The sequence below is a fragment of the Ambystoma mexicanum genome, chromosome 2p (assembly GCF_040938575.1).
Source record: "Ambystoma mexicanum isolate Mex_15411 chromosome 2p, UKY_AmexF1_1, whole genome shotgun sequence".
NCBI lineage: Eukaryota > Metazoa > Chordata > Amphibia > Caudata > Ambystomatidae > Ambystoma > Ambystoma mexicanum.
In genome coordinates this window covers 45,211,206-45,283,294 of record NC_090923.1, presented here as the reverse complement: position 1 = coordinate 45,283,294, position 72,089 = coordinate 45,211,206, and positions in this window count along the sequence as shown.

The following is a 72,089-nucleotide window of genomic DNA, read 5'->3' as shown; positions in this document are numbered from 1 at the left end:
TAGAAGTGTTCCCATTACCATTTAGTAGTGTTCGCAACTGCATTTAATAGTGCTCCCAATTGCATTTAGGTGTTGCGCCCAATAGCCTCTCTGAGGAAAGTTGCATTCTAGAAGTGTTCCCAATACCATTTAGTAGTGTTCGCAACTGCATTTAATAGTGCTCCCAATTGCATTTAGGTGTTGCGCCCAATAGCCTCTCTGTGGAAAGTTGCATTTTAGAAGTATTCCTAATACCAGCTAATAGTATTCGCAACTGCATTGAAGAGTGCTCCCAATTGCATTTAGGTGTTGCACCCAATAGCCTCTCTGAAGAAAGCTGCATTTAGAAGTGTTCCCAATTGTATTTCTGAAGCTGCCACCAATAGCCTCTCTAAGAAACTGGCATTTAGAATTGTTCCCCAAAATTACAATTAGAAGCTGCACCCAATAACCTCTCTGAAAAATCTCATGCTGTTGGAGGGGTCTCCGGTCTGGAATGGGAGGGGGTTGGATTTCACATCTCGTGTTGTGGGAACGATCTCAGGTTTGAGCAGTTGAACCCTAAAGTGTGCCTAAAAGCGTGTCATCACCGACCTTAGAACTACAATCAGAAAACCCTCCTAAACCAATCTTAAAACTCGCACCAATCATGAGTGCACCCACTCCACCAGAATCAGTCAGAAACACCATCTCCGATCTGTCCTCCGTCCCTTCCTGCCTCTCCCAAACCCCCCCACCCTCTCTCGCACCCCCTGCTTTTCCCCTCTCCAAACACCAAGCAAGGGGGGCACGATGGCGAGCCACCCACCCCAAGACCACTCACCCCCTGAACCCCACCCCCGACCCACCAGCATTACCCATACCCGCTCCCCTCTCTATCATACCTGACACACCCCACCCTGCAATCACCCAACTCCCGCCCTCCCCTTATACCCCTGCCACCATCCCCACTCGACCACACCCCTTCCCCTCCCTAAAAACTGCACGGCTAGCCCTAGCAAGAACCGAAGCTGCCTCCCAATCACCCTCTGACCCCCCCACTCTCTCCCACACACCCGTCGCAGCAAGGAAACTAAAGAGGAAACGTTCTTGGTCCCCCTCAATCTCACAGCACTCCTCGCCCCCCCTATCCCGACCAATCACATCTATCCTGCAATCCCCCCTCTCCCCCGCGGCGTCCCCCCGCCTGAAACCCCTCTCCCTCGATTTCTCATCAGCTGCAACTGAAACTCCTAACCGTCAACATCCCTCTTTCAAATCCCCCTTCCAAGACCCGACCATCCTATCACACGCAGCATCCCAACCCCTCCCGAAGCCTGCCAATCGCTCTGCTCGCCCACTATTCCCATCTATCATCACCCAACCTACCCCCCCAAACTCTCCACCACTGCACCCTCCCCCTCCACCACAAAGATCACCCCCGACTGCCGATGTGAACTGCATCCTATTTAACGCCCGATCAATAGCAAAAAACAGACATTCCATCTTTGACCTCCTCACCTCTGACAAACCAGACCTAGTTTTCATCACCGAAACCTGGTTCTCTGACAACTTCGGCCCAATCTCCAACGAAGCCTTTCCCCCCCCAACTACTCCCTCATCCCACTGAACCGTCCGTCCAGGGGAGGAGGGGTAGCACTCGTCTTCAAATCTCTCTTCCGCGCCTCAATCATCGATAACCAACCCTCCATTCCATCCTGCGAATCTCTCCTTGTTAAACTATCCCTCTCACCATCGCTCTCACATAGCTTCCTATTAATCTACAGGCCCCCAGGCTACGATAGACACTTCGCAAATAACCTTTGCGACTCTATTGCCACCCTCCAACTAAACCATCCCAACCTCACCCTTCTTGGAGACTTCAACATATGGCTCGACATCCCCACCAACCCTATGACATACTCCCTGGTTGACGGATTAGATGCAATTAACCTCCAACCCCACATAAACGGACCGACCCACTATAAAGGACACACTCTCGATGCCGTCTTTAGCTCCAACAACCTGATTCAGCTAATGCCGCCCACCCCTATCATCTGGTCTGATCACTTCATTCTCTCTTTCACCATCCACTCACCCGAACCCCTCCTCTTACTCATATCCGAACCTCTGAATATAGGCAAATGCTGGAAGAAACTAATAATCACCCCAGACTTAGCCGAGGTTCTCCTCCAGTCTCCACCACCATCCTGCCCTCTCAACAACCATCTCACCCCTGAGGCCCTTGATTCATGGCTTAGCGCACCTCTGATGCGCCTCACCCCCTCCTGCAAACCATCAACCCGCCGTGGCCCTTTCCCCAGATGGTTCACTCCTGAGCTGAAGACCACTAAACGACTATACAAACACCTAGAACGCAAATGGCATAAAGAGAAAACCCATGAGAGCAGGACCACCCTGGCCCGACACCTGTATCGCTACAAAGCCGAAATCCGGAAAACAAAAAAGGCCCACTACAACTCCCGAATCCTAAACTGCAAAAACCCAAGTAAAGAACTCCACAAAATTATCTCCGAATTCACCAATCCAGCTTGTAACAAAACCATCCCGACCGCATCGCAATCACTCTGTGACTCACTCTCCCTCCACTTCTACTCCACAGCTATAGAAAGGACAAATACTCTAACCTCCAAACTAGCACTCTTACAGCCACTAGAGAATCCTCAGCCCGTACCACCCAACCCATCAGCTGCAACCTCCACGCAACCAACGTTCGACTCCTTCAGTCCATTAACAACAGAACAGTTTCTCAAACTCCTATCTGCCCGCAAACCATCCGGATCACCATTGGATCCATGCCCAGCCACTACCCTTAAAGAAATCTTTGCCTCCACCTGCGCAGGAGAACACGCAAGATCTATCATAAATGCTTCCCTCTCTTCCGGTACCTTTCCAGACGCATTCAAATTGGCGCACGTCAAACCCCTGATTAAAAAACCCTCGCTCGATCCGCTTGACCCCAAAAACTACCGCCCCATATCAAACACCAGATTCCTCGCCAAACTCATTGATCGAACCGCCTACTCTCAACTTAACACCTTTGTTGAAGCCAACAAACTCCTAGACCCTGCCCAATCAGGCTTCAGAACTTGTCACGGAACTGAAACCACCCTAACCTCTATCTGGGACGACCTTAAAATGACTGCTGACTCCGCGGGATGCGGCGCACTAATCCTTCTCGACCTATCAGCCGCCTTTGACACGATCAATCACTCAATACTCCTTGATCGCCTCCACTCCCTAGGAATACATGGAACCGCCCTCAAATGGATAGCCTCATTCCTCAAAGGCAGGCACCAAATAACGACACTCTCCAACTTTACCTCCCAAGCCCGACCAGTCGACACAGGAGTCCCACAAGGAGCGTGTCTATCTGCCCTCCTCTTCAATCTCTACCTGACCACCCTCCCACCGATAATTCGCGCACACAACATCCTATGTTACAATTACGCCGATGACACACAACTAATTCTAAAATTCCTGAACACGAATCCTAACTCACGACCAGACTCCTTAACATTGAACGCTGGATGACCCAAAATCACCTCCTGTTAAACCCCTCCAAAACAGAAATCATGGTGTGCGGCAACCCAGATCTTCTCCCGCACCCTCTACCCTGGCCAACCACCATGGGCAACTCACCGATACCCTCCAACACAGTGAAAAATCTTGGATGCACCCTAGACTCTGACCTAACACTCTCGCGCCAAGTCAACAATGTCTCAAAGTCCTGCCACTACCACCTCAAAAACCTTAGGCGCGTCTTTCCATATCTATCATTTCCTAACAGAGTCTCTGCGGTACAATCAATCGTCATCTCACGGCTGGACTACGGCAACCCCCTATACCTCGGAATCCATGCCTACCAAATGAACAAACTTCAAAGAGCACAAAACGCAGCGGCTAAAGTGTTACTAGCGCTTGTTCCAAGAGACCACGTATCCCCAGCCCTCAAGACACTGCACTGACTTCCAATAGCCCATAGGGTAACTTTCAAAACCTTATGCCTCACCCATCGAGCAGTACATAAAACTGGACCGCAATATCTTAAAGAAAAACTAATAGCTTATCACCCCACTCGCACCCTCAGATCAAGCACAGCCGGCCTCCTAGTAATTCCTAAGACTAACTCAGTCAGGTTAGGCGGAGCATCATTCTCAGCCCTAGCCCCAACCCTGTGGAACTCTCTCCCACCCCACATCAGGCTAACCGAGGAGCTAACAGCTTTCCGCAAACTACTGAAAACCTGGCTCTTTCCCTAAACCAACCGGTTCCGTGCTAGCATCATCAAAATCACACCGACCCAGCGAAGCACCTAAAGCAATACCAAAAGCAAAAAAAAAAAAACGGATTGTATCAAATGTTCACAAAAGAAATTAAAACGAGTAATGTAGATCTAAACAGTGAAGTCAATAACACGAATTGATCACTGGACAAAAGAAAAATGGAGCGTGGACGAGCTTGGAAAGCCGATGAGTGTGGTGAACGGATGAGTGAGAAGGGCGAATGAATAAAGATGATTCTAGACAAGTATAAATGAATGTGGAGGATGAAAGCGGTTGACAAGTGCGTCTGGAAGACGGTTGGGTCTGGAGACACGATGAATAATACGAGCAAAATCAATGGGGGTGACGGATGAGTGTGTAAACCAATTGACTGTAGAAAGCAGTGCGAGTATGGAGAGCGGCTATGTGTAGAAACTGGAGGAAGATGGAGAATGGAAGAGCATGCAGAGCGAAGGAGCTTGTTGAGCGAAGAGAGCATACAGAGCAGAAGAACGTGGAGAGCAGATGCGCGTAATGAGTAGAGAAAAGTATCAGTGACTGAATGGGGGAGCGACTGGGTGTGGAGAGCGGAAGAATGTGGAAAACGGAGGAATGTGGAGGGTGAGAGGCCGGAAGTGGGAGACCGACTGAGTACCGACGAGTGGAATACGCGTGGAAGATGAACGCTGCTGACAGATGATTGTGGAGAGCCGATGACTGTGGAAGTCGGATGACTGTGGAGGGCGGATGACTGTGGAGAGCGAATGACTGCGAATGACTGCGGAGGGCGGATGATGGCGGAGGGCGGATTTACTGCTGAGGGCGGATTTACTGCTGAGGGCGGATTTACTGCTGAGGGCGGATTACTGTGGAAGGCGGATTACTGTGGAAGGCGGATGACCGTGGAGGGCGGATGACCGTGGAGGGCGGATGACCGTGGAGGGCGGATGACTGTGGAGGGCGGATGACTGTGGAGGGCGGATGACTGGGCAGGGCGGATGACTGGGCAGGGCAGATGACTGGGCAGGGCGGATGACTGGGCAGGGCGGATGACTGGGCAGGGCGGTTGACTGTGGAGCGCGGATGAATGTGGAAGGTGGATGCCTGTGGTAGATGACGGCGGAGGGCGGATGACGGCGGAGGGCGGATGACGGCGGAGGGCGGATGACGGCGGAGGGCGGATGACGGCGGAGGGCGGAGGACTGCGGAGGGCGGTGAGCGTACAGAGCGAACGAATATGAAGAGCCAATAAATGTGGTGGACAGATGAATGTGGAGAACACACGAGTGTAGAATGCGGCTGAATGAATATGGAGAGCACATGAATGTAGAAAACGGTTGAGTGTAATGAGGGGAAGAACATGGACCGCGGAGGAGCTTAGGGAACGGCTGAATACAGCTATCGGCTGAATCTGACGAGCGACGGAATGTAGCGAGCGGCTGAGTATCGCAAGCAGCTGAGTATGTCGAGCGACCGAGTGTAGTAAACGGCTGAGTATGGCGAGAGAACGGGTATGCGTCGAACGAACGAGAAATAAGAGCGAGAAAACGAGTGTACACAAAACAGTTAAGTACATTGTACGGAAGAGTGAACGGAGCTGATGAATGCAGAACTGACAAGTGGCGGATGAGCATCTGATGCGAATGAGTGCGTAACAGATGAGCCTGGGGAGCGGGTGAACGCACGAAACAAATGAATGAATGGACCAGAGCGCATGATTATGCTAGATAGAGGAGTACGCTATACGGAAGAATTCGCTGACCCGATGAATAGTGCATAAGAGCAGATGAGAAACAAAACACATCGCACGGACCGGACCGGACCCCCCTGAATTGCGTAATGTGCAGACTCTGATGTGGAACGCAAGGAACCGTTGTAAGAGCATACTTCATTTCACACCCCACGCTTACTCTCTCCTTACACCACCACTCAAGTAGAACACAGAGATACTATGACACCATTCGGTATATCTGTTCTCATATCAACATCTGCCGCTCACTCCCCATCACTCTAAGTAAACATTGCTGGTTTCTCACCCCCAGCCAAGCGTTCTCGTCAGGCCTAACGCTGCCTTACTCGGACTGGATAACTCCTGCCAGACCGAACACATACTCCTGATTCCTCAACCACCACACCTATCGCTAGGAAGCAGCTACCACAGAAATTCTGCACCAGCTGCACACATACCTGGTGCGCACACGCACCTTTGACCCTCTCTAATCTCTCCACTGACCCGAACCTCGGTTCCCAAGGGCGTTCAACCTACCAGCGCCTTCAGACCATACCAATGGTATATAAGGCGCTATATAAATGCAAAATAACAATAACAATAACAAAGTAGTTTTCTTCATAAGCATTACATACTGGATAAGGATAGAAAAAAGGAAAGTCCCACAAAGAATGGCGATAATGCAACAACCAGCATTTTTTCAGGAAGATCTTGAAAAAGTGCTGAGTGTTCTTTGGACCACAGGCCCTACTGCATAGGTTTATTGAAGGGGATAGGGGGAGGTAAAATAAAGCTTAAGCCAGGAGCAATATTACCCTGAGAAAAACAGTACCCCATGTATCGAGAAGCTCATGAAGGTATATTTAAGACTATTTCAGCACTGATGAATCAGGGGATTCTGGTGCCATTGGAATCAACATGCTATACCGCAGTGTATCCAATAAAAAAATCTAAAGGTGGTTTGTGGAGATTTATCTGGGATTTGAGTCCTCTTACCCAGATTGTAGATGCTGAGTTTCCTTTAGTTCCTAATCCTGTGACAATATTATGTAGCTTCCCAGTTGAGGGTCAGTATTTTACGGTGATCGATTTGAAAAATCCCAAGACTTGACTTAATTTACGTTTCCCCAAAAAAGACTAAAACATACTCATTTGCCTCAAGGATAATGTGAGTCTCCATCAATCTTTAACAGGGTCCTACAAATGGTTCTACGAAATATTGATCTCAAATGTGCAGCGATACAGGACCTAGATGACCTAATGATTTGCAGTAAAACAGAGGTTGAGTGTAGTCAGGGCTCCATCCAACTAATGAGTATTTTAGCAGGCAAAGGATATAAGGTGGACAAGGAGAAATTACAGTATTGTCTGGAAGATGTTTTATACATAGGTCAGTTAATTTTGCATGAAGCAAAGAAAGTGACACCTGAGAGAGCTGAGGCAATCATGAAAATACCACAACCGAACAGAGTGAGACAGATGCAACAATTTCTGGGTTTGTGCAGTTATGTTAGAGCCTGGGTGTTTCATTATAGCAGTTAAACAAGGCCATTTCGTCAAGCATTAAAGAAAGCACAAGTTGGTAAAACAAAGTTACAATGGACCAAAGAAATGGAGGAAGGATGTGAGGAGTTTGTACAGCTGCAGTTTTAGGGATTCCCAATTATAGCAAGGAATTTTATTTGTTTTCACACATGAATGGGTCCGTAATGACAGCAGTGCTTACACAAATGACCTCCTTGGGGTATAAACCTTTGGCATATTACAGTGGGATTCTAGACCTAGTTATGAGAGGACACTTCCCTTGCGAACAATCTTTGGGAGCTGCTGTGTTTGCAATTGAGAAGTTCACAAGTATTATCACAGGCTGCTCTATGACGCTTTATGTGGAGCATGTTCTATATGCCATTCTAGAGAAACCGAAGGGCACATTGACATCCCAAAGACCCTCGACTTATGAGGTAAGGATTTCTAACCCTCCAATTAAAATTGTATGGTGTAAAATAGTGAACCCGGCCACATTCCTAGCTGAGCTAGTAGAAGAAGGGGATCATGTGCATGACTGTGCCAGTTATGTTGAATTTTATGATGATATACCCCGTGTGAAGGAAAATGCTTTGGTGGGAAGGGAAATCCTTTTTATTGATGGTTATTTGAAAATTGATCAGACTAGTGGGGAAAGTCATTCAGCGCTGCATTAGGAAGACACAGATTAAAAGGTGAATTTGAGGTTGCGGCATGTGCAAGACGTTGGGCCTCATTACGAGGTGGGCGGTAAGGGGTTAACAGCATCGGTAAGGATGCCATTTACCCCTTACCACCCTATTACGAGGTTCCCTCGCGGAACCCGGTCAAAACGTCTGGTCAGACCAGACGTCCATTGCGGGTCCCGCAAGGGGACCAGGGAGCTAATAGCGGGCCCGTTATTAGCTCCCTCCCCATTCCCATTGAGCGCTATGGGGGCTCGAATGGGGATGTGTTTTTTGAATGAGGACTTACCGGGTCCTCCAAGGTTAGAATGACCCGGAAAGTCCCCATTCAAGGAACCCGGACTAGGACACTGTTTTGGAGGCAGCCATGCCACTAATAGCACCATGGCTACCTCCAAACTCGTAATGACCCCCAATGTCTCATTTTTCAGTGCAAGCAGAAAAATGAAAAGCGCTTGTTGTCGCACTTGAGAAACAAGAAGGGCAGGAAGTGATGTGTATAGTGACTCCGCATATGTGAAGTCAACCGTACACGCAGGGTTGTCAAGTTGGAAAAGGAGGGTCTATCTCCGCACAGACCGCTCTCCAATGCAGCATTATTGGATAGGCTCATTAAAGCACTACAACTCCCAGTAGCCACAGCAGCCGTAAAATTTGCAGCGCATACTAAACAAACAGACTTTGGGCCTCATTATGACCCTGGCGGTAGGGGGTTAACGGCGCCGGTAGAGCTGCCGGTGCTGTTAACCCTCTACCACCTCATTACGAGGTCCGCTCGCGGGACCCACTAAGGACGTCCAGTCAGACTAGACGTCCTTAGCGGGTCCCACGAGCGGCCCAGCATGCTAACCACGGGCCCGTCATTAACGGACCGTTGTTAGCATGCTCCCCATTCCCATTGAGCCCTATGGGGGCTCAAATGGAAATGGGGATGGTCCGGGTTCCCTGAATGGGGAAATACCAGGCCCTCCTAGGTCGGAATGGCCCGGTATTTCCCCATTCCGGGAAGCCAGACCCAGACCCGAGTTTGGGGGTAGCCATGCCCTTATTAAGGCCATGGCTACCCCCAAACTCGTAATGAGGCCCTTTGTCTCTTGCGGGAATGAAGCCGTAGATGTAGAAGTATATCCTCCAGACGTTTTGAGTTTTGATACTGAGGATATTAAAGAAAAGTCAACAAAAACCATGTTAGTACAGGAGGATTTTAATATGCTGTTGATACCCCAATGAATAAAGATTCAGGGAAGTGCACCACAGGAAGAGCAAGAACTGTGGAAGCGAAGGCGATGTTCTTTATCCCCCATGGAAGCTTTATGGCGACAGGACAGCACTGGAAAGCCAGTAATGCCAATACCTCTTTGTTCTCATGGATTCCTCAGTTGTTGGCGAATCCACTCAAGGTTTTTAGAGTAATACTGGTGCTAGTAATGTTTGGATTCTGTATGGTGAGGATGATGATTGCTCAACTCAAGAAACAGCAAAGAAGGTAGTATGAATAAAAATTGAACCAAACACCAAAGAGCTGACTGATGACGTCATCAGAAAATACATAGAGGCTAGCATTATGGCACCGGAGGGAACAAAGTTTCTGTGTCCCAAGAATCATAAGAAGTACTTGGGATGATGGGTATGTTGTACTCTGAATGGACAGTCCAACTACATGACCTGGAGTGTAGATGAACATGTCAAATCAGCAGGCACCCTGAGGGGGGGTGATGAAGATATGGACACTGAAGAAACACTTCTTCAAGACAAAATACCGGAAGTAGAAACGATTGAGGAGGTGGTTGAGGACTCGACCAGAGGGGGCATTTAGAGGAGCAGCTGCATTCCTCTGCAGGAAACCCTGCCCCCTCCTTTCATATGTTGGAGACCTGAGACCGTGCTGTGTTTGACACCAGCAGCTGTGCCAATACTGCAGCATGTGTTCGAAAGAAGATACCTGAGACAACCCTGCCTATTGTATCCCAGAAGTGATGACAATCTAAGTGAGGAACTCCCTGAAGGAATATGAGAAAGAGTGAAGAAAATAAGCTAGTGACGTTACAAAAATTATGTATGATGTCCCGAGATGTTTGCTGAAGAGGATGTATAGATCCTAAAGAAACTAACGACAAAGTAAAGAATCAAGTGAACTTTTAAATACGAAAAAGAAGATTACACATGCACAAAGTGCTGCAGAAAATCAACCGTTCAATAAACGTACAGATGCTGAAACGCAAGGTAGACCAAGTCATCATAGAACCTGGCTATACATAGTGAATAGAACACAGGCGAAGCTGCCATTCTATAGAAGCTGGACATCGGTATCATGAATTTAGTAAGCCAGGACCCATAAAGCAGGAAGGGAAAACTGTGTCGCGGCAAGAATAAGCAGAATCGTGGGGATGTTACAAAGGATGGTGGTGGGGTTAGGCACTACTGGGAATTCTGCCTCTACAATGTTATTCAATGGGCAGAAGTCCTGAGGCTTCCTCCAAGATGACCCTTTTGCTTTTTCAACATGGTATATAGCCATGGTACATGGGTTTTCTGATGGCTGAATTATGCCCTGTTGCCCTAATGCTGCATTAGTGTCATAGATCCCCTCCTGTGCCTCTTTTGACGTGGGATACTTCTTTACTCATGGCAACACTTGAGTCTCTTTCAATTTGATGTAAACCGCCCTACGCCCTTTAGCAAACCTACATAATTGGGGCTAATGGTCCATAACTCACTGGGCACCTTCTCTAGATCTTTCTGCATGTGCAGTGGTCATTTCTTGGCAAGGAGCATGGTGTGGGATACTTCGCTATGCTCTACAATTACATGGCAAAGTATTGACATTTCTGATATCATTCCTCCCTAATCTTTGGTGTCTTCAAACAGTCATTCATCAGACACATCCCTCAATCGCTGTGTTTGGTCAATGCATAAAACCGTGCACCTGTCTGCATCCTTTTCGTTCAAACTGGACTGGATTACCATGTCTTTTTTGGTGATTACTGCTGAGCGTAGGGCCCTTTGAGTATTGTGCATGCAATGGATGGGATGCAGAATAACTCTGACACCAAATAATCAAACCAACTCAGGAAGATGGCAAAGGTGCTGGTCTATTTACAATGATCTAAAACAGGGAACTTACAATGGATATCAACGGATGTTCTCTCAAGTTCTCAATACATTTCTCCAAAAGTATCCTTTTATGCAGTAAATATGTCAGACGTGACGTCATACTTCGTGGCAAGTAAGAAAAACCTACAAGCAGTGCCGTCGCCAGGAATCAAATTTAGGAGGGACACAGAGGGGGCCAAAGACAAAAGTAGGGGGGGCACAGACAAAAGTACGGGGAGAACATGGTCATTGCTCGTCTTAGGTAGGGTAAAGTATCCTTGTCTCTGGGAATATATGTGAGTACAAGCTTTCACTATCGTTGTTCTAGAACTCCATGCTCAACTCTATTTCCATCCTTGGCTCACATGACAGGAGACCGTGATTTGGTCCATTTTGACAGCATTTAAATGTCTTGCTGCCCTGACGACGATACTAAGTCGCGAGATGATAGACCAGAATGACATATGAGCACTAATTTATATTCTGGAATAATTCACACTCCTACATCAACCAACCAGTGTGATATTAACAGAAAACTGCAAAATAAACAACCTTTTTGGAGAGATTATGATGAAGATCCATCACAACCTTTGACACCTCCAGAACCTCGCTCATAACCATCAATCGAAACAAAGAGCGACAGATGGAAACTATGCTCGTGGAATACGAGAGGATCTTCCCATCTCTTCGACTCTCCAGACTCACTACTAGAATCCTGCCAGATTATATGCCTTCACGAGACGTGGCTGACTAAAACCCCAGCTTGTGATGGATTTATTACTGCCCTCAACCCAGTGCTGAAAAGCTCTAGGGGCCGCGCGGCTGCAGACCTATTGACGCTGGTGAGGATATCACCACAATGGAACTTTGTCGAAACAGACAACATAAATCCATGGACACAATTGACCACCATCAAAATTATGAATGAGACGACCCCAGAATGCCTACCTGAATCACAATTGAAGTCAATCAGAATGATCGCAGTCATCAACGTGTATTGGAATCCAGTTGCAATTAATGACAATTGCTTCTTGGATGGCGTATTTATAACAATGGACAGAATCAGTGGCAAATTCCCAGATATAAACTTCATCATCTGTGGAGACCTAAATATTCATCTGTATGACACCAACAGACTCCTTAAGCAATCTGACGACCTTTCAACCAGAGCCCTACGCTGGAATAAAGAGATCTCGATGAGAAATCTACAGCTAATAAAGCAACCCCATGATGCCCAGAATCTGCTGATCCCAACCTGGATTGGTCGAAACGCTACCACCATTATCGACTACATATATTTATCGCCAGCCATAACCAACATATTATTGGAATTTCAAATAATATCTACTAATCAGAGTGATCACTCGATGCTCTCGATAGCAGTTACGGGAGTGGATGAGCCCGCCCCCTGTCCTCCTCCTCCTCGGATAGAAATTGTTGGAGGTAACACCAGATTAAGAATCAGCAAAGATCTGTTGGCCACCATCCCGCAAGTATTCCAACAAACACCTCTGCCAGATTACCGGAAAATAAATTATGACTGGGTCCTTCTCTTCCAAAAAAACAAGCCTGCTATAGAGAAACCGATCCACCAACATTACTACAACCAAGAAATAGTTAAAAAAAAGAAAATTGCTGCACCAAAACCTGCGTAAATGGAGAAAAGATCCAAACCCGGGAAACCTGGAAAACATCCGAAAGCAAAGCAAGCATACAGAAACTTGACCAAATCAAACGTGATGGTCCTGCAGCAAACGGATGCTGATGCTATGCTACAAACACTCAGAAATAAGAACTTGAGATCTCTATGGGATCTGCTAAATAATAATCACCAGCAACAACAAGCGATGGTATCTAATGTCACCCAAAAGAATTGGATTGCACATTTTCTAATCTCTACAAATCGCAGAATAGCGACGAAAATATGGAGATAGCGACAATCCCAAATCAATGGACCATCACCTGGGAGAAGCACATATTAGCAGAAATGATTGGCAAACTAAATTCCTCCAGAGCACCCGGACCGGATGGGTTATCTAATGCTTCCCTGAAGCGTGATCCAGAGACTTGGGCAAACCTAATGGATCTCATACTAACTTTCAAGTTATTACCATTTACTTGGACCAAAGCTGTACTGATTCCAATTTATAAACAGGGCAACAGAGATAACCCGGCCAACTTTAGACCAATTGCCCTGCTAGATCCTTTGGGAAAATTTATCGCCTCATATCTGCTATGAAACTTGACCACATGGGCGAAAGCTTCCAACCGGTTGGATAGTCGACAAACCGGCTTTACCGCGAACGTAGGAACTAATGTAAACCTTATAACTTTAAACCTGCTAAAACATGAAGCCATAAGCAACAACGCCCCCGTTTATGCAGCGTTCATAGACTTACACATGGCCTTCAATGCCATAAACAGGTCCATCCTGTGGAACAAACTTGCTAAATGGAATTGCCCACTTGAAATCAGCGAACCGATCAAACTATTATACACCAACACGACAGTTTTGATCAGGCTAACAAAAGAAGGTACAACGACGGAGGCGATAAGAACCTGGAATGGCCTAAGACAGGGATGCCCCTTAGCAGCAACCCTGTATAATCTGTATACTGCTGATTACTTCACAAGCATCGACACTGCAAATCTCAATCCACCAAAGATAAACTCAATTCCGATCCCGTATTTGATGTATGCTGACGACATTGTACTCCAAGACAAAACGCCATCTGGACTACAGGAGAATCTACGTATGACAGAATCATATATGACCAATAACGAACTCCAGATAAATATCAAAAAAACCAAAATCATGGCATTAACCAATTATCATAAGTCGTCCTCCCAAAGCAGACCAAACTTCACCATGGATAACAAAGTGCTGAATACGGTAACCTCGTTCAAATATCTTGGCGTGTTATTAAACCAACAAAAGGAAGAAACAGCCTGGGTGACCAGTCTCGAAAGAAAAATCCAACTGCTGGCACGTCAAGGCGTGATGCTGCATAGACGCTATGGGAAATTCTCTGCAAAACCGATCATAGTGTTCTACCGCCAAAAAGGTAATTTCCGATCATCACTTATGGTAGCGACGCCATGATCATTGCTACTAGAATAAACTGGGAAAAGTTAGAGGCATCATTCTGGCGTAAAATCTTACAGCTCCCAAGGAACTATCCTATGCCCAGAATAAGTTTTGAGGTAGCCCTACACTCACTTGCCACATTAGTACGCTGGAAGCAGTTTGATCTCCTTCGTAAAGTCATAAATGAAGATACAGTCCCAGCAATGCAAATCCTTAAAATAACGCCCCAAGCAATGCATAATACCAGCTTGAAAGCATGGAAGAATGAGCTGTTCAACCAAATGACAAAAGAAGAAATCACGACGGAAATGTTGATAAACCGGCCACAGCGTGCAAAGATGAAACTTCAGTGCAATGATTGGTCTAGAACAATAGCAGAAAAGACAGCATACTCTTGAACCTACAGTGCCCAATTAACATACGAGCTCTGAATGAACTTCCATATTATTTGGAACTTTTTCCGGACCCAGTCATTCGAACAATTTTCATGAAACTACGACAAAATATCCTTCCTACCAGACAAAGACTATCCAAAATTCGAAATATACCAAAGGAGGAAAAATGTTGCCGCTTTTGCAAGAATAAAGAAATAACAGAGTCTCTCATGCATCTAATCATGGTATGCCCGGCACTTGCGGACAAGAGGATCCTCTTTGGAGACCTATTCAAGATCTCAGACCAACAAGAACAAGGCGATTCAAGATGGCTAACACTCCTTCAAGGCAAAAATAATAAGCTGATATACAGAGTTGTGCAATTCCTTGACAATATCTTGGAGCTTACACAAGTTGCCTAAAGTAACTCTTTGTGTCTCTTGACCCTCGTTTCTCTTCTTAAGGATGCAGCATATTGTTCTAATTTGTAAATAATGTAAAATGTCTTATGCAATTTAAATTAAAAGTTTATATATAAACTATATTATTTTAATAAAAAAAACTTTTTTTAAAAAATGTCTTAAATGAATAAAACTTGCCATGCTTGGTGTTGTTTTCTTGCAGTTTTACAGGGAATGATTCAGCATCTCATGTTCACTGCCTTTAAGAACAGATAACCACCTTGGCCGCTTCAGCATTGACACCAGGCCAGACAGCCCTTTCCAGGCTCTTCCACGATCTTAACTAATTCTTGCTGCAACACAGTTCCCGTCTTTTCTCTCCATGGGTCCTTGCTCCATGGGTTCATGACATTGATGTCCAGTTTCTATACAATGGCGGCTTCGCCTGCAGTCTATTCACTACATATAGCCAGCTTCTAAGATTACTTAATCTACGTGCGTTAAAGCATCTGTACACTTATTGAGCGGCTTGCATTTTCTGCAGTGCTTACGCACACATGCAATCTTCTTTTCCCATATGAAAGTTTACTCGATTCTTACCTTCGACATCAGTTTCTGTAATGTCCATATATTCCATTCAGCCAGAATTCTCAGGGCTCACGCTCGTCTTTTCGTGATGTCACCACCTCCTCTTTTTGCTCCTTTTTTCATATTCCTTTGGGGAGTTCCTCCCTCAGATTGTCATCTCTTCGAGGATACATTTGATAGGGTTTTCTTAGTGGGTACCTTCTTTCGACCACTCGCTGCATAATTGGCAAAACCGCTGGGGCTGAATATGGCACGATCTCAGGTTTGAAGGATATAGGAAAGGAACCCCGGATTGCACTTATAGAGTTAATAACTAAGTGCTGTCTCTATCTATTTCCGGGTGGTGAGATCTGCATTGCACAATAAGAGAGACTGTACTGGCATTTGAAGGTACTGTAAAGGTTATGAAATCACCCCGCATTATACATAAAATAAATGTAATGGTACAAACAAAATATTGTTCACAAAATACGTTGGTTCATACAACTGTTAAAATTACAAGACACTTGGGATTAGTACAGTGTATTTATACCAGTCAGCGAAGGTGAAATAGGTACGGTGTTAACATAGATGTTATTAGTTGAAAACATGATATGCTTTCTGTTATGTAAACTCAGAACGCAAAGCTCTGATTGCAATTCTTAGCATTTCCAATCTTTTCTCTGTGTGTATAAAGTCACAGGTTATAGTCTCAACATGTTTCTGTTCTATTGGAACTACTTATAAACGCTCTTCCGGAGTTTTCCACCCAATGATTATAATATTGCTGTGGCAATGACAATAATTCAAATCTCATCTCAAATTTCTTGTAAGTTCTCTTGGCCTGCCAATAAAAACAAAGGGAATACTGTAAGCTATAATTGCTTGAATTCTATTTAGGTTCTAACATTGAACATAGAACAACAGTTGCCAGGCTATTTACCTGCACTGGTTCGGTGGGGGGTGCTCAAGACTGAACTTAGTTGTTGGAAGGACCAGGATTAGTGCTCAAGCGTGCCTGTGGGTGACAAAAGCATAACATTTACTTTTAATGTCGCCTTTGTCGTGCTACTAGGCTCCAACAATACACCATTAAAAACTGTCATGTGCAATGTGAGGGGTGGGCTCAATTGCATCCACCTGTTGGCTTAGTTTGTAGGTTGTTCCTCATGGGACAGGTCCCAGAGGTTGTCAAGGTAGAGTATTAAGATCTGAAAGACAGTAGCCTGGATAACCTCCTCTCTGCCTTCCTAATGGCGACTGGATCGGTGGAAAACTCTCCTGTTGGGAAATTGGGATAGAGAGGTAAGTACACCCTTGCAGGTTTACTATACATTTCTAAGAGCTTACAGGCATAAAATAAAGAGTGGGTAGTGGGCTCCTACCTTCTCTTCTTTCAGTATGCGCCAGTACGCGTGTTTGCAGTTTATGTCTAGACGCGGGACTGGATAAGCGTTATTATAGAAGTCCATCTGTGTCGGCTGTGGAAAAGAGACAGGGTGTCATAGTGGTGCCTTGATCCGAATAGTTAGAGTCAGCGTGAATTCAAGAGTCCCTTAGTGTATCCAGTATTTTACCTGAAATCTAACTCTGTTCAGCGTGTGGTCCTGTGCTGTATAATTCCTTTTTGCGGTCGACTGAGGCAGGTGCAGTTCACTCCGATCCTCAGCGCCTGCTGCGGATGCAGTTGTCCCGCGGCGTCGCTGCTGTGTCTGTGTTAGTTAGGAACGAGCATCGGTTGCTAAGAAACCCAATGCGTAGGTTAAGATACTTCTCTGTTCCGTTTTCTCTTTCAGCAGCTCATAGTCGTCCCGTCCCCATGTTGGAAAATCGGTTTTCCATTAGAATCGGCTGCGTATTGGGTGTTGAAGTATCCTCGGGATAGATATAGATCTCAAATTAGTGGGAAATAGACCTTATAGTGCGCCATCCTTCCTCGGATGGTACTCAGTGGACCAGACTGTTATAATTCTTAGTTCCACTCGGATCGACAGACCCCTGTCCTCCGGTGAGCACTGTACTCTCTATTAGTGATATCTTGAAAAACGTCCGTGTCTAGTAGTGGCGCTCTTATCCAAATTCATAGTAAATCCATAGGGATCTGGATGTACGCCCAGCCTTCAAATAAATGATCATCCTTGAGCCTTGTTCAGTCCACTGATGTCCTTCTATAGACTGTTTGGTACTTACAAGTCTGGACTCCAGGCACCTCTGGAAGTCCGGGACAGCTGATCTCTGTCTTTAGGCTGTGGTGCACATTTACATTATCTATGCTGGTACTCACAATGACCCTGTCGTGTGTTAACATGTGAATGCGGACTCAGTGTTTAATTTTGTGCCATTTCATGGCCTCATTCAGTCCCCTCACATCACTCTTCATAATGCAGATCATCTCATGTTCTTTCTTTAAAAGTCTGTTCTCCATTTGGGGTGAGTTGTCACCTTTTATGACTTGTAAAACCGTCCAAGTGAAGTCTAAGTGCCCATGGTTCTTCAGCATAAACTGTTTAACCATCAGAGCCTTTTCTGTCTTGCTGCGTAGACAGCTGCGGTGTTCCATTATCCTTGTTTTTATTTTCCTGTTTGTCATATGGGAGCCCACATGGGCATTTGATTAGGTAGATGACATGGTCTGTGTTGCAGTTCGAGAAGTTCCTCTGTTGCCAATTTCTGTTCCTTCCAATGTCAATTTCTTTACTTTTTTTCGTTAGTTTGCAGACTCCACAGTTGCCACACGGGTGGTTCCCTGTTAGTGGGTCCAACCCCCATAGTGAGGTGATAGTCTGTGCCTGGATGGGATTGGTTGTTAGCCTGCGCTGCTTACCCTATTTCTAATTGACGTAGCTAGTGTCTTCATTGAGGCTGGAAAGGCGCTTCTCTTCATTCATATCTGTTACTTGCAGGAAGTGCTGCTTAAGCACGCATTGAGAAAATCAACTGTATTGGCTCGTGTCCAGGCATTAGACAGTCATTTACCAGGCAGCCCTATCCTGTGCCCAAGTAATGGAAACATTGTCCAGCTGTTGCCATCATACGGCAAAGTAGAACCAATATGGCTTTGCCTGTCACGTGCCTGTCCCATGCCTACATAAAATCCTAAAATGTGCATTTTAAGTTGTGCAATGTGCAGCTAACGGTGCAGGGCTGCGGGGGTGCGCATCTGCTGCCTAGGCTGTCCAGGGGTGCCAGGGCGGGACCGGGATATTCAGCTACGCACCTTGACACACCTGTGACTAGGCGCCTTGAGGGTTTGGCGCGCCCAGAACTCATGTGTGAATGGACATTTGCAATGGATCCTTGACGGAATTTCAGTCCAACATGGGGGCTTCCCCAGAAGACGGGTCTGCGCGCATGAATAGACCAGGGAAACGCACAGCCATTAAAACGTTTGACTCTCTCTCCTCACTGCCATGGTGACCCCCAATGGAGGCGCTCGCGGCCCCCCGGCCTCGACCAATTCTTTCAATTACTTGGAAAGAGCAACTGGCCGTGTGCCTTATTGTGGCAACACTGGTGGGCGATTTAGCCTTTTAGCCCCGTTTATTTGGGCATAAATAACATTTAAGGTTTTTCTGTTTTGTATTTTTCAAACTCCCGCCAAGGCTTGGAAACCCCGGCCCTCTTTGTTGCAGCCCTGCGTTTTGGGCCGCCTTTGTTGCTGCACTGTGCACTGCACTTTGTCACTTAAGTGCCTTTGTGCAGAGGATGGAGGGGTGTATTGGCAGCGTGAGGGAGGTCAGCACTTGGGCCCACAGCTGGCCAAGTGTAATTAGTATCTAAGCGCCTTGAGGCCTTTGGGTGCAGAGCACTTTACAAATGTAAAAATGAATAAATAAGATTGGGTGGCAGGAGGACGATCGAGGCGAACTGCAACCATTACCATGTGTGTTTTGTGAAAACATTTATTTGTGGGCAGAGACATTCTGTGCGATGTCTTATATCCTAAGTAAAAGAGGGGAAAAAACGAGCATTTGTATTATTGAGACCTTCAGAAACTTCAAGTGTGTGTTAGAGACCAAACAGGGTGTGGGACAAGAAGTCTTGCTCTCCGAAGTTGAAGGATGGAGACGTGCAATGAGGTCTTGTCCTTTCATTTTAATGAAGAGAGCTGTGACATCACAGCGCGCAGGTGCGAATTCATCTCATGTGAGTAGAGAAATCTCAAACAATATGCCTCTTTGTCAGTCAGGTCACATGTTGTAAGGATACTATACATTAGTAGCTTCAAACACGCGCATAATAATATTGCAACTGCTAGTCTTGTTATTATCCAGTCATATTTATTACTATGTTCTGAACCTAGTGGGCACGTGTTTCGACCAATATGGTCTGTCTTCAAGGTTCCTTCCTGTACTGTGTCAGTAAGTATAAGTGCCAGTTGTTTTTCAACACAGTTTAGTTTGCCAAAATAATTAATCTTGTCCTAAGGGGACGATCACGACGGGAGAACACATCTACTCGCAGATGTAAAGATTCCATGGGACAAAGAGTTCAGCCCACCCTCGATGGAAGCAGTCTCCAATTTCGGATGGCTCTCTAAGGACAGGAAGAAGACTGTTTTCAATGTATAATATATAATAGACCCTAATTATAGCCCAGCCCCAATAAAATGCGTCCAAAAAGTTGGCAAAATGGCTCTATCTTTCCTTCACTCTCTCTCACCTTCGACATACTTCCTCTCTATTTTGTACAATATACCACACGAAACTGGTACCACTCTTTCTCACAAAAACCTCACCTATCCTAAGCGTTGCCACCAACTCTCCAGCACTCCACTCCTCCATCCGTCCTCCTCTGGTCTCTCTGTCCACCTTCACCTCTTCCTGTGACCTCCCTTGAATAACCCACATCCTACCTCTCCTTCTGTCTCTTTTTGTATTGTGGAGATAGTGGTTTTGTGCCTCTCGACTCCTCCCATTGGCTGCAGTGCTCACCTGTCTTCTGGCATCAATCAGTGCCTGTCTTTTCACCAGACCCCAGGTGAGAGGCTTTAAACCCCCCTCTAAGTGTCTCCACTTTTCCGGCATGGTTTTCTTCACAGTCTCTGGTGGTTTTCCTAATATTTCTGGGGTGTGTTGTGAGTCTGGAAGTTTGTTGTCCTTCCTTTTTGGTGAGTTTTGTGCTTCTCTGGGATGCTGGTCACTCACTATTGGGATGTGGTGAAGGTCCAATTGTGCTGAGTTTCAGCATTTATGTTTTTCCTTTCTTGGAATCCAGTCCAGGTCTTCTTGGCATCTTCCAGGTGGATTCTGGAAGTTGTGATTCTGAAATGGAGTAAAGAGAACACTGGCCAGAAACTGTTCTAGGGGCCATTGGGAGATACACTGTGATACCATTGGTAACATTTCCTGTCAATGTGGAAGGTTTGGGGACTGGGGACCCCCTAACTCCGACTTCACATATCTGGAGTAGGTCTGGTTCTGTCTTTTGTCTTAGTGAGCTGCCTTGTCCAGTTTGAGAAGAGACCCCCCTTGACAGGGTCATAACCCTGACCTTGTTCCATACCTTCAACCTTTCTGCCAAGCCCCCTTCTTCTGTTCTCTGACTCCTACAGCTGATTTGTCCCCCCACCCATTGTTATCTTTTCCCTCCTTGTGCAGGTGCTAAAAGGCTGCATAAGAACTCAGGGGTTGATGGTTCTTCTCTCCTCTCCAGCCTGATTATTTCTGTGGCTGTTATGCCTGGTTTATAGGCTCTCTCCAGCCGATGTAGGCTCTACTGTGGTTTGTTTCGATCCACTGGTAGGGGAGGCTTCACACATGGTCCCTCCGACTCAGCTATCTCAAGGTTGGACCATCATCTTGTGTCTCCAAACCAGGTCTCACCTTACCCCCACTCAGGTTTTGGAGGCCTGTGGGCGTTAGTCTGGGGTCTTCTCCTCCCTTTGGTACTTCTTCTCTCTTCTAGGGTCTCTCGGTATTGACGGGTCATGGCCCTTTGGCCATCCACCACAACTCTCAATAGGTCATTAATGAGTGTTGGTGATGCCATAGCCTCTCCTTTCTCTGCAGATGGGAAGGAGTGGCAGGTTCGACTCTTTGCCCCTGCTAGTACCGTTCCTCTAGTCTGCCTCAGAAAAGGGCCCATCAATTGGGTGTCTGCAGATTTCAAGGTGGCTGGTCTCCGGGACGCAGGCTGGGGTTGATTCTTTACTTATTTATTGCTGGCAGTGGGCCTATGTGATCCAGATATTGAATCTCAAAAGGTGAGTTTGGCTTTCTTAAAGGAGCCACTTTAGGTGTTCTGATGTGGTCCATAGTCGTCTTCAGACATGTGTCACTATTTCCTATGTATACCTTAACCTGTTGCCTTAATCCTGGCCACCCATACCTGTCAAGAAGAAGTTGTGTGGTTGCAGTAACCCCAAAATGGGTATATGCAAGTCCAGCATGATCGGCAGCTATTAGCTTTTCCCTGTCTGCTTCATTGGGGATTAACCACTGTGTAAGATCTCCTTTTTTCATAGGAATTGTGACTACCTCTTTGTTATTCTGAATGCCATAGATGTAATTACATGGGAAGCCTTTTGGCCTGGGTAGAATAACCAAACAAGATTCTTTTATTTCCTCATCCATTGCCGTCGATGAGCGAGTTATCACTTCTGTTGTTTTCCCACTGTGCCCTCTTTGGCATATTTGCCTGCCAATGCATTGCCAATGCTATGAATGTGCCCTTTAGTAAGTGCTCTTGTTTGCATCACCCAGAATGAAGGTTGGGTCAGTTTAAGGTCCCAAACCTGTTTCCAGAGCTGCCTGGAAATAATAGGTTTATGCCTAATGTCTCTAAAGTCATTTTGAATCCACCAATCCAAATCAGTGTTACAAGCCCTGACAATATAATGTGAATCTGAGAATACTAGTGTGGGTTTCTCTGAGCCTGCTTGGCGCAGTACAAGCAACAGTCCATTCAGTTCAGCAGTCTGGGCAGACATGTCTCTGAGGTGCTTTGTTGCAATATCAGTATATATAAATGTTTCTTGTGTAAAATCTGCTACTATGGCTGCACATGCAGCTGTGTACTTGGAACGTGTTCCAACAGATGGCATTGCGGAGCCATCATAATAAATTACTTAGAAACATTTTAAAAATGGGATTTCGGGCAATGAGGTGTCTGCCACTGTAGCCATTGTCCACGTAAAACCGCTCATTCTTTGCAGTTATGCTTTATAATGATATTTTATATCTGGTGCATGTTGAGATGCTGGCCTTTTAATCTATCTAGTGTGTAATGCTTTTGCACTGGGTACACTAGCTCCAGTGGCAGCTTCAAGTTGAACTAACAGTGTCTTTATTTGTATAGTAGTTCTATTTCCACAAGGGGCCTTTCTTTCTGAGCGATAATATGAACTGCAGAGAGCATCTTCTCCTCAGGTGTAAATCTTAATGGAGTTGTGGAATACACATCTGACTTATAAGCAATTGGTCTAGTCTCCCCTAAATTACAAACTGTGTATGTGAAAGCATAATCTCCCACTAAAAGATATATCTCTAGATCTTCTTCTGAATTCCTGTTTTTTTCAAAGCATAACAATGTGTTGAGAGACAGATGATTGCATCATCCATGGCCGCCAGCCCCTCCTCGGCCTCTATATTGTAGAAATGAGAGAGGCGTATCAGTCCTGACGACTGCCCCCCCTCCACCGCCATACTGCAAACACAAAAGGTGTCATTCACTAAGACGACCCTATTAGCCTTTCTCCGGAACGATCGAAGAAGATATGAACCTACAAGATCTGGCTTACATGAACATGCTGCTGCTAAAAAATAACGAAAGCAAGTGACGTCATCCCACTTCTGACACACATAGATGCACGAGACACGAAGCAGATGTACATTCATCACAAACTTACACAAACATTAAGTCAACCTATATTTATACATGAAGAATATACATTGCACTCAATAGACACTTGAAAACATATACTCAAATGTATCCATGTAATGCAAGATGCATAAGGACACACATAAGGCTTGCAGAAACACCACAGTGGAATGCAGACATTTTGGATTAAGTGGGCAGTGTTGCCATGCTCAAATGAATGGAAGTGCTTGAAGGAACATCGAAGCAATAGGAAAAACAAACTTGCTGAATGAGCTTAAAGGCACAGAAATGTACACATTGGACAGTAGTTGCACAGCTTGCATGCTTATTATAGAAAAAGGGAGGTTTGAACTGGTACCGTGGAGTGAGTGAGATAAAAAGTTCCCAAGCGCAAGACATATATACAGAAACAGAAAGCCTCGGAGACCAGGTGTTAATTACTTAAGACTAATACTGAGAGAGAAATATTGCAAACAAGTCTCCAGTGGACAGAGAGGGTGATGGCACCCAGAAAAAAATAGGTTAAAATCCTGGTAAAAGCTGAGTATAATAATTCAAAACATGCTCTTCTCACGTGTCTCAGAGTTGGAGAACAAGGGTTATTCATTAGCTGCAGGCATGGAGAAACGAAGACCGTCACTCCCTCCAAATTCTGAATAAAAGATACTTAGGCTGCATCCTAGGAAATCAGAGATGGGGGTTATAATTGGGAAATGCAGCAATCCCCCTGCCATAAATGTTGCTCATGTGCTGATGATCTGCAAAGTAATCAAGTTTGGCGAAGCCAGTGCCAACCAATCCTGGCTCTCAAATGGTGTTGTTTGGAAACTATTGCACTAACCAATCAAGTAGTGTAGAGATGACAAGTATTCTCCAGTATTCTCCATTATCAATTTAGGGCTGGTCCCGGGTGGCGCCATCAGATCGAGTAAAATCAATCAGAATGTCGATTCCTATAGGTTGTATAACTATATGGTACAACTAACCAATCCCACCTTCCAGTAGGATTTACGAACCCAGATAACCTTGTGACGTTAGAAGTGATGTATTTTTGGATTTTAAACCGTTGTTTTCCATTATAAAATTAAAGAGCTTTGACACTTGTGTGCTTAACTGCTTTCCCTGTTTTACAATTGTTCAATAAAATAGGCATTTGTCATTTACTCTGACTCTTCTGTTTTTGGGCCCAGAATTTCCCGGCCTACATGGTCTGTGTAGGGCTGGGATTTTAGGCCTGCACCATGAGATAGGTTTCACTAGCTCGGCAGAATTAGACATGTAACTTCTGCCAGAATTCAAAAGCCCTACAATGGCCTGGAATTGTCCAAGTGTGTTAGGTGGTAGAATCCTGGGACACTTCTTGAGAAAGTCTGCTGACATACCTCTGCCCTCATCTGTAAGAGTAAAACCTACAATGAGCTATTCTTGATTTCTTGAAGTTGATCAGGTACCCTTTTGCAGCCAATGCGTGAATGACTAAATCTACGTGTTGCAAGTGTTCATTGAGATTCTCATGGGTGATGTAAATGTCATCTACATATTTCCAACAGTTATGAATGTCTGCTAGCAAACTCTGTATTCTACTTGTGAATGTACTGGGCAAATTTGTATACCCCAGCATTATTCTAGTGAATTGAAAATGCATTCCGTTAAAAGTAAATGCAGCACATTTCTGGCTCTCTGCACTCAAAGGTTGTCTAAAATATCCATCCATTACCTAGATCAAGGTTTGTTTAATATTTGCATCTGTGTGAGTCGGCTGGGAGTCCCGAGCTGTGCTGATTTTGGACTGCATCTGTCTTAAAATGTGAATTCAAATTTTGATAATCCACTAGAAAAGGCTAAGTACCATCTTGTCTCAATGTCAGCAACACCAGATTATTTTGGGTATTATCTTGCTTTATAATTATACCTTGGTCCATTAACTGCTCCACTATGGTTTGCATGTGGGCAATTGCTTGTGGCTTAACTGGATACTGCATCCGCGATGGGGCTGGTTTTAGCACTGGAATCACATGTGCTGGGCATTCCAGAACATATCCTATATGGTTCTTAAACAGTTGCAGTGCTGCCAGTGCTGCCCATTCTTGTGCATATTTGTGTACTAGTTCCCCACACACTTCCTTTGAAAAGGCAGCTATCACTACTTCTTTACCTCTTGGTGCGTGTCTCGCATACAATGGTGGCCAATCTTGAAATGCTAAAAGTACTTTATGTTGGATATGTAATTGTGGCCCAAACAGTGCTTCGATCTCTTTGGGATGTTCACCTTCCAGCGGAATGATTACAAAATACACTTTTTCATTTGCTAATGTCTGCCCAGTTGGTGTAGTTATTTGTGCATTTCTATGTGTCTTTGTATGCTCCAGCAGTGCCTTGTTGATGCATTCAAATATGAAATATGAGACCCAGAATCTAAGACGTCTATCCAGTCGTTGTGTCGCTTAGTCTTGGGAATGATTTGATGAGTGCGTGTTCTGTGCATTCGGCATTCTGTAAAACCTGCCGGGCTGCAGTGTGTTTATTTTCAACCTTCACATCATTCCCCTCAGTTTTAGGATGGTCTGGCGTGTTCTCCTATGAGGAATAAGGTGAGCCCTCATCAGTACCATATTTTTTGTGGACTTCTCTTTTGTTTTCTGTCTTCCCTGTTGGTGTGTCTCTTTGTCTGGTTTTCTATCCTTGTTATTCTTTTTATAGGCCTCTGCAGGTCCCTTGCTTAGGTGATCTCTGCCTGGTGACTGATAGGTGTATGTCACTATGTCCCCAAATTGCTCCCTTTTTTGTTGCTCATTCAATTGGGACAACGTTCTATGAACTTCTAATCTTGCAGGGTCTCCTTTCAATAAAGGTATAATTACACTCTCAACCATTAGTTAATTTTTGGATGCTATGGACAAGCCTAAATTCTGAAAGCAAGCTTCTAAATGCTCACACCAGAGAGTATACAACCCGCTAGGTAAGAAAGGCCCAAGTCGATCTTGTAAGGATGACAAGTTTAACATCATGCGCAGATGAGAGCAACAGCAAAGAACTCTGCTGCCAAGAACATTCTGCAAAGAAAGGTACAAGCAGAAACATATAAAGCAAAACATTGTCATAAGTGACGCAATACATATAGTAAACACTGGCATGGTTGATTGGATGGCCCCTATACAGGTGCTGCCTTTATCCATATGGGATGGCAGTTTATTGGTTCCAGCCCAGTCTGTCCGTCTTCCATCACGTGGGCGTTGCGGGGCTCATCTTCTTCTCACGTCGAAGGTCAGAAAACAAATTAATTACACTCCTACTGTACAGCTTGTTTATCACTCATACCGTGCACTGGGCAGGCTTCAAAACGGACACACATGAGGTTCCAGGGCCCTCTAACGTTCACCTGCACATTTCACTCACTCCCTCCGTGCCATCCGACTCAAAGGCCTCCACCTTCGTTTTGAACTATAATTTACCCCTCTCAGCACCTCGTAATATGATTGTCGCTTAAACGATCCATCCTGTCCATCCTCTTTGAACATTTCAGGACTTGTTTCTTTGGGGTTGATGGTCAAAGAGGTCCTGGTGTCATGGAATTCGGGTTTGTTAGGGTTTAGTCAGTTATATGGGGTATAACTCATGGTCACTCGAGAATGTGCCGGGTCATGCTTTGGCTAAAGTGAGATAACATGCCAACCAGGCGCCGGCCTCTGATCGTGGCCTTGTAGGGCACGTTCCTCTTGGGTGAAAGATACATCTTCGCAAAACTTTCAAGAACAATGGACAAACAGTGTGGCAGGTGGGAGTGCGAACTGTCCTCATGGGAGCTCAGGCATGACTGTAGATTTCCGTTGCCTCGTGGATTTAAGCCGAGTGCATGCAATGCCGCCTTTACCGTGCTTACTACGCAAGCCTTCTCTTCTACCTGGGAATATTAATATCTACGCAAAATAGCGATGCCGCCCACACCTTGGGCCACGCCATATGAATATGCTATAATTGATGATGTTAGCATGGGGTCCTGCTGGATGGGAAAGCGCCCCTTTCACTGGCCCCCCTGACCCCTAGTCATTACAGTGCCTCGACTGCATCTCGCCTTACTTTAAAGCGCCTAGGGGGATGCGGCTGACCCCTTCCCAACATTCCCCAATTTTGTTACTTCTACAGCAACAAATTCTGGAATAGCTCTGCGCTCCCACTCTATATCCACATGTAGTTTCTACATCCACATATGGCCTATTCCTTTTTACTGGCACCCACACCCTACACACTGATTGCAAACTTTCCTCACTACGCGCATACTCTTCAGGTGAAAAAGTCATGTAAATACAACCCCCCTCACCGCCAGGTCCACCCAAACCTCTGTGTAGTTTTCTGGATCAGGGGGCTGTGAAATGGCAGTGTGGTATAAACAATCAACTTCATCTCCATACGGGATGGGACACATTTCATAAGTTGGGCCACCCTGTGGGACATCGGTCTGAACCTCAATGTTTTTTGTTTTGCAGGTTGCTTTTGGACCCCCAATCAATACCATCATTCTTGCGCTATCAGGTATTACCGTGGCACAGCATCGAAGAACCAGCTGGCATGTACAGAAAATGACCAGGATTAATACAATGATAGGCATTAACATCTTCACGATTGTTCCTAGCAACAATGGGACCCAGTCGAAAGTCATATTTAGCCATCATTGTTCTGAATGCCTCCCTCCTTCTTCATGCGAACAACTAGGCCATGGACAGCTGCAATGACGTGGGATAATGGTGCATTTTCTGTGTCTTCTGGAGGTATTAACGGGCAACCGGAATCGCCAAATTTGTTGCAATCCCTGACTTCCATTGCTGTCCACATGTCCAGCACATACCTATTTTGCATTGTCATAAGTTAGCCCTCGTAACTCAACCAGGATAACGTTGAACCCATTCTCTGCGTCGTTTGTGAGCTGGACCAGTTCCGACCGCACTATCTACAGCCATTTGGCATTGGCTGCTGCCTGCACCCCTGGCAAGAGTAGGGAAGTGAAAAAGGACTCTGCTGGGCTGAAAAGCCGATACTCTTCTGTTATTTCATCAAGCAATGTGGAAGAGTCTTTAGAAATGTAATTCTCTGTGGTTGCTGGAATGGTCCTTTTCCTAGCCGGATGCATGGCTCTTGCGTGGCACCAAGCTCTTATATTCAGGTTGTATTGTGGGAAACCTCATTGGCCCCTCTGCAGGCAGCACTCTCCCCTTCAGGTGCTCTTCTGGGATTACCAATAGCGCCGAATGCAATGTGGCCAGCGAATAACAGCTACTCCATAATGCTGGGAGGTGCAGGTAAGCTTGTTGACCACAGAACCAGTAGTAACACCATTCCTTTCTTCACATCTGTGATCAAGAGCATTTTATTGGATTTTTTTGTTTGTGCCAACAAAGACTCTTCTCTTGCTGCGGAAGTAGAGCTTGTATTGATCTTCCTTGTGCACTTGCACTGACTTTTCCATCGCCGCAATCCACGTCAGCTTTGTGATATGCTCTGTCCAGATTTGTGCACAGAAGTTGACCACTTGTGCTATTCTGTCCTTGCTATATGTTACCAGTCCTTTCGCCAAGCAAGGTAGTGTGCTGTCCTACCAGTTAATATTGACATATTTCCAAATCTTCACCATGAGATAAGGTAACTCCACACACTTGATTTTTCTTTGGTCGTCGGGACACTTTACGAAATCTGGGCCCACCATTTGCAATTCCACACTGTGTTCCTTGAACGTTCTTTTTATTCTGCATAGTGCAAGATAAACCAGACATTGTGCCTCTATAATTAGAACTGCTTGTGGCACTAACACCTTGGGAGACCCTGATGTGTGTAGAATCAGTGAACACACATAACAGATCCCATTTGCCGCATTTCTTCCCAAACCACTCATATATCAGAGTACCATGAATTAGAGAATCTGGGATGGTAAATATCCTCAATCACACCAAAACCCAACCCTTGATACATGTCATACTTTCATCGTACCTCTCTTTTCATTCTTTTATACCCATTCTCAAAGATGGCTGTTTTAGTAATGCTGTCAAAAACGCCATTATACCTTCCCATAGTGGTTGACATTGCCCTGCTTATTGTAAACACTCTGTTCTCTACTTCCTTTACAGATGAAACTTGCATATTGGAATCATTGAGTCAGTTTCTGTTATTCTTATTCATGTTCACATCAGTACTAATGTATGTGACTCCACTTGTGTTATTGGCATTTATATATTGTTCCATTAGGATAATATACAATCATATTTCCCCCACTGCCCCCCTTCATAGGTCCTCCTTCTATTAGTCCCTCCCCTAATACACCCCCAATAGTACTAGCAATATCACACACAATACTCCAGCAAGTTCTAACCAACAATAATAGATATATTTCCATAGTCTTTCATTTGCGTCTCTACACCTTGGGTCCCTACTTAACAACCTATGCACATGAGTTGTGTCCATCTTCTCTCTACCTGCAATAGAAGCACAGACGTACAGGCCAAAAGAACGGGGAGGGACGTGCAAGACATACACTGTACAAAACAAAACAAAAACGAGAGGACTCAAGGGTGAACAGGGGGAGAGAGAGAGAGAGAGCGAGAGAGAGAAAGAGCGAGAGCGAGAGAGAGAGCGAGAGAGAGCAAGAGAGTGAGAGAGAGAGAGAGCGAGAGAGGAAAAAGAGAAAAGGCTCTCCCATAAAGAGAACAATGCTGAGCTAGCAGCTGATCCTTGGCCTGTTACACGGTTGTACCACTATGCCCGTGTCTACTCTGGTAAGGTGCTCAGGGTACAGGTACTGTTACCTCTGTTCTCAAGACAATAGATACATCACTGTACTTTCTGGAGGTGCCCTACGAACGTCAGAGAGGTGGACCCAGTAACGCAACTCCTTGACTTTAACTGCGAGAGGGGTACAAAACACCATATCGTACAGTCCTTGAAGCCGAGGATTGTTTCAACGGTGCACAGAGTTGTGAACATAGATGTAATCCCCCTACAGCAGTGGTCTAGTCGTTATGTGCTCAGGATCTGTGCCCGTTGTCTGTACAGTATTGGGCATCTCTGTAGTCATGATCCTGGGATGTACAATATGTTGGGAGACACATTTAGTTAGTGTCATCAAATATTCCCTGAATTCCTCACCTAACACTGCTGCGGTCCTATGTGCATCAGAAACCCTTCTCACAGGGGACACGGGGATGTGCATGTGCCTACCAGTAACCACCTTGTAAGTTGACAGATGATGGTCTTTGCTTGGCTGCATGCGTAAACTGAAAAGGGCCAGTTTTCTTTAATGTGGTGCACAATTTAGACAATTTGCTATTAAGGAGGCTATGTATTCTTTCCACAATGCCTTTGGCCAGTGGGTGATAAATCAAACACATCTGATGCTTGATACCGAGCAGTGCTATAACATGTTGGAATAACACAAAAGTATGTGCCATTATCTGACCTCAAGACCTCGCACACACCCCAGTGCAGGAAAACATCCTGCACTAGAAACTTGCAGCACAATTGGCATCCGGGTGCTCCCATGGCCCTGCTTCCACCCACCTTGAGAAGGGGCGGACCACTACAGTAAGGTGCCTAGATCCATTACAATGCTCCCCCATATTGGCATCATCTATATGTAACTCACTGAACAGCCCAGTAGCGCAACATGCCCCGTATCATTTGCAGTGTCTTCCCTGTGCTAAAACTTTGATAAGTGGTGCAACGGACAACTATATCAGTGATGCTCTCCTGGATATTTGGTGTAAAACAATCTCTTGTATGTCTGTGGCTGTGTGTTGCTTTGAACTATGGGACGGGTAGTGCAGTTGTTTAAATGGTACTGCTAGCAATTCCCGGGTCATCACTGTCTTCACAGAGCTCTCCTGCCTCCACAACAGATCAGTTAGAGACTGCTTATACCCTCTCTTTGACCACACCTCCTTTTCCCACTCAGGCACCCTTCCTTGTAGCTCAATAATCTGGATGCTCATCTGTCAGTGGGGTAGTCACAAAGTACTCAGTGGACATTTCACTCTACTGGTACGCCACCATTTTGGCTGCCACTTCAGCGGCTGCATTCCCTCTTGAAATTTCATCTGTCTCGTGAGTATGAACAGCACACTTGATGACCACCACAACAAATGGCTATGATAACCCTTCTATCAGCATCTCTAATAGTGTTGCGTGCTGCACTGGGGACCCATCTGCCTTCGAAACCCCCTCTTCTTCCAACATGAGAGACCGGCGTGTGGTGACATATGCCAAGTCAGAATATATTATAAAATGATGCCCTTGCGACACTCTCAGTACTTCAATGAGTACAACGAGTACTGCTGCTTGTGCAGAATAGTGTGTAGGCAACCTTTTCCTGACAACCATCTTGTACTCTGCTCCCTCAAGTCATATCACTGTTGCCCCGTCCATCTCTGTCCATCGTCCTGATCAATTTTGGATGACTCATAAACATAAAGAACCTCACACTCTGTCAATGCACAATCCCTGGCTTTGGGAGTGTCACTTTCCTCCCCTTTGTATATGGCACAGTCGTGTGCCATCATGTCCTCTGCAGTAGGTGTGTCTGTTAAAAAGGTGGCAGGATTCACTGTCTTACACCTAACCACATGCATATGGGGCTTCGAGATGCCCTGTGTATTCAGGGTGGATTTCAACCGTTCTAGGATGGCAAACAAGGAATGTTCTATGTACAACGTCACTGAACACCCCATTACGATTGTAGAGCTTCTCTGTATGGCAAAGGCAGTGGCTGCTAATGCTTGTTCGCACACAAACTGCCCTGCATCACTGCATCCAAAGTACCACTATAATAGACCAATGTTTTATGGCCCATAGTGCTCTTCTGTGTCAACACTGCTGTTATAAAATGGCCATCAGAATGTGAAAACAAATACAATACCTGTGTATAATCCGGGGTGGCTAGTTCGGGTGCCAAACTGATGACTTCTTTTAGCTCGTGGAAATGTCTGATCATTTCTGCCATCCACAACAACTTGTGGTCCTTTGTCTTATGTACTTCCCTTAAGAATTGTAAAAGTGGCCTGGTTCATGCGCATAATCGAGGATCCAGGCCTTGCAGTAATTGCACAGGACTAGAAACATCTGCATCTCCTTAACTGATGCGGGTCTGGGTGTGCCGCGTACCGATGTTATCCTATCAGGTAGAATCCTCTTCCCAATCACTGATATGTACTGCTCCAAATAAATTACTTCTTGCTGGCAATATTGTAATTTGGCCTATTAACCTTGTACCCCTTACAAGCCAGTAATTTGAGCAGTACAACCGAGTCTCTTCGACAATGCTGTTCATTGTCACTGCACACTAGCAGAACATCCACGTGCTGGATAATTGTGCTGGGTACCTGAATATTCCCTAAATCAGTGTGCAGTATTCTGTTAAATTTGCTAGGGCTCTCACAGTACCCTTGAGGTTATCTAGTACACATGCACTTCATCTGACCCTGTGTAAATGCTGTAAGGTACCTCGACTCAAGATGGTTTGGAATCGATAAAAATGTATTTTTAAAATCCACCACAGTGATATATGTAGCCTCCTTAGGGATGCTGCATAAAATCATTTCAAGTTTTGGAACCACTGGAAACTCTTTCTGTACCACGTCATTTAAGGGGCGCAAGTCCGGGATCATTCTCCAATTACCCCCGTCGATTTTTTAACTGGGTAAGTTGCCGCATTTCAAAGGGACGTAGATGGCACAATAATCTCCTGGTCCAGTAGAGCCTGTATGGTCTTCCTAATGCCTTCCACCACCTCTCTTGAAAGGGGATCTTGTCTTACCCAGGGCAGTCCCGCACCTGCTTTTAAGGTTATGCGCACCGGTGTTTCATCCTTCAACAACTCTACAACATGTGGATTCATAGTACACAACTGTGGGGCACGTGCCGTAAATCTTCTTTGAAAAATGGGGATGGAGTTACTCCTGCCATTAAGGGAAACTGCACTCTTCGGTACTGTATCATTATGTCACGAGGGATGCAAATTCCCAGTATTATTTCCCTCTCTTTGTCATTATTCTCAAACAATTCATCATCTGTCACCTCTTTTAGCTGCACTTTTGGGTCTACACAGAGCACTGTGCACCACTCACACCTGTCCCTATCCATTCCTAACAGGACATTCCTTCTGTCTGACACTCCCAAATCCTGAAGGTCCAGCAATAGTATTGTTCCTGCCACCACCTCGGGTGACACAGCTGGATGAAAATAAAATCAATGGGCACACACCAGCACTGCTTGGCAATCTGGGGCACCGCCTTCACAAGCACTGTGATACCAAAAATAAACATGTCTGGGTCTACGGGAATCCTGCAGACCACCACCTCCCTTGCCATCATGTGGATTATCAACAACACCCTCACAGCATACATCCCAGGCATAGAACATACTACTCCATGATCTGCAAAGGATATAGGGCCTCATTACACAGTAGACGGTAAGGGTTTACCTGTACCGGTAAGGGCACCGGTACCAGTAAACCCTTACCGCCTTACTATGAGTTCCCTTTGCGGGACCCGACCTTAACGGCTGGTTTTACCAGCCGTTAAAGTAGGGTGACGCAAAGGGACCTCGGTGCTAATTACGGTACCGCAATTTGCGATACCGTAATTAGCTCCTTCCCCATTCCCATTATGCCCTATGGGGGCAAAAATGGGAATGGGGAAGTGCCTTGGTGAATGGGGAATTACCGCCCGCGCTCACCTTGGAGTAGGGCAGTAATTCTGCCATCCACAAAGGCGGACAAGGTAAAATACCTGTTGGTTACCGCCTACCGTGTAATGAGGCCCATAGTCATGTTTAATTTACTAAGCAGATCCCTACCTAGTAGATTGACAGGCAAACTCTTGATGTATACTAGGGGTGCCCGTACTACCTTCACTCCCACCTTCATGTCCAGCTCCTCAGTGTATGGAACCTTGAAAATAGCCCCAGAGAACCCCTGCGCATCAAGATATTTTCAAGATAGTGGAAAGATGCCTTCCATAATACATGAGTTAGCTGCACCTGAATCCACCATAAATATGAATTGCTTATTTCCAATTTCCGCCCCCACCAATGGTTCCTCTTCAGAGTGGATAGTCGTCGACAGGACAGGACATGACATGCTCTCTGTGGGCTCTCCTAATTAGGATACATGCTTGTTCCAGGGAATGAGAAAGGGCTACCTCCTACTACTGTGGCTCCCCCAAAGGTAGAGGTTGCCCACCTGATGCCCTGAATACCGTGGCAATGCCACACTGCTGTTGCTGTGGTGGGTGTCGCATTTGTGTGTTCAGCACTTGGGGCTGCTGATTATAAGTCTGGTATTACCCCTGAGGATACTCTTGGTTCTGGGACCCTTGGTCCTGTTGCTGGTATCCTAATCCTTGAGGCCCTTGGGGCCATTGGCCCTGCTGCTGTGGCCCATAATTATACCCTGCCACTGACATGCTCCTGCACTCCCTTGCAAAATGTTCCCACCTTAAACAATTCCAACATTAAGACAGTCCAAACCCACATCAGCTGGGTCCAAACCCTCCTCCTCTTGCTCCTTGAAATCCCCCTCTTCCTCGCTGTGGTCCTGCTTTCTGCCACTGTGGGCCAGGGTACTGTTGCCCCACGCCCCACTGTCCTTGTCCTCCTTCTGCCCACAACGCCGCAATAGTGGCACTCACAGCTTGCTGTGTACTCTCTGTTCCCTCCACCTGTACTGGCGTTGGCACGGGCACCTGAACTGCAACATTTGCCAATTTATTATCTACCAACTTTGCTTCATCCCCCTGATGCCTTTGCGCTGTTTCCCTATCCCGCTCCTTAATCCTCTTGAAATGATGCACTATTATGCTCTGTATTTCCAGCTAACCCTTCGCCTCAATACCCACAATCTTATCCAATGCCTTCTGCACTTCCTTCAGCAAACCCCTCTTTACAATAAAATAGAAAAATTGGATTGATTGATTCCATGGCCCTCCCGTCTCTGCTCTCCACTTTTCCTGAATTTTAAGAATAAATCAAGCTGGATCCTCATCATCACCCATGGTATATTGCATCAAAGACTGTAGATCGGGAGTGTCCGAAAAGACCCTATGTAATGTGTCCCATACCATTGCCCTAACTCCATAAAATGACGTGCCATCATGTGCGTCATCCCCCAGGGTTACTCCTGGGTATCCAGCCTTAACACATACATCTCCCGTTTGAGCCCAATTACAGCAACCAGTAAGCTCTTAAGATCCCCTATTGCTAGGGGCACTCCTGCCATTTATTTTTTGAATTTGTATATCCATTTACTCGCCCTTGCTGTACGCTGCGGGAGGGCCTTAATTAAATGATTCTTATTCATTTGGGGCCAAGGCACGTATTGTGTCCTCCCTTCCCCTTATGTACATAGGGCAGCTACATCTTTGCACTACTTCCCATACCCTGCTTAGCACCACCTCTTCTTTTCACCAATGCCATCTAGCCAGTTCTATCCTTAACCTGCCTCCTGTCCATATACCTTCTACTTGGGGCATCTTTTTGGGGGCCTCTTCACCTCTCCCTTCATCTTCACTCAGGTCCTCTATGACCGGGCCAGCATCTTCTCCCTCCACATTTTCTCCCAACACCGTAGTCTCCTCTCCTAATCCACCCACCTGAGCAGTTTTTCTTCTCATCCCCTTCATGTTTTATACCTTCAACTTCCATCTTGAGCAATATTTCCCCTGACTTTCACTCTCCCGATCCTGTTCTAAGTTCACTTATATCCATTCCTGTTTCTGGGGATGTCTGTAACCTCTGGAGTTCCACTAGCAAACCTGTCAACTTGTCCTGAAACTCCCTAGACCTGTACTCCATCGAAGCTACTGCTTAAGGCTGTTGGGCATATGGAGATTGGGGAGCGGTTGCCTGTGATTTTTCGAACACTACAGGGGATCCTACTGCACTGCAAGGGGTCCCTACTGCAGCGGGTATGTGGCTTTGATTGGTGTACCCTTCTGCGGGATATGGTGTCAAGGGATACAATACCTTGGTCCCTACCTGTGCCCCACCTTCTCCTTCCCCCTTCCCGCACTTCTCACTTCTCTGTGTCTCCGCCTGTGCTCCATTACCTTGATCCTCTGCATCTTCAACCATAAACCAAAGATCAAGGATCTCTTTTCTCTTCTGTAACTGCTTCCCCTTATATTTCACTACAAAAAATGTGAACATGTGTTCCAAAATGCTCTTGTACGAGCCCTTCACTGGCCATGGACAGGACCTCCCCCATCCTCTTGTCTCAGAAATCCACTGCCTATGATACTTTCCTTCCCTGTCGCAATACAGTGGCAGGCCTTATGCATGTGCTCTATTGGTGATCCTCCCTCCATGCGAGTGACTTCTATCCCTTAACAGCCCTGCAAATCCTCTCTAATGCACCGTGCACACTGCTGCTCACACATAACAACAAAAACAAAATAATCAACCCCCACCCTTTTTTCTCACCATTCCATATGCACACACACAGCTTCAAGAGATCGGGCAGCACCACACCACATGGAGACTCAAAAAATGATCGCCCTTCTAGGGCCTGCTTCTTCACCCACAAAACACTACAACCACAATCAAAACCAACATGCTACGCTAACAATCGCTACTTGTTCCAGGCCTACTACTTATATGAGACCACTACTTTATATTTCCAAGAACCTCCTTTAAATATTATTCTGCCTCGTGGTACCACCTTCCCTCCCCTTTTCAGGAGGGTATCCCTACCTTACTTTTGCCTTACCTTACAATTCTTACCTTATAATAGTTTGCCAAACCAATCAAAGAATAATACACATTTTCACCAGCAATAACCCTAACCTCATCTATGTTACACCAATGACCTCGCTCTTCGCGTACTCACACCTTTCACTCTTCCCCATACATCCGTCCCCTGCTTGTTATCTCGTCCAAGAGTCTACTCACATGTACATGCTCACACAAACTCCTCCGTCATGGGGTTCCAACACCGGCCTGCACTCTCCTCAGAACCTTGCCTTACTTCAAAGAGCAGAGGACTTTTCTTTAAATGGTCCTCTAGACCACTCAGAAAAAGTGGAGAAGCAGCCTGGAAGCCTCTGAAGGTACAGGGGGAGCTGGGATCATGCCGGGGCCATCAATTGAAAGCAAGCCCCTAAACGCTCATACCAGAGCGGATACAACCCGGTAGGGAAGAAAGGCCTAAGTCGTTCTTGTAAGGATAACAAGTATAATCTCATGCACAAATGAGAGCAACAGCAAAGAACTCTGCTGCCAAGAACATTCTGCCAAAGAAAGGTACAAGCAGAAACATATAAAGCAATACATTGTCATAAGTGACGCAATAAATATAGTAAACACCCGCACAGCTGATTGAATGGACTCTATACAGGTGCTGCCTTTATACATGTGGGATGACAGTTTATTAGCAGTTTATTGGTCCCAGCCTAGTCCGTCCATCTTCCATCACGTGGGCGCTGCGGGCCCATCTTCTTCTCACGTCGAAGGTCAGAAAACAAATTAATTACACTTCTATTACATAGCTTGTTTATCACTCATACTGTGCACTTGGCAGGCTTCAAAACAGACACACCGGAGGTTCCAGGGCACTCTAACCTTCATCCGCACATTTCACTCACTCCCTCCATGCCATCTGACTCCAAGGTCTCCACCCTCGTTTTGAACTATAATTTGCCCCTCCCAGCTCCTCGCAATACAAATCACACAATGTTCACTGCAAGCATACATCCTATCAGCCTCTTTGAACATTTCCGGACTTGTTACTTTGGGGTTGGTGGTCAAAGGGCACCTTGTGTCATGGAATTCGGGGATCTTAGGGTTAATCAGTTATATGGGCTATAACTCGTGGTCACTCGGGAATGGGCCGGGTCATGCTTTGGCCAAAGTGAGATAACCTGCACACCAGGTGCCGGTTTCTGATAACGGCCTTGTAGGGCACATTCCTCTTGGCTGAAATACACATCTTCACAACACTTTCAAGAACAATGGACAAACAGTGTGGTGGTTGGGGGTGTGAAATGTCCTCATGGGAGCTCGTGCATGACTGGAGATTTCTATTGCCCCCTGGATTTGGGCCTAGTTCATGCAATGCCACCTTTACCGTGCTTAACGCGCAAGCCTTCTCATCTACCTAGGAATATTAATATCTGCGCAAATATGAATACACTATAATTGATGATGTTAGCATGGGGTCCTGCTGGATGGTAAAGCATCCCTTTAACTGACCTTCCTGCTCCCTGGTTCATTACTGTGCCTCAAATATATCTGGCCTTACTTTAAAGCACTTAGGGGGTAGGGGATAGGGATGCCCCCTTTTCAACAATTCATGGCTGCAGCAGCACCCTGTGTTCCAATAATGTCTGCCAATATTGCTGCTAAAGGCATGATAGATGGAGTACTTAACAGCTGTAAATAAAAGTCAGCTATAACTTGAAATCCAGCTGTCAGAGCTTGCTAAGGGGGGTGTGCAGCCAGAGGGAAGAAATATGGCTATGGCCCGGTGCTGTTGTTGTAGATAGGCGGCTTGCAGCTGTCCTAGCTTTTCTGAATAACACTTGGGTATGTCCTCATTTTTGGAAGAACACAACCCTAATATAATTCTTAATGTCTGTATCTGCACTCCGCCCGTAGCTCTCTGTCCTTGTGGTTGCTGGGCAGGCATTATGTCATGCTACACAGCATAATGTAATGCAAGGTTACATACATTGCCAAAGTGTGCAGCCAGGATTTCATAGTGCGCTTGCAAAAAAGGAGCCTGTGCGATTTGGATGGAAACGGGTTAAAAATTCTAGTTACAGGTTGGGTGTGGGTAATAGTCCATGCCTAGCATTTGTTTGTGGATACACTAGATTACCTGCAAACTAGTTGATATGATTTATATCTGTTAAAGCCGGTTCAGGAAACTGGCATGGGCGATATTGGATGGCATTTAAGTCTCTCCTGATCAGGAGAGTGGCATATACATTATTTACCCTGTTGGCTGAGGTCTTCTAATAAGTGAATAGTGATTCAGCGGGCAGACCTCCCAATTGCCTTGTTGCTCACAGTGTCATAGCCCTGGCCAATCATAATACCCCCAATCTCTACTCTTCCTTTGAGAGCCTGGTCTGCGAGCTGGGCATCTCTCCCTCCTCCACTCTGACCATTGCTACCATCTACAGGCCCCCCTGGCACTACCACCCATGCTCCTCCCTGAATGGGCTGATTTGTGTGCCTCCCTATTCTCAACCACCTCCAATCTCCTCCTCATGGGCGACGTCAACATCCACTTGGCCATTACCAACACCCTTGACATTCTTGCCCCAGTCATGAGGATCCGCCTGAAAGCTGCCTCCAAACATAACACTTGGTACAAATTAGAACTTGCAGCCCTGAAACATAAGTGTAGAGCTGCAGAACAGAAATGGCAAACCTTGGCTCACCCTTTGACAAAGTGGCCTGCTGCCTACACCAAAGGCAATACAGGCTCTCCATCCGTGCAATGAAAAGGGCCCACATCCAGGCACCGGTATCTGGTATATCCAACAACACGGGTGAACTCTTTAAAATCTGCAGGGAACTGGGCAACCCTTCCGGCGTCTCCTCCTCCCCTCTTTCGTCCCAGGCCCTTTGCAATGTACTGGCCACACATTTCACCACCAAAACTCTGGACATCCTGAGCACTCTTGTCACCCTCCATCGCAACCCATCCCTCACTCCCCTGCCTCCTTCACACCCTCCTTCATCCTCTCTCTCCTATTTCTTTCCTATCACACCTGAAGAAGTCACCAGAGATGTCCGCTCCATGAAGGTCTCATCCAAACAGAATTCCCCCTGCTCCTCCAGAACCTTCAAGGACAACAGTGGCTCTCTTGCCCCTGCACTCGCTGATCTCAACAACACCTGTTTTGCAACTGGATCTTTCCCTCTGCCCTCAAGCACTGCCTTGGGTGCCCCCTCCTGAAAAAACCTTCAGCAGACCCTACATGTCCAGCCAACCCCATTTCTATCACCCCCTTCCTTTGGAAACTGCTGCAGAAGCTGGCCTTTCCACAACTTACCTCACACACTGAACTTGTTGATGGTCTCCACGATCAACAATCTGGATTCCGAGCATCCAGAGGCACGGAAATTGCTCTTCTTAACACCCGTGATGAACTGCTTGCATCTCTGGATGCTAACTCTCCAACTGTCTTCGTCCTTCTCAATCTCTCCTCTACCTTTGACATGGCCAACCATTCCATCCTCATAAAATGGCTCCATGAGTCCCTTGGTATCTCGGAGCGGGCACTGGACTGGCTGACCTCCTTCCTAACTGGGCCCCTTCTCCTCTCCTACTTCCTTCTCCACCTGTGGTGTCCCACAGGGCTCACACCTCTCCCACTGGCTCTTCAATAGCTACCATGCCCAGCGGACACTCCTCATCTCCTCCTTCTCTGCAAACTTCCAGTGCTATGCAGATGACACACAACTCTTTTTCAAACTTCCTGCTGGCCCTCGTGCATCTTTCATCACCCCAGACTGCCTATCTGCCATCCTGTCCTGGTGCACTTCCAATGATCTCTGCCTCAAAGCCAGCAAGGCTGAGATCATTCGCATTGGGACTCCTGCTCCATCTTTTCTCCCTTCACTCTGGCCATCCTCTCTGGGCTCTCCCCCTTCTCCTTCATCTGAAGCTAGAAACCTTGGAGTCATCTTCGACTCCTCTCTCTCCTTCCTCGTTCACACTCAGGATATTGCCAAGAAGTCCCACTTTCAACTTTTCCTTCTCAAAGGAATTCTCTATTTTTTTACTTTCCCCAGAAGCTCAATGTTACCCGAGCCCTGGTGCTCTGTGGGCTTGACTACTGAAACAACCTTCTCTTGAATCAACCTCCTTCCACTGTCACGACCATCAGCTCTGATCCCCACTGGCAAGCCCATTGGCCAGGTGGAATCAGAACTCGGGTCACTAATAAGGCCTGGCATTCGCTTCTCAAGCCCTCTTGGGGCCAGTCCTGGCGCCTTTGGCACTAGGCTCATAAACAGGGAAAGACATCTGCTTAAGGAACTACTTTATTTAGGCTTTCAGCCAACATGGAGGCCTCCACATAGCTTGATTCCTAGAACCAAGCTATGCAGTCTAGTGTTTTGGGTGTGGTAGCCTAGGGACTACTTTACCTGGACTACTTTGCAGAGGCTATTTAAACCACACCCAAACAAGACAACGCGCTTTGCGTTACTTTGCTACTAGCGATGTGACGCTCACCGTGTCCAGATTTCTCACAAGCCTGGCAAAATCCGGACCTGCAGAAAAACAAAGAACATCGTTAGCAGCAGAATCTTACCTGCAATCTCCACCCTTCACTGCTTGCAGCTCCTGGGCAGCTCCGTTGGAAGGGTTCTCCGCCCAGATCGAAGGACCTGAGAAAGGAAGAAAGACATCATTAAAGGAGGTAGTAGAGACATTACAACCACAAATTGCTTAGAGACTTACCTGGCTGGTTGCTTTTCGACCGGCATAGCTCCGGAACTCCACCTGCACTGGGAGCACACCACGACCTACAAAAAAGTGAAAACACAGGTCAGTGAAGACAAGAAATCGCCACGCTGCACAAAGCGCCTACTTACTGCATCATAGCGCTATTGTGCGCCATCATTTTACCGGCGAGAACCAGCCTACCCAGTTCGCCAAGCAGACGCTCTGCGCACCTAAGGGAGATAAAAAGAGACATTATCGAACAGAGAAAAGGCATGCAAGAATAACAACACCATGAACCGCAATAAGACCTACCTGAAAGACATTACTTGGGCTGCTGTCAGTGAAGTGACTGGACCGCACGCGCCCACGAAAGACAACGCGCCCCTGCCCAGAAAGCAGGATGGAGAGCCCACCAACTTCGATAACAAGGTGAGAAGAGAACCCGGAGGGGCTGAAATCACAAGGGAGGTGGGGGAAAACTTACCTTGGTCGTCCAGTCCTAAACATAGTCTTCATTTCCAGGTGGAATTCCACCAAGAACCACACCAGGGAATCATTGAGAAGGGCACCAGCGACCAACTGGCTGGGTGGCATCCCCATGGATACCAGGTGAGCGTAACATCCACTTTACGACACCTCCAGCTCATCCAAAATAGGGCAGCAAGACTTATCCTTGGCCTTAAGCCCAGGGACCACATCTCTCCTGCCCTAGAAACTCTTGACTGGCTCCCGGTTGCTGAAAGGATTACATTCAAATTCCTCTGCATCATCCACAAGGCTGCCTGGTGCCTGGGACCATGCTATCTGCAGATTGCTGTTACTAAATACTCTCCCTCTAGACCTCTATGGTCTTCTGGCACCAACTCTCTGTGTGTAAAGCATTTTGCTAAAAAGAGGGCTGGAGGCCGATCACTTTCCTCAGCTGGCTCCCTCCTATGAAACAGCCTCCCCCTTCCTCTTCATCTTGAGCAGGACTTCCTCGAAATCTGGAAGCTCCTCAAGACTTTCCTCTTTACCTCCTGCTTCCCTTCTTCCCTCCTCTGCTAGTCTCACAATCACTTTGATTGGTGACCAGGGCCCTTATGTGTCCTTCGGGCCCTGGCTTCCTACATTCAATTGCCCCAGCCTCTGCCTACCTCACAGCACTTGCCTCGGCACCCACCGGCCTTCATCCTGTAGGCTTGCACTATCTACCCAATGCAGATCCTGGCCGCATAGCACTTACCAAATTATGCACTTCATCTGCTGCTCACCCACAAGCATGGACATTCCACCACTTCCTGTCAACCCCCACTTCCCTCTTCTCGCTGCACTTGCACCTTCTGAATACTCACAAGGCATAGAAGATTCATCTTTATCTTCCACTGTATTTATTGTTTTCAATCCCATGTTCCCTCCCTGTTGCCCTCCGGGCACTTTGGAACAGAGTTGACTTACTGTATAAGCAACCAATAAATGCACAATGAATAAATAAATAAATAGATAAAATCATAGACAGTCCTGCAATGGACAGGAATATTGATTTCCTGATGTGTCATCCTCTGTACCCACCTGTGCTCTTTATTATTAAAAAAGCTTTTTTTTTAGAAAAAATGGTTTTAGCCGATTCCATTTATCCTGACTGGGGCATGATGTTTATTATTATGAGCGCTAGTGTCATCTCTAAGAAGGTGCACATTGGCTGGGCTCCACCTGATACGATTGGCTGTGGACCAGGCATGGCCACGAGCCCTTTATCTCCACCTCTTGCGAGGCTGTGACAATTGACCCTTGGTCATCAGTCATTGATGTTTAAACACCCTAGGCCATGTCCCAGCACATGCATACAGCCTGGCCTAGTCTCTGGTGTTATGAACATAATTAAACATACACACTCAGGGACATTAAGGTTCCTGACTCACTTAGAGGTAACATTCTGTCTAGTTGAAATTAAATATGCACTTGACAAAAGAGTTATCATTTTAATACATTTTAAAATGATCCTCTATCTTCTGAGGTTTCACATCCTCATGAAACAAGTTAGAGCAAAAGCAGATATAGCACAGCATATCATAAAACCTATGAACAAGGTTATCATGTAAGCAAAGAACATGTTGAATATTGAAATGATAAAATAAGTGTTGCTTAGTTTAAAAACAATGGAAACACATATCTCCTTCTAAGCTACTCTGTGCTACATGCTTCTCATCATGCCTTATGGTAGCAGGACAATCCATCTGTTACTCACTTTTTAGAAGGGAACTATAACCAATAGGCATTTGCTGCTCTGGGCCTGGTAGGGTCTCTCTCCAGTCCCTCTGTCTTCAAAACGATGGCAATTCTGCCGGCCTCCCCTCCCCACCTGTTCTGCTGGGCCATATGTTTATTAACAAAGAAATGCCTGCACTACACATGGGGATTTGTCATATCTGCTTTTTTCAGCAGTCAACTTCATTTTGCCATCTGAGATGGAGATCTGTAACCTTGCAGAATCACATTCCCCTGCAGGCTATGCTAGAAGGCTTTCTGTTACCATTAGTGACATCTTCTCAACTTTTTACCAAGTGCTTGTCATTGTGACTTATGTGACCCGAGTCTGTAAATATGAAACGTATTCGCGTCAACTGGGCACTTCCTGTTCTTGTGTTTCATCAGATACCAACTAGCCGTGAAATGCTAAAAGCTGCCAACTGACCTTGTGTGGTTAGCCGGCAGGAAACTAACCATTTCCTTGTTCTTAGCTAAGCTAGAGAATGTACAAACATTGTGCAAATTTGAGGCCCTGTCTCCACACTACTGGGCACAGTGCTGAGAAGACACATCACACATTGTATGTGCTTTAAAAGGCGTTATCGGCTATGAAGGCTGTCTTACATGGTTGAGAGTTCCTGGCGCATGCCACTTACATCATGTAATAGTAAACCCAGAGTGTGGCCAACATGTCAAACTAAATAATGGTGTAGATTGAAACGTACAATAGTGGCATTATTCTATGCCCCTTTATATATCCTGGCTGCATCTTCTAAAAGTAATGTCATAGACCGCCGAAAAGCAGGCTGCAGGATCATAGTTCAGCAGAAACTATGCGGCTATTTGCTGACTATCGGAACACTTCCATCTACCTCACTGTATAGTGATCAGGAACCAGCTCACATGTATTCCTTCTCATGACGAGTGGGAGGGCAGCAATACACACAACTGGCAAGGCCGACAACTGGCAAAGCAGGCACCGGAACCGACTGTCAGACCAGAGGAACCCATTGGAGGAGTCAGGTCCGTGAGAAACATTGACTGCAATGAACAAAACAACGACTCTGCTTTACACCTAGTTTATGTCCTTCTACTAGGATGCTTCGAGGTAAAACCCAGAATGAAAGGCAAAGGAGGGATTGGGCATTTCACAGCTAATAGTCAGTGATTTAAGTAGATATGCATCATAGTTCGCTAGTTCTACGGCGTCGACGCAGTTTGAGAGCAGGGATTGGTGGCGCTCTCTGGAGACAGGGTACATTCCTGTTGGGCCAGCTGCCCTTCTCTGAGCTTGCGGGCAATCGAGAAAGCGTAACTTCTCCCTTTGTGATTTTAAGTCTTTATTTGTAAGTTGATGTTGGAGGTATGTCTTATTGTTGAGGTTAGAGGGTTCCTTGACTTTGTTCAATAAAAGCTGACATCTGCAGTGCTGAGCCCAGAACAGTATGCAGGTCTCAACAGATCTAACATCTCACGCCTCTCTCTCTCTCTCTCTCTCTCTCTCTCTCTGTCCTTCTCGTGCCTGCACCTCCACTCCTCAAGGTGCACTCCCATGTCCAGTCAAGGCCCTATTTTCTCTGGTGTCATTGGGCAGAGTGAGGCCCTCACTGCTTTCAGGTGATCCTAAGGTTGTGATCTGATCTGCCCTCATTAGTTTGGGCTATCAGGTGGCTGAGCCACCTAGAAGCGGAAACGATTGCATTAGAGTGCAGATAGGAAGAAAGGACATTTGAGGAGGGGCACAAACCTTGAAGTGTTGTCTCATTCTGTGCCCACCCACTGACTGCCCATGGCCATGCTAATCCCTATGGCCATGCCCATCCAGTTCTGCCCCTCCCCACCCAAAACACCTCCTCATGAGAACTCGTTGAGCTTGAACTACTGCTGTAATAAAAATGTCTAAACCAGATCTGCCTTCAGCCACTCGATATAATTATAAGCACTATGTGTGTTCTTCACTGAGGAATAGTTAAAAAAATAAAATATCAGCAAAGCCAACAGTTTTGGCTTATGTATAATTATTGGGCATTTGCCAGGCACTGCTGTTAGATACCCAGGTTCTCACACCACTTTACACCTGCTACCATCAATGGGCAGTTAATACCAATGCGGCAGTGCCTGGCAAGTGCCTTTCCCATGCCTACACAAAAGCCTAAACTATTGGCATTGCCAATGCTTGTTTTACGCCAGTCACAAAGAACACTTGAAAGCGACACTGCCATACCTCTTTTATCAGCCAACACAACTCTTTGTTGATACTTTACCTCTTCTGCGTCCTTTGGCAGTGTCTAGTCAGTGATATTTGACTCCATCAGTGTGAACATCCTCCCTATATTGTGGATGGCAGGGCTGAGGTCATATAGTACTGCTTGAGGAAGCACACTGCGATAGTCTATGGCACAGATATGCTTGTAATATTGAAACATAGGTTTCAATTCCTGCCTTCCAACTTTCTCATGTTGCCCAAATGAGAATTGGGTAAGAGTGACAGATGTTACTAAAGAATGTGGCTATCCAATAGATTGGGAGTTTTACAAAAAAATATTTGTAACCAAAATGCCCCAGTCTGTGGCAGAAGAAATATTACTCCCCACATTAGTGAATTAAAAAATAGGGATATTTGTGAAATAAAGATGGGGAGACACAAGTTTACAATTTAGAAACATTGGACCAAATGGATGTACAAGTGAAGCAAATGTTATGTTATAGGATTTTTATACCATCCACTATCACCATTTGCGTGGTCTCTTGGCGCTTTGGCGGATCTGTAAAGCAAGAGTGTAAGGTTTGGGGCGTAGGTTAGTAGGAAAGAGTGGGGATAAAGCTGTGATGTGCAGTTGGCTGCTTCAGTTCGTTTTGAACCATTCGCTGACCTTAGGCTGTATGTGTTTTGTTTCGTTTTTGCAGTGCAGTGAAGTGCGTGCGGTTTGTTGTGCTGTGAAGGTGTGGTTGTGTTTAGTTCAGAGTTTGAGAGGTGTATGCGGAGGGATGAGGTTGTTTAGTGGTGATACTTTATCGTACCCCTCAGTTTTGGCTGCCTGTGGCACATATCTCTGCCAATAGTGTGCTGCAATTCCTACTCCTATTTTCTGTGCAGAGGTGTGGGTAGTTAACAGAGCTATTTAGTGGTGATAACTCCACCCCCCGTGTTCAGGCCGATGGATGTTTACATCACTTTACCCCCTGGCACATTCTGGTGAGCAGCAACCATCACCTCCCTGGGCCCTTGAGCTCCCTGGGTCCTGTGGTCTATCTGTTTGGTCGCCACTCTTTCCCCTTTAATTCTAATGCCCTCTGTGTTTCAATTAGGGCAGTCCCATTTATCACCATTGTTTCTGGTGGTGCCCTCTATGAGAACGGGTGCACCTGGGTTTCCCTCCCCTTTGTAGGCCTCTCTACTTCCCTGCACTTCGCTGTGGTCTGGCCTAGTCCCCCGTATTCCCATTTGAGTGTTCATTGCATGGGGCATGGTATTGCTCATTCGTTTTCATGACGTTCTCAGTTGAAGAGCCAGGTTTTTAGAAGTAGTCTGAATTTTAGATGGTCCTTCATGATTCGTAGTTCTCTGGGGAGGGAGTTCCAAAGTTTAACAGCTAGGCAAGAGAATGCTGATCCACCAAGTTTTTTCCTTGTGTACAGTTTAGGTTCCAGGTGCATGTTGTTGCTGAATCGGAGTATTCTGGCCAGTTGGTAAATGGCGATTTTCTTTTTCATGAATTCTGCTCCCTGGCCTGGATTGCTCTGTTCGTTATGCACATTGTTTTTAATTTAATTTATTTTTTGCCTGGCAGCCAATGTAGCATCTGTAGAGCTGGAGTGATGTGGGCCCTTCGAGAGAGTTTGAGAAGTCTGGCAGCTGCATTCTGTATGCGTTGCACTTTCTACCTAAGATAAAGCAGCATTTCGCTATAAATGCTGTTAGCTTAGTCTATCCTAGACATGATGAGGGAGATGATGGCTAGTGTTGTGTGCGTGAAGGAGAGGAATGGTAGAATCTTTTTGATTGTGTGTAGATGGCAGAAGCATTTCTTGATTATCACGTTTACTTATGGTTCTAAGGTTAGCTTGCTGTCCATTAGGATTACAAGGTTTTTGACCGTTTTGGAAGGTGTGTGTTCTGTTCCTAGTTCTGTGGGCCATGAGATGTACTGGTTGCTTCTTTGGTTTTTGAATATATTCATGATTTTCATATTTCGGGGTTCACTCTGTGTCTATTAGTGTTCATCCATTCGTAGAGTTCTTTGAGACAGTCTGTTAGTGTTGTGCACCCTTTTGTACATCTTTGATTTTGTAGTTGATTTGGGAGTCATCTGCATAGTTGTAGCAAATGAAGCCATGTTTTTTTATGAGGTTGATTAGTGGAGTCATATAGATGTTGAAGAGTAGTGGGATAATGAGGAGTCTTGTGGTACTCGACAGGTGGTGTCCCACGGCATGGATTTGAATGGTTTTATTCATACGGTTTCAGTTCTTTTAGACAAGAAAGATACGGTTTCTGTTCTTTTAGACAAGAAAGATTTAATCCAGGGCAGCGCGTGTTAGTGATCCCTATTTCTGTCAGTCTTTTGATATGGCTATTATGGCTGATTGTGTTGAATGCTGCTGAGCGGTCGACTAGTATCAGTGCCGAGTTTGTGCTGGAGTCTGCGTTGGTCTTTAGATTGTCCCAAACAGAGAGAAGTGCCGTCTCTGTCCCTCTGATGGATCTGAAGCTGATTTGTGCCTGGTCCAATAGTTAATGGTTTTCTATGTGTTCCAGTGTTTGTTCATAGACATAGGTCTCAAATAGTTTTGCCAGATAGGGGATGTTTGAATGTTTGATATCGGTCTGTAGTTAGAGAGGTCTTCCACATCGCCCGTTGTGTCCTTGAGGAGTGGTTTGATGTGCGCCAATTTGAAAGCCTGCGGTACTCTCCCTGTTGAGAGGTTGAACAGGTTTATGTGGCTATGCCGGTCACTACCAATTGGAAAAACCTAAGTCCTATTCATTACAACATTTGGTGGAACTCTATTTGTAATATCCATAGATTAGAAAGCTGTAATGCCTCTTCTCCTGACCTACTTGGTAAATATCAATTGAAATGGCAATCTTTTCTTTACTTCATGTTCGATGTTGTCCCACATTAGTACCCTGCAAGTTTCGCTTGTTATATTTGTGCTCACGCCCCTCCTTTTCCTTTCCCTCATCTTGTGTATGTCATGTCACGTTTGTCTTGTCTTGCTGTTCGTATTGTCTCCCCCACTATATTTAAAAGCTCTTAAATCTGCTTTATACAATATTATGTATGGATATTTGGCTTACATATGCATCAATTATCTGTTGCGCCTCTTCTTGGTATTTGTCATAGTTATTTCACATCTTTGGTTGTATCAGTTGCCATCTATTCCTAATTTCCTCCAATAAAATCTTTAAACACACAAAAAAAGTTTTCATTGGCAGAGATGAATATGACCTGCACTAAATTGTATCTTCTGGCTCGGGTCTGTAAGCTTTGACACACCAGATGTTTGAAACTACAACTCACATAAGCCCCAACCAGCTTAGTCAACAGTGAATGATCATGGGAGTTGTAGTCTGAAACATGTAGAAAACAGGAGGCTGCTGATCCCTATTCTATGGGAATGTAACTTTTAAATATTATTTAATGTATCAGTTCACTTATTTTGAAAATGTCACTAGTAGACGCAAGACTCTGGGACTCTGCACATACTGGTCAGTCTGAATAAATCCCATTGGAAATCTTTCCTCATTGCCTGGAACATCGGGACTTCCACAAAGCAAATGCAACTGAAGACAATCTGGCTCTGCTTCTAAGCACTGCATTCTCATGCTCCCATTCCAATCTGGATGGAGTCTTACTGGGTTACCTTTCCAGCTCTGCTTCTACTTCTTTCCTGTGGGCATCAGTCTGTATTTGTGATCATTATTCCTGGTGTGCTTTCTGTATCCTATCTTGCTACAAGGTTAGTATATACATTACCCTAGTAACTCACATCTTGTGATTAATTTGTGATGAAGGGTGATTTCTATTGGTTCCATATTTAGATTTTTCATTTATCACAGGGAAATATTCCTAATCTTCCCTCCAACAACTGCAATTGGCTATTTTCATAGGAATGTACTCAAGGTTTTTTTTAGCGTTCGATTTCCTATAGATTGTCCCATGGGAAAGACACTTTTGTTCATCCATCTGTCCTGTTTTAAAATGACTTTATCACGATAGAAGTTTTGTTGAAATAAAAATGTGTGCTAGTAAACATGCCCTTCAAACATTTCACAATCTGAATAGTACTAATATTGGGTTTGTGTAGATAAATTCTTATAGCCATCCGAGTTCTATTTCTGTAGAACGAGAAGACAGATAAAGTCAGCAATTGTTTTTAGTAGATCACAATTTGCCAGAAACTGTAACCAATTTATATTTTCCGGGGGTCTTTAATCTCCTATTTACAAATAGATGTGGTATGTCTTTTATGGATGAAAAGTTACGGGTTTATAGTGATAGCATCAAATGCAAAAGCATCGAAGGAAAACCATTGAAAAAAATGCATTTTTTTTCATTTGTTTTAATGGGGAGTGGTCCCCCAACCCCTGTTTTTTTTACCCCGTAAAACCCATTATAAAAAAAATGAAACCTTTCCCTTTAAAAAAAATGCATTTTTTCGATGCTTTTGCCTTTGATGATTTTACATTCGATGCTTTTTATTCGAGGGAATCACTTGATTCCCATTTCTCAAAGCTACCAAGACCAAGTTTAAAGTGTCTCTGTTTTAAAATGTCATTGCCTTTCTTCCTTCATTTTAGCACATGGCAGTTGCATGTGTGTTATGCTTTTTGGCTATAAGGTGACTTACCCCTTCTACAAGAAGGAGTCATCACTGACATTTGAGGGATTTCCTGAGACTCAAAGTTATAACATAAATGCTTTTGAAGCTTATGATCCATTTATTTCTGTTTACTTCAAGTTCCCTTGGAAGGAACATAAAAGCTCTTTAAAAACTGCTCTTTGTTGACATAGTTGGCAGAATGTGAACTTAATGATCTCCTCCAAAGTCTGCACATCTGCCAACTATTTGCACAATGAATCACTGAGCAGAGCATAAGGCATAAGGCAGATACTTACCAATTTGATCACCAAGGAATGAGCTGCATTTCACACATTTAAAGTAACACTCATACATGCTGCATGGCATGTGTGTCATGATTCTAGACATACAGTTGTGTATTGACTATTACATTATTCTTTTTTGAATAAAGACATTTTAGAAGGTCAAAAAAGTGCATTGAAGCACACACTTGAGCGTGCCTGTAAATTGACATTATTTATTGGTTTTATGTGTTGTTAAATTGTGTCACATTGTATGTAAGAATCATGTGATTGAGTTGTAGGTATGAATGAGTGCTCGATGGACCATGGGAGGTATTTGAAAGAATACTCGCTGAATGAAAGGATTGTCATGACTTTAAACATAAAGGTGTGCATTGATTATTGAATTATAATTTTTTGAATAAAGCTATTTTTATACAGTCATGTGAAGTAAATATATGTTTCCCATCTTCACATATCAATAGGGGTCCAGCCCTTCTGCCGTGTTTTATATGGCAGAGGCCGGACCAGGACTGGATCCACAGCACTCATCTGAGCGTGCTGTGTACCCGGGTGTCCCTATGGGGAGCGAGACGAGCCTAGCATAAGATACAATGATTTGTGTGCAGTCCGTTGACCTCAGCGTGACACACACAAGGTTTTTAACCACATTAAATTGAACCCTTAATGAGGGTTTCTGAATTAGGTGCAAGAATAATGTGTATCTCGTAATTACACATGTGTGACTTGAATTCTGCCTCATCTGGCCTTGTTTATTATTGTAAACAACCTCAGTGATAAGTGCATTTCACTTTTTTATTCTAATAAAATGATTTCCAATTAAAAATGTCAATCCTTAAAATAGCATTGGCTATTGATACATGTCAGAGAGACATTTTACTTTTAAGTTAAATAGTTCAAATAAATGTTATCTTTGTACATACACTGATCCTGACCTGTTGTTATATAGAAAAGACAACACATGTATTTGAATAATACTTGACATTCTGTCACAAATGCCTATATGCTTGCGACACAGAACACCTAGAAACAGACCGTCACGCAGAGTTCGGATATCTTTCGGTCTGCATACACCAAATCAAGATCAAAGCTATCTTGTGTTTTCCACCCGATTCTGACTAATCTACCCAATTCCCCTCTTTTTCAGATTGGACTGAGTGCCCGGAGTCCATGCAAATAGCAGTGACTTGCAGTATAATTGCCAGTAATGTAACAAAATAGCATACCATGATTAGGAGAAAAATGAGGAGACAAAAATGTAGGGGCCAAACTGGGAGGGATGTTAGCCCAAAATTATTGGGAAGATGAGAGAGAGAGAGTGGGATGTGAGGGGAAAATGAGAGGTGTGCCTATGGTAAGCAATAGGGGTGTTCGCCGCTGAATACAGAGTTCATATGCATCAATAATTTCTTTAATTTAATAATTCTCCTGATCGAGTTTTGATGTCCTGTTGGTCTTTCAAAATCACTGGGTACCTGGATTTTAGGCTGCCCTTTATAACTCACATCAATGGATTGGTAAAATCTGCTAACTTCCATGGGTTTTTCTTGAGATCTGTGCAACCCTATATTTCCCCTGATCATGTCAGTCTTTAAATACAATGCTTGGTTTTATCAAGAATAGATTTTGAAAACTCAATTCTAATTGGTGCTCCACTCTCCTGTATAGCTCCACCATAGGTGGTCTTCCATGCCGCTGCACATTTGGTTCCGGGGGAACGGATATTTGACCATGTTACTCCTATGTATTGTTTATAGAGTTATTTACTTTGGGTCTCTTCTTTACTTGGCTGAGAAATTGAAAATATCAGGAGGCTCTAGAAGTCTCTGAAGCCCAGAGCCTCTTCTCTTAGAAGTTCCCAATCTCAAACATGGATCTCCTATGAAAATATTCCTTCTCTGGTGCGGCGGTGAAACTCACTGGAGCCTCACAATCTATGCAAAATTCCTGACTACTTGAAATTCAGGAAATCACTGGAAGCATGGTTGTGGAGACCTATTTTTTTCACTGATTGTTTGGTCTGATTGGGGACTAGCTTATTATGGTATTTTAATATGACTGTGGAGATTTCTCGTGTAATTCTATTATTGATTGTTTTTTTTTTCCATTTGTTTTCTATACTTTATTCTAATTTGTCAATTGATTGTATTATATTTCATACATGTTCTACTCTGTACAGGATTTTTGCATTGTTCTTGCTCTATAAAAACCTAAAATAAATAAGTGGGACAAGGAGTGATATGGTGGTGAGAGTCCAACTGAGACAAATAGAAGTGAGAGTTAGAGATGAAAGGTCAACTGGTAGAGACCGACGTGAGGTGAGCAATAGTGACAATGATTAAAGTTAAAGGTTGGAAGAACCAGGGGTGGAACGTGAGATCAGAGATGTGGGGCAAAAAGCGGAGAGCTAGGAAGAGGGCTGCAGGTGGTAGGAATACTGGGAAGAGAAGTAGACAGAGATTTAAGAATGCGAGGAATTGATGAGTGGTAAGTAGAGAGAACTGAGGCAGGTAAATAAGGCAAGAGTGACAGGAATATTGTGCTGAGAATATTAAGGTCTTCTGTAACAAATAGTTTGCAGGCTATGATTTCGGATGGCAAGCTTTCTGCAACATTCCCTAATTCCTTTGGGAGTTCCAGAAGGCTCTGCGCTATCTCCACTTCTTTTTCATTTATTCATTGACCCTTTGGATAAATTACTGTCTCGTTGGGGGAGTTATTACTGGACCTACACTAATGATTTTAATCAATTCTCATACCCTGGTGCTTGAGTATTTTTCCGAATGTATGCTGGCCACCAATGCATGGATGGGTGACAACGGATAACAATGCGAAATCTCTCAGATAGAGGTCCTCTTTATTAGCCCTCGTAATCTGTGAGCTATCCTCTCTTGTGGCTTGAAAGCATGAGGCCAGCACCATCGCTGGCCACACCGGCTCGCAATATGGGAGTTTGAAAGGACCTCAAACTCCATTTGGAGCAGCAAATCTACATGCACATCAGTCCCGCTAAGTTCATATCTATTACATTGCCATATCCTCACACACCACCCCAGGATTTGAGCATCTTGATTGGCTGGAGCGGGTCTCTGCATGCCGGGGACCCTGGTCTGTTCACAGCACTCAGTGTACCTTCTCAATGTAATGAGAAAGACTGTGTGTCCCCATTGTTGCCACTGATGTAGCCTCCAGCCTGGGGGAGTGCCTGAGGTTGCAAGTTTGGTGGACAATGCATGAATCAATCCTGTCTGTCTCTGCTTCTCACCATGAGTATACGGCCATTGTCTGGCTCAGCTGAGTCACGTGGGTAAGAGCTGCAAAAGTAAGCTTTTCGGTCTGCAGTTAGTGAGGATTTTATTCTGTTATTTTGCAGATGACTTCCTGCCCCAGGAGCCAGGACTTTTCCACCTGCCCGTGTCCTTGGATGAGAGCACTGGATCTGTGCTTCACGCTGTAGAGTCTGCATCTCTTCCTCCCTCATTCTGAGGCCTGTGGCTTCATGTGAATTCACTACATTCATTCTATGGTCTCCCGATATATTGTATTATTTTCTTTAGAGGTTAGTAATACTCAAACCCTTCCAGGTTCCTCATACATCCCTGTAACTTCATATTGTTAGTTGCAATAAGTGGTTGCAAACCTGTTATGTGTGAATTTTGCTTTCTTGCATTTCTCCGTTTGGCTAGTGAAAAGGAAATGAGTCTGACAGTGCGTATATGTATCTGTCCTCTATCTATTGAACAGTGGGTGCATGTTCTCCGTGTATGCATGTGTGTCTGCGTAACTTTATGCAGGTTTGCAAGTTTACTTTGTGACTAACGTTGCTATGTCGTGTTGTCTCTAACAAAGTCAGCATGGCTGGTCATTTACCATTAGTCAACCTGATTCATTGATGAGGCACCTGTATCCACGAAGACATCAGCTGGATAGGGTTTGAACGGTTTCAAATATGGGAATATCTGTTCCCATATATAGAACACACTGTCCTCTGGGGGTCGGCCAAACAGTAACGGACAGCTCTCGTTTCTCATCCTTAGGGCTGAGATGCGAATAGGGGACAGTAGGGCCATCCCGTGGACCTTCTCTTCAGCTTAGTGCTGTGTCGCCTTCTGAGGGGATTTCATGGGCTCACCAAAATCCATAAGTACAAATACTTGTGAGACACAGTTAAGGCGCTTGTGCAAATTTGAAAGAGCTGGCATGTTGACATAGAAAAATGGATGTCTGTGATTTCACCGAATCTACTTCACCTAAAGGTGAAATCTTTGATTTTTTTTCTTCAAATTTGTTTTTATTATACGGGGAGGCCCCCCACTTCTCCCTACCTTATCGTATCCTCTTAGCCCATACCCCATCTATATTTTAAAATGTACCCACTTACCTACAAAATGTGAAGAATAAAAATGTGAAGATTTCTGATTAGGTGAACAAGGATTCCGTGAAATCTACGGTACCGTAGAGCAATACCTGTGCACCTTAACTGGAAGGAATATTGCTCGTGAAGAGTTGTTACCAGAACAGAGGCACATATGCAAAGTCCTTTGCACATTAATGAGGCTGAGGTGCAACAGGTCTGTGGGAGCGATGAAGGTGGGGGGTTGTGCATGTGTTGAAGACCAGGGAGTAGAAGGTGTGTGAGAAAGAGGGACATAGAAGGCTCTGGAAAAACACGCGTGAGAGAGATCTGTTGCTGAAATCCTTCTAGGTGCATATCACTGAGCCATTGCTGGACAAGTTGTTGCTTAGCCAGGAGACTGATGAATACGGGTTCAGTCTGGGAGGGCTTACATTTGAGGTAGACGGTCAACACATAGGAGTGAATGATGGCTAGGTAATCGTAGAGACAACTGATGTCCTGAGGGCTTTATACTCCTACGTATAACTCAGGGTAACCCCTAAAATAAAAGAAAGAAATGATCCTCAGCACACCAAGCAGCGCATAGGTCCTTTCATGCAAAACAGAAAAAGAAAATATTATGAAGGACCCGATCCTCGATTATGAACAAGTGAGGGATTCTTTACTTTGAAAAGAAAGAAGGAAAAGAATGATGCTAGGAATGAGCAGAACGCAGAGAGATTAAAAAATCTTTCTCAACCCTCACGAAAGAAGGTTGAGAGGCGCCCCACTTTGCGCCTGTCACTGCCCTGCCAGGTCCTAAATGATGGCGCTTTTCTGACAGGCAGGAGAGGGCCCATAATAACAGCAACCTCCCCGGCGTGCCTCCTAACACAGGCAGGCCCCTGGCACTCTAATTACTGGTGCTTCCCATAATGGAAAAACAGCCTTACAATGCTACTACCTCCTGAGCCATGCATACTTTATTTAAAGGGCAGTCTCCTGCCAGGCGGCCTACCAGGACCCCCTGGGCCACACCTAGCAGACGTGGGCTGGGCTGAGGAGTTTGCGGCGGCCAGAAAAGTAGAGACTTTGGGGCCACCCACACAAAGCTGCTGCCTGACTATTCAAAGAACAGATGCCTGCCAGAGATCCATCCATCCATCCATCCTTCCATCCATCACCAAAAGAGAGAAGCATCAAGCAGCAGCAAGACCTTGAGCCACCCCTCGCCAGGCGGTCTCCAAAGTAAGGCATTTGAAATATATATATATTTTATATTGCACTGTATACACTTTGTATATATCTTTAAGGACTTTTTATATTTGTTAAGAACTGTCTATATTTTTTAAAGTACACTGTATAGTTTGTATTGTTTTTAATTAGGATGTGTTTATATTGTAAATAGTGTCTTGTGAATTCCAAATTAAATATAAAAATCATAAAAAACCCTGCTGGTGTTCCAGAGGACGTATAAGTAAGGCAAAATAGAACTAAATTATTTTAACTCAGTGGGCCTCATTACGAGGTGGGTGGTAAGGGATTCCCACCGCCTACTACGAGTTTCCTTTGCAGGTCCTCCCTTAACGCCTGGTTTTTCCAGGCGTTAAGGACTGGGCCCACAAAGGGACTCTGGAGCGAATAACGGTACCGCAATTTGCGGTACCGTTATTAACACCTTCCCCATTCCCATTGAGCCCTATGGGGGCTCAAATGGGAATGGGGAAGGGCCCTGGTGAATGGGGAATTACTGGTCCCCCCAAACTTGGAATGGACCGGTAATTGCTCCATTCACCAGGGCGGAGTCGGAACGAGTTTAGAGGCAGCCATGGCGCTAGCAGCGCCATGGCTACCTCCAACCTCGTAATGAGGCCTAGTGTCTTTGTCCTTAAGGATTTTGGGAAAATCCATCCTGCCCTAAGATTTGCCTTTCCGTCGCCTCTCAACGCTACATCTATGTTCACCAAGATGATTTTGGAGACGGGTAATAGGTGTGTCAGGTATTAAGGTAGAGCATTACAAAGTGTATTGTCTGCCTGCCTACATCCGTCTCCCAAAAAGGTGTGTTCTACGATCGCCACACACATGCTGCCGAGGTCCTTCTATATTTCTGGGCCCTCCTGGTCTAACCCACGGATGGGTCGATAACTTCCATGGCTCCGGGGGGCCGAGATGCCCCTGCCTAGCACCTCAGCCCCATGGTCACTCTCTGGTAAGGCTGCCCACACACGGCCCAATGGCTGAGATGTCTTTGTGCCCTGGGGGCCATTCGAGGCAGCGGCCTCACAGGGGGTTATTTTCTTTTTCACCTCCCCTTCTGTTTTCTTTCTACCTTTCCTCTCCTAACATGTAGCCCCTAGTAGCCGGGCTCTTTGTGGGCCACAGGCTACATAGTATTGTCCACTTATTCGTGCATGACTGTATCGGGACCTTTGAGCAGTGTTCCCAGAGGCTCCATGTAAAGGTTACATAAGATTGGTCATTTGATGGAATCTCTGGGGACTCCATAGGAGATTGGGAGTCGTTTGGAATGCAACTCATTCATCTGGACAGCCTGGTATCTGGACGAGAGATAGGAGGTAAACCAATTCTGGACAGTGCTAGTGAATCGCATCCTGTCATCGATGAGGTAAGGGAGAACGTGGTGGTCGAGGTTGTCAAATGCAGCCGTAAGGTCAAGGAGGACAAGAAGATGATCGTATCCATGGAGGTATAGTTGTTTGATTCTGGTGAGTCACTGTGAAGCGACTACCTTTTTCAAGATTTTGCCAATAAAGGGGAGATTCATAATGGTGTTGTTAGTTGGCCAGGGGGTCTAGGGTCAATTGTTTTCAAAAGAGGTTGTCTGAGATCAGTATTGAGGGTGTCCAAAAATGATCCTTCAATGAGGGAGACAAAGATGATGCTAAGGAGTGTGTTAGGCATTTAATTATCAATTGTTTAATGTTGAAGGCTGGATGATATCATCAGAGATGGAGGTAGATTTGTAGGAGTTGAGCCTTTTTAGGCGATCCTGTGGGCAGGGGTAGAAGAGAATTCAGTTCAGAGGGGCATTGTGCATACAGTGGTGTGGGCGGAGGAGAGCTAATATTGTGGATTCGATGTTCTGTTGGATATTGTCTATTGTTTCGATGAAGAAGTTGATTCTGTCGTATTTTCCCTGAGTTGCTGGCACCTCTGGGTTGGGTGAGGGGTTGGTACAATGCTGTTCTTCTATTAGAGCTGCCGCATTGGTAGTGCAGTGGTAAGAAGCTTGACTTGGCTATTGTCTGCCTCTTTATTCTTGGTCTGTGGTGATGAAGCCACCAGGCCTATGCACCAACGGCCCAAAGAATGTAGCAATGGCACAAAGAGACTTTTCATGCCCAGTTGTCCCCTATTCTCTGGCATTGCATTATGACCTGATACATAAAATCTTTCACAATTAATCTTATCTTGTGGAAATAGATTGGTTGAATGACGATGAATTTTGGAAAAGGGTGTATTGTGGTAGGAATGTTGCTATTACAATTATGATGGTAAAATGTTTGTGATACAATACGGTTTTTGAAAATATATTTTTTAATAGAAATAGTTCTATATTTTAATGGGTATTAGCATAAATGACCTAAAAACATTTGACCTAAAACATTTGATCGAATTTGTTGGACCTTTTTTTCAGTCAAATGTAATTAAATATATATATATATATATATATATATATATATATATATATATATATATATATATATATATTACATGGCCACGGTAGTGGCCATGTAGTTATGGTTAAGTTGCTGTTTCCATAGGAAGAGCACTTTTTGGGCGGCTTATAACTTCGCTCTCTCTGGACGGATCCTCACCAAACTTTGCAAAAAAAGTATTTGGGTCACTCTGAATTTTTTTGCAAAATGTGGTGAGGATTCGTCCAGGGAGGGAAAAGTTATAGGGGGGGTCCCAAAACTTTTTTTTTTCCCATAGACATAATGGGAAAAAACTTTGCTCACGCCTACAGCCCAAACCGCTGGACGGATTTACACCACATTAGCGGCAGGGGCGGCGGTTTGGTCCCGAAAGCGTGCTTTGCTTTATTTGGTGTAAATCCGTCCAGTAGTTTTTAAAAAAATGACACAAATGTAAGTGAAAAAAATTAGTGATATCTGTGTTCACTTTGCGGACACACTTACCTGTTCGCTCCGCGGACAGGACGGTGATTGGGCAAGCAGCTTGCGTGATGTCCGCGGACATCTGACGTGCTCTCTCATTGGATGCGTGAAAGCGTGCAGTGCGTCTGGCTTCAGAGACGCCCGCCATCTTTGTTCCTCGCATGAGAGGCTTTGTATCCCGCCTGTACAGTAAGTCCCCCACCCCCGCTCATGCCCGTGTCTGTCTCCTGTTCCTCCCACCCCCCGCTCATGTCGGTGTGTCTTTCTCCCTCCCGGCCACCGCCGGCTCATGTCCGTGTGTCTTTCTCCCTCCCTCCCGCCCACCCCCCGCTCATGTCCGTGTGTCTTTCTCCCTCCCGCCCACCCCCCGCTCATGTCCGTGTGTCTTTCTCCCTTCCGCCCACCCCACGCTCATGCCCCGCTCATGCCCCGCTCGTGCCCCGCTCGTCTCTCCCAACCGCCCACCCCCCGCTCTTTCCCCGTGTGTCTCTCCCACCCCCGTGTGTCTCTCCCACCCGCTGCTCATGTCTGTGTGTCTCTCCCCACCCGCCGCCCACCCCCCGCTCATGTCCATATGTCTCTCACCACCTGCCGCCCACCCCCCGCTCATGTCCGTGTGTCTCTCCGCACCCCCGCTCATGTCCGTGTGTCTCTTCCCACCCGCCGCCCACCCCCCGCTCATGCCCCATGTGTCTCTCCCCCTCCCGCCCACCCCCGCTCATGTCTGTGTGTCTCTCCCCACCCGCCGCCCACCCCCCACTCATGTCCCGTGTGTCTCTCTCCCTCCCCCCCACCCCCGCTCATGCCCCGTGTGTCTCTCCCCCTCCCGCCCACCCCCGCTCCCCGCTCATGCCCCACATGTCTCACTCTCTCCGTCCCCCAAACCCCCACTCATGCCCCGTGTGTCTCTCTCCCTCCCGCCCACCCCCCGCTCATGCCCCGCATGTCTCTCCCCTTCCCCCACCCCCCGCTCATGCCTCGTGTGTCTGTCTCCCTCTCCCCCACCCCCGCTCTTGCCCCGTGTGTCTGTCTCCCTCCCCCCACCCCCGCTCTTGCCCCGTGTGTCTGTCTCCCTCCCCCCAACCCCCGCTCTTGCCCCGTGTGTCTTTCCCCCTCCCGCCCACCCCCGCTCTTGCCCCGTGTGTCTTTCCCCCTCCCGCCCACCCCCGCTCTTGCCCCGTGTGTCTTTCCCCCTCCCGCCTGCCCCCGCTCTTGCCCCGTGTGTCTTTCCCCCTCCCGCCCACCCCCGCTCTTGCCCCGTGTGTCTTTCCCCCTCCCGCCCACCCCCGCTCTTGCCCTGTGTGTCTTTCCCCCTCCCGCCGCCCACCCCGCTCTTGCCCCGTGTCTTTCCCCCTCCCGCCCACCCCCGCTCTTGCCCCGTGTCTCTTTCCCCCTCCCGCCCACCCCCGATCTTGGCTCGTGTCTCTTTCCCCCTCCCGCCCACCCACGCTCTTGGCCCGTGTCTCTTTCCCCCTCCCGCCCACACCCGCTCTTGCCCGTGTCTCTTTCCCCCTCCCGCCCACCCCCGCTCTTGCCCCGTGTCTCTTTCCCCCTCCCGCCCACCCCCGCTCTTGCCCCGTGTCTCTTTCCCCCTCCCGCCCACTCCCGCTCTTGCCCCGTGTCCCTTTCCCCCTCCCGCCCACCCCCGCTCTTGCCCCGTGTCTCTTTCCCCATCCCGCCCACCCCCGCTCTTGCCCTGTGTCTCTTGTCCCCTCCCGCCCACCCCCGCTCTTGCCCCGTGTCTCTTTCCCCCTCCCACCCACCCCCGCTCTTGCCCCGTGTCTCTTTCACCCTCCCGCCCACCCCCGCTCTTGCCCCGTGTCTCTTTCCCCCTCCCGCCCACCCCCGCTCTTGCCCAGTGTCTTTCCCCCTCCCGCCCACCCCCACTCCTGCCCCGTGTCTTTCCCCCTCTCGCCCAGCCTCACTCTTGCCCCGTGTCTTTCCCCCTCCCCCGCTCTTGCCCCATGTCTTTCCCCCTCCCGCCCACCCCCGCTCTTGCCCCGTGTCTTTCCCCCTCCCACCCACCCCCGCTCTTGCCCCGTGTCTTTCGCCCTCCCGCCCACCCCCGCTCTTGCCCCGTGTCTTTCCCCCTCCCACCCACCGCCGCTCTTGCCCCGTGTCTTTCCCCCTCCCGCCCACCCCCGCTCTTGCCCCATGTCTTCCCCCTCCCTCCCACCCACGCTCTTGCCCTGTGTCTTTCTCCCTCCCACCCACCCCCGCTCTTGCCCCGTGTCTTTCACCCTCCCGCCCACCCCCGCTCTTGCCCCGTGTCTTTCACCCTCCCGTCCACCCCCGCTCTTTCTCCGTGTCTTTCACCCTCCCGCCCACCCCCGCTCTTGCCCCGTGTATTTCGCCCACCCCCGCTATTGCCCCGTGTCTATCACCCTCCCGCCCACCCCCGCTCATGCCCCTAGTGTCTCTCCCGCTCACCCCCGCTCATGCCCCGTGTTTCTCTCCCCTCCACCCCCCGCTCATGCCGCGTGCGTCTTTCTCCCTCCCCCTCACCCCCCCGCTCATGCCCCGTGTGTCTCTCTCCCTCCCCCCACCCCCGCTCATGCCCCGTATCTTTCACCCTCCCGCCCACCCCCGCTCTTGCCCCGTGTCATTCACCCTCCCGTCCACCCCCGCTCTTGCTCCGTGTCTTTCAAACTCCCGCCCACCACCGCTCTTGCACCGTGTATTTCGCCCTCCGGCCCACCCCCGCTCTTGCCCCGTGTCTATCACCCTCCCGCCCACCCCCGCTCATGCCCCTAGTGTCTCTCCCGCTCACCCCCGCTCACCCCCGCTCATGCCCCGTGTGTCTCTCTCCCCCCCACCCCCGCTCATGCCGCGTGCGTCTCTCTCCCTCCCCCCCACCCCCCCGCTCATGCCCCGTGTGTCTGTCTTCCTCCCCGCACCCCCGCTCATGCCCCGTGTGTCTCTCTCCCTCCCGCCCACCCCCGGCTCATGCCCCGTGTGTCTCTCTCCCTCCCGCCCACCCCCCGCTCATGCCCCGTGTGTCTCCCTCCCTCCCACCCACCCCCCGCTCATGGCCCGTGTGTCTCTCTCCCTCCCACCCACCCCCCGCTCATGCCCCGTGTGTCTCTCTCCCTCCCCCCACCCCCGCTCATGCCCCGTGTGTCTCTCTCCCTTCCCCCACCCCCCGCTCATGCCCCATGTCTGTCTTCTGTTCCCCCGCTCATGCCCCGTGTCTGTCTCCTGTTCTCTCCACACCCCGCTCATGCCCAATGTCTGTGTCCTGTTACCCCCACCCCCCCCTCATGCCCCGTGTCTATCTCCTGTTGCCCCCCACCCCTCCCGCTCATGCCCCGTGTCTGTCTCCTGTTCCCCCCACCCGCTCATGCCCCGTGTCTGTCTCCTGTTCCCCCCACGCGCTCATGCCCCGTGTCTCTCTCTTGTTGCCCCCCACCCCCCCGCTCATGCCCCGTGTTTGTCTCCTGTTCTCCCCACCCCATGCTCATGCCCCGTGTCTTTTTCCTGTTCCTCCCACCCCCTGCCCCGTGTCTGTCTCCTGTTGCCCCCCACCGCCCCGCTCATGCCCCGTGTCTGTTGTTCCCCCACCCCCGCTCATGCCCCGTGTCTGTCTCCTGTTCCCCCCACCCCTCGCTCATGCCCTGTGTCTGTCTCCTGTTCCCCCCACCCCCGCTCATGTCCCGTGTCTCTCCTGTTGCCCCCACCCCCGCTCATGCCCCGTGTCTCTCCTGTTGCCCCGCACCCCCCGCTCATGCCCCGTGTCTGTCTCCTGTTGCCCCCCACCCCCTGCTCATGCCCCGTGTCTGTCTCCTGTTGCCCCCCACCCCCCGCTCATGCCCCATGTCTGTCTCCTGTTGCCCTCCACCCCCCGCTCATGCCCCTTGTCTGTCTCTGTTGTTCCCTCCACCCCCCGCTCATGCCCCGTGTATCTCTCTCCCTCCCCCCACCCCCGCTCATGCCCCGTGTGTCTCTCTCCCCTTCCCCCACCCCCGCTCATGCCCCATGTCTGTCTTCTGTTCCCCCCGCTCATGCCCCGTGTCTGTCTCCTGTTCTCTCCACACCCCGCTCATGCCCCATGTCTGTGTCCTGTTCCCCCCACCCCCTGCACATGCCCCGTGTTTGTCTCCTGTTGCCCCCCACCCCTCCCGCTCATGCCCCGTGTCTGTCTCCTGTTCCCCCCACACGCTCATGCCCCATGTCTCTCTCTTGTTGCCCCCCACCCCCCCCCGCTCATGCCCCGTGTTTGTCTCCTGTTCTCCCCACCCCCTGCTCATGCCCCGTGTCTGTCTCCTGTTCCCCCCACACGCTCATGCCCCGTGTCTCTCTCTTGTTGCTCCCCACCCCCCTGCTCATGCCCCGTGTTTGTCTCCTGTTCCCCCCACCCGCTCATGCCCCGTGTCTGTCTCCTGTTCCCCCCACGCGCTCATGCCCCGTGTCTCTCTCTTGTTGCCCCCCACCCCCCCGCTCATGCCCCGTGTTTGTCTCCTGTTCTCCCCACCCCATGCTCATGCCCCGTGTCTTTTTCCTGTTCCTCCCACCCCCTTCCCCGTGTCTGTCACCTGTTGCCCCCCACCCCCGCTCATGCCCCGTGTCTGTCTCCTGTTCCCCCCACCCCTCGCTCATGCCCTGTGTCTGTCTCCTGTTCCCCCCACCCTCACTCATGTCCCGTGTCTCTCCTGTTGCCCCCACCCCCGCTCATGCCCCGTGTCTCTCCTGTTGCCCCGCACCCCCCGCTCATGCCCCGTGTCTGTCTCCTGTTGCCCCCCACCCCCTGCTCATGCCCCGTGTCTGTCTCCTGTTGCCCCCCACCCCCCGCTCATGCCCCATGTCTGTCTCCTGTTGCCCTCCACCCCCCGCTCATGCCCCTTGTCTGTCTCTGTTGTTCCCTCCACCCCCGCTCATGCCCCGTGTGTCTCTCTCCCCTTCCTTCACCCCCGCTCATGCCCCATGTCTGTCTTCTGTTCCCCCCGCTCATGCCCCGTGTCTGTCTCCTGTTCTCTCCACACCCCGCTCATGCCCCATGTCTGTGTCCTGTTCCCCCCACCCCCCGCACATGCCCCGTGTTTGTCTCCTGTTGCCCCCCACCCCTCCCGCTCATGCCCCGTGTCTGTCTCCTGTTCCCCCCACACGCTCATGCCCCATGTCTCTCTCTTGTTGCCCCCCACCCCCTCCCGCTCATGCCCCTTGTTTGTCTCCTGTTCTCCCCACCCCCTGCTCATGCCCCGTGTCTGTCTCCTGTTCCCCCCACACGCTCATGCCCCGTGTCTCTCTCTTGTTGCTCCCCACCCCCCTGCTCATGCCCCGTGTTTGTCTCCTGTTCTCCCCACCCCCTGCTCATGCCCCGTGTCTTTTTCCTGCTCCTCCCACCCCCCGCTCATGCCCCGTGTCTGTCTCCTGTTGCCCCCCACCCCCCGCTCACGCCCCGTGTCTGTCTCCTGTTCCCCCCACCCCCGCTCATGTCCCGTGTCTCTCCTGTTGCCCCCCACCCCCGCTCATGCCCCGTGTCTCTCCTGTTGCCCCTCACCCCCGCTCATGCCCCGTGTCTGTCTCCTCTTGCCCCCCACCCCCCGCTCATGCCCAGTGTCTGTCTCCTGTTGCCCCCCACCCCCCGCTCATGCCCCGTGTCTGTCTCCTGTTGCCCCCCACCCCCCGCTCATGCCCCATACCTGTCTCCTGTTGCCCTCCACCCCCCGCTCATGCCCCGTGTCTGTCTGTTGTTTCCCCCACCCCCTGCTCATGCCCCGTGTCTGTCTCCTGTTCCCCCCACCCCCGGCTCATGCCCCGTGTCTCTCTCCTGTTGCCCCCCACCCCCCGCTCATGCCCCATGTCTGTCTCCTGTACCCCCCACTGCCCGCTCATGCCCCGTGTCTGTCTCCTGTTGCCCCCCCGCTCATGCCCCGTGTCTGTCTCTGGTTCCCCCCACCCGCTCATGTCCCGTGTCTCTCTCCTGTTGCCCCCCACCCCCCGCTCATGCCCCGTGTCTGTCTCCTGTTGCCCGCCACCCCCTCTCATGCCCCGTGTCTGTCTCCTGTTCTCCCCACCCCCCGCTCTAGCTCCGTGTCTGTCTCCTGTTCCCCCCACCCCCTGCTCATGCCCCGTGTCTGTCTCCTGTTGCCCTCACCCCCCGCTCATGCCCCGTGTCTGTCTCCTGTTTCCCCCCACCCCCCGCTCCTGCCCTGTGTCTCTCTCCTGTTGCCCCCCGCTCATGCCCCGTGTCTGTCTCTTTTGTTCCCCCCACCCCCCGCTCATGCCCTGTGTCTGTCTCCTGTTCCCCCCACCCCCCGCTCATGCCCGGTGTCTCTCTCCTGTTGCCCCCCACCCCCTGCTCATGCCCCGTGTCTTTCTCCTGTACGTCCCCACACCCCGCTCATGCTCGTGTCTGTCTCCTGTACCCCCCCACCCCCCTGCTCATGCCCCATGTCTGTCTCCTGTTGCCACCCCTCCTCATGCCCCGTGTCTGTCTCCTGTTCCCCCCACCCGCCCATGTCCCGTGTCTCACTCCTGTTGCCCCCCACCCCCCGCTCATGCCCCGTGTCTGTCTCCTGTACCCCCCCACCCCCTCCGCTCATGCCCTGTGTCTCTCTCCTGTTGCCCCCCACCCCCTGCTCATGCCCCGTGTCTGTCTCCTGTACCCCCCCACCCCCCATCATGCCCCATGTCTCTCTCCTGTTGCCCCCCACTACCCCGCTCATGCCCCATGTCTGTCTTCTGTACCCCCCACCCCCCACTCATGCCCCGTGTCTGTCTCCTGTTCCCCCAACCCCCCGCTCATGCCCCATGTCTGTCTCCTCTTGCTCCCACCCATGCCCCGTGTCTGTCTCCTGTACCCCCCACTCCGCGCTCATGCCCGTGTCTCCCTCCTGTTGCCCCCCACACCCCCGCTCATGCCCCGTGTCTGTCTCCTCTTGCCCCCCACCCCCTCGCTCATGCCCCGTGTCTGTCTCCTGTTCTCCCCACCCCCCGCTCATGCCCCGTGTCTGTCTCCTGTTCCTCCCACCCCCGCTCATGCCCTGTGTCTGTCTCCTGCTGCCCCCCACCCCCCGCTCATGCCCCGTGTCTGTCTCTTGTTCTCCCCACCCCCCGCTCATGCTCCGTGTCTGTCTCCTGTTCCCCCCCACCCCCCGCTCATGCCCCGTGTCTGTCTCCTGTTGCCCCCCACCCCCCGCTCATGCCCCGTGTCTGTCTCCTGATGCCCCCCACCCCCCGCTCATGCCCCGTGTCTTCTCCTGTTGCCCCCCACCCCCTGCTCATGCCCTGTGTCTGTCTCCTGTTGCCCCCCACCCCCTGCTCATGCACCGTGTCTGTCTCTGTTGTTCCCCCACCCCCCGCTCATGCCCCGTGTCTTTCTCCTGTTGCCCCCCACCCCCCGCTCATGCCCCGTGTCTGTCTCCTGTTGCCCCCCCACTCATGCCCCGTGTCTGTCTCCTGTTCCCCCCACCCACTCATGTCCCGTGTCTCTCTCCTGTTGCCCCCACCCCACGCTAATGCCCTGTGTCTCTTTCCTGTTGCCCCCGACTCCCCCACTCATGCCCCGTGTCTGTCTCCTGTTCCCCCCACACGCTCATGCCCCATGTCTCTCTCTTGTTGCCCCCCACCCCCCCGCTCATGCCCCATGTTTGTCTCCTGTTCTCCCCACCCCCTGCTCATGCCCCGTGTCTGTCTCCTGTTCCCCCCACACGCTCATGCCCCGTGTCTCTCTCTTGTTGCTCCCCACCCCCCTGCTCATGCCCCGTGTTTGTCTCCTGTTCTCCCCACCCCCTGCTCATGCCCCGTGTCTTTTTCCTGCTCCTCCCACCCCCCGCTCATGCCCCGTGTCTGTCTCCTGTTGCCCCCCACCGCCCCGCTCATGCCCCGTGTCTGTTCTCCCCACCCCCGCTCATGCCCGTGTCTGTTGTTCCCCCCACCCCCCGCTCATGCCCCGTGTCTGTCTCCTGTTCCCCCCACCCCTCGCTCACGCCCCGTGTCTGTCTCCTGTTCCCCCCACCCCCGCTCATGTCCCGTGTCTCTCCTGTTGCCCCCCACCCCCGCTCATGCCAAGTGTCTCTCCTGTTGCCCCTCACCCCCCGCTCATGCCCCGTGTCTGCCTCCTCTTGCCCCCCACCCCCCGCTCATGCCCCGTGTCTGTCTCCTGTTGCCCCCACCCCCCGCTCATGCCCCGTGTCTGTCTCCTGTTGCCCCCCACCCCCCGCTCATGCCCCATACCTGTCTCCTGTTGCCCTCCACCCCCCGCTCATGCCCCGTGTCTGTCTGTTGTTTCCCCCACCCCCTGCTCATGCCCCGTGTCTGTCTCCTGTTCCCCCCACCCCCCGCTCATGCCCCGTGTCTCTCTCCTGTTGCCCCCCACCCCCCGCTCATGCCCCATGTCTGTCTCCTGTACCCCCCACCGCCCGCTCATGCCCCGTGTCTGTCTCCTGTTGCCTCCCCGCTCATGCCCCGTGTCTGTCTCTGGTTCCCCCCACCCGCTCATGTCCCGTGTCTCTCTCCTGTTGCCCCCCACCCCCCGCTCATGCCCCGTGTCTGTCTCCTGTTGCCCGCCACCCCCCTCTCATGCCCCGTGTCTGTCTCCTGTTCTCCCCACCCCCTGCTCATGCTCCGTGTCTGTCTCCTGTTCCCCCATCCCCTGCTCATGCCCCGTGTCTGTCTCCTGTTGCCCTCACCCCCCGCTCATGCCCCGTGTCTGTCTCCTGCTTCCCCCCACCCCCCGCTCCTGCCCTGTGTCTCTCTCCTGTTGCCCCCCACCCCCCGCTCATGCCCCGTGTCTGTCTCTTTTGTTCCCCCCACCCCCGCTCATGCCCTGTGTCTGTCTCCTGTTCCCCCCACCCCCCGCTCATGCCCCGTGTCTCTCTCCTGTTGCCCCCCACCCCCTGCTCATGCCCCGTGTCTTTCTCCTGTACGTCCCCACACCCCGCTCATGCTCGTGTCTGTCTCCTGTACCCCCCACCCCCCTGCTCATGCCCCATGTCTGTCTCCTGTTGCCACCCCTCCTCATGCCCCGTGTCTGTCTCCTGTTCCCCCCACCCGCCCATGTCCCGTGTCTCTCTCCTGTTGCCCCCCACCCCCCGCTCATGCCCCGTGTCTGTCTCCTGTACCCCCCACCTCCCCGCTCATGCCCTGTGTCTCTCTCCTGTTGCCCCCCACCCCCTGCTCATGCCCCGTGTCTGTCTCCTGTACCCCCCCACCCCCCATCATGCCCCATGTCTCTCTCCTGTTGCCCCCCACTACCCCGCTCATGCCCCGTGTCTGTCTTCTGTACCCCCCACCCCCCACTCATGCCCCGTGTCTGTCTCCTGTTCCCCCAACCCCCCGCTCATGCCCCATGTCTGTCTCCTCTTGCTCCCACCCATGCCCCGTGTCTGTCTCCTGTACCCCCCACTCCGCGCTCATGCCCGTGTCTCCCTCCTGTTGCCCCCCACACCCCCGCTCATGCCCCGTGTCTGTCTCCTCTTGCCCCCCACCCCCTCGCTCATGCCCCGTGTCTGTCTCCTGTTCTCCCCACCCCCCGCTCATGCCCCGTGTCTGTCTCCTGTTCCTCCTCCCACCCCCGCTCATGCCCTGTGTCTGTCTCCTGCTGACCCCCACCCCCCGCTCATGCCCCGTGTCTGTCTCTTGTTCTCCCCACCCCCCGCTCATGCTCTGTGTCTGTCTCCTGTTCCCCCCCACCCCCCGCTCATGCCCCGTGTCTGTCTCCTGTTGCCCCCCACCCCCCGCTCATGCCCCGTGTCTGTCTCCTGATGCCCCCCACCCCCCGCTCATGCCCCGTGTCTTCTCCTGTTGCCCCCCACCCCCTGCTCATGCCCTGTGTCTGTCTCCTGTTGCCCCCCACCCCCTGCTCATGCCCCGTGTCTGTCTTTGTTGTTCCCCCACCCCCGCTCATGCCCCGTGTCTTTCTCCTGTTCCCCCCACCCCCCGCTCATGCCCCGTGTCTCTCTCCAGTTGCCCCCACCCCCTGCTCATGCCCCGTGTCTGTCTCCTGTTGCCCCCCCACTCATGCCCCGTGTCTGTCTCCTGTTCCCCCCACCCACTCATGTCCCGTGTCTCTCTCCTGTTGCCCCCACCCCACGCTAATGCCCTGTGTCTCTTTCCTGTTGCCCCCGACTCCCCCGCTCATGCCCCGTGTCTGTCTTCTGTTCCTCCCACCCCCCGCTCATGCCCCGTGTCTCTCTCCTGTTGGCCCCACCCCCTGCTCATGCCCCGTGTCTGTCTCCTGTTGCCCCCCACCCCCCGCTCATGCCCCGTGTCTCCCTCGTGTTCCCCCCACCCCCCGCTCATGCCCCGTGTTTCCCTCGTGTTACCCCCCGCCCCCGCTCATGCTCCGTATCTCCCTCGTGTTCCCCCCACCCCCCGCTCATGCCCCTTGCCTCTCTCCTTTCCTCCCCGCCCCCGCTCATGTCCCGTATGTGCCCTGTACCCCCCCGCTCATGCCCTGTGTCTCCCTCGTGTTCCTCCCCACCCCCTGCTCATACCCCGTGTCTCCCTCATGTTCCTCCCCACCCGATGCTCATGCCCCGTGTCTCTCTCGTGTTCCCCCCACCACCGCTCATGCCCTGTGTTTCCTTCCTTTTCCCCCCCACCCCCTGCTCATGCCCCGTTTGTACCCTGTTCCCTCTCACCCCCCGCTCATGCCCATGTGTCTCCCCTGTGCCCCCCCAACCCCACTCATGCGCCGTTGTGTTCTTTATACACCCTGCCTTCCCTTTCCATGGTGGCCATCTTGGTAAAAGATTTTCCTTCCTGGCACGAGTTATGGTTGCTTAGCTTACCATAACTGGCGAATTTCAAGGGTTTTTCGGTTTTACTTGGAACCATAACGTTCCTTCGACAAAGTTTTTTCACTGAATTTCATAGGTTTTTAGTAGCGCAACTTTACCATAACGTCCCTTTAACAAAGTTTTTTCACTGAATATATATATATATATATATATATATATATATATATATATATATATATATATATATATATATATATATGTATATATATATATATATATATATATATATATATATATATATATATATTACATGGCTGCGGTAGCGGCCATGCAGTTATGGTTAAGTTGGTGTTTCCATAGGAAGAGCACTTTTTGGGCGGCTTATAACTTCGCTCCCCCTGGACGAATCCTCACCAAACTTTGCAAAAAAGAGTATATGGCCCACTTTGATTATTTTTGCAAAGTTTGGTGAGGATTCGTCCAGGGGGAGAAAAGTTATAGGGGGGGTCCCAAAACTTTTTTTTCCCATAGACTGAATGGGAAAAAACTTTGCGCACGGCTACAGCCCGAACCGCTGGACGGATTTACACCAAATTTGCGGCAGGAGTGGCGGCCTTGTCCCGAAAGCGTGCTTTTGCAAATTTGGTGTAAATCCGTCCAGTAGTTTTTTTTAAAAATGACCAAAATGTAAGGCAAAAAAATTAGTGATATCTGTGTTCGCTTCGCAGACGGACTTCCCTGTTCGCTCCGCGGACAGCACCCCGATTGGCCCAGCGGCTTGCGTCATGTCCGCGGACATGCGACGTGTTCGCTGATTGGGCGGCGCGGTGCGTGATGCACGTCAGATTTTCTGTCGCGCCCGCCATCTTGCATTTGCGGACGTCCACGGACAGCGCGGTGAAAGTTTGTTCAAAATGTGTATTTAGTAGATTGTGTTGGTGTGTAGAAGTCTTTGGGGAGGATGCGGTAGTATGAGATAGGTTCAAAGTTGTATTTTATTTATGTGCTAGACGCTTTTGTTGTGTTTGATTTGTCTGCGGACAACACAGCTGTTCTGGAATGTTCGTAAATAAACAGAATGGATTCGGTGTCAACTTGAAAGTGTTCTAAGAACAGTTGTGGGGTCTTGGAATGTTTGCAGGGGGTGTCCTGGAGACGTTGTCTGTATTGTTCGTTGGCAAGGTGAAAATGTTTTAAGAACAATCGTGGTGTCCACAAATGTTCGTACATAAAGAAAATGGGGTGTCCTGAGGACGCTGTTTGTATTGTCCTCTGGCAAGTTGAATGTGTCCTAGGACCTTTCCCCTGTCTGCGGACATAACAATGGTTGCAATGTTTGCATATATGGGTGTGATATGCTGGGGTGGTTGTGGCCAGGGTATAGAATGTTGGGTGCATGGCCATTTGGCCATGCACCCAAGAGTGTATGCCCTGGCCAAAACCACTGCAGCATATCACACCCATAGTGGCTTTTAACTTTGGGTCAAAAACTAATTTATAAGAAACAATGTTATAAGCTTGTATGGGTGTGATATGCTGCGATGGTTGTATTTATCTTGTTATACGTACTATTTGGTTTAGTAACGGGAGTCCATGTTTTTCTTGTTCATTTCTGTAATAAAAGA